Here is a 72,089-nt window from a genome sequence, read left to right as displayed (position 1 = left end):
TGGATCACTGGACAGCGGTCAAGAACATCCTGAAGTACCTGAAAAGGACTAAGGATATGTTTCTCATTTATGGAGGTGACAAAGAGCTCATCGTAAATGGTTACGTTGATGCAAGCTTTGACACTGATCCGGACAATTCTAAATCGCAAACCGGATACGTGTTTATATTAAACGGTGGACCTGTCAGTTGCGGTTCTAAACAGAGCATCGTGGCGGGATCTACATGTGAAGCAGAGTACATTGTTGCTTCGGAAGCAGCAAATGAAGGAGTTTGGATGAAGGAGTTCATATCCGATCTAGGTGTCATACCTAGTGCATCAGGTCCAATGAAAATCTTTTGTGACAATACTGGTGCAATTGCATTGGCAAAGGAATCCAGATTTCACAAGAGAACCAAGTATATCAAGAGACGCTTCAACTCCATCCGGGATCAACTCCAGGTGGGAGATATAGAGATTTGCAAGATACATACGAATCTGAATGTTGCAGACCCATTGACTAAGCCTCTTCCACGAGCAAAACATGATCAGCACCAAGGCTCCATGGGTGTTAGAATCATTACTGTGTAATCTAGATTATTGACTCTAGTGCAAGTGGGAGACTGTAGGAAATATGCCCTAGAGGCAATAATAAAGTTATTATTTATTTCCTTATATCATGATAAATGTTTATTATTCATGCTAGAATTGTATTAACCGGAAACATAATACATGTGTGAATACATAGACATACAGAGTGTCACTAGTATGCCTCTACTTGACTAGCTCGTTGATCAAAGATGGTTATGTTTCCTAGCCATAGACATGAGCTGTCATTTGATTAACGGGATCACATCATTAGGAGAATGGTGTGATTGACTTGACCCATTCCGTTAGCTTAGCACTTGATCGTTTAGTATGTTGCTATTGCTTTCTTCATGACTTATACATGTTCCTATGACTATGATATTATGCAACTCCCGTTTACCGGAGGAACACTTTGTGTGCTACCAAACGTCACAACGTGACTGGGTGATTATAAAGGTGCTCTACATGTGTCTCTGAAGGTACTTGTTGAGTTGGCGTATTTCGAGATTAGGATTTGTCACTCTGATTATCGGAGAGGTATCTCCGGGCCCTCTCTGTAATGCACATCACTATAAGCCCTGCAAGCAGTGTGACTAATGAGTTAGTTGCGGGATAATGCATTACGGAACGAGTAAAGAGACTTGCCGGTAACGAGATTGAACTAGGTATTGAGATACCGACGATCGAATCTCAGGCAAGTAACATACCGATGACAAAGGGAACAACGTATGTTGTTATGCGGTTTGACCGATAAAGATCTTCATAGAATATGTAGGAGCCAATATGAGCATCCAGGTTCCGCTATTGGTTATTGACTGGAGACGTGTCTCGGTCATGTCTACATAGTTCTCGAACCCGTAGGGTCCGCACGCTTAAAGTTTGGTGACGATCGGTATTATGAGTTTTTGTGTTTTGATGTACCGAAGGTAGTTCAGAGTCCCGGATATGATCATGGACATGACGAGGAGTCTCGAAATGGTCGAGACGTAAAAATCGATATATTGGACGACTATATTCGGACATCGGAAGTGTTCCGAGTGGTTTCAGATAAAAATCAGAGTACGGGTTACCGGAACCCCGGGGGAGTTAATTGGGCCTCATGGGTCTTAGTGGGAGAATAGGAGGGGCGGCCAGGGTAGCCGCGCGCCCCTCCCCCTCTAGTCCGAATTGGACAAGGAGGGGGCGGCACCCCCCTTTTTCCTTCTCCTCCTCTCTCCCTTCCTTCCCTCTCCTACTCCAACAAGGAAAAGGAGGAGTCCTACTCCCGACTCCCCCCTGGCGCGCCGTCCTCCTGGCCGGCCACCTCCCCCCTTGCTCCTTTATATACGGGGGCAGGGGGCACCCTAGAACACACAAGTTGATCTGTTGATCTATTCCAGCTGTGTGCGGTGCCCCCCTCCACCATATTCCACCTCGGTTATATCGTAGTAGTGCTTAGGTGAATCCCTGTGTCGGTAGCAACATCATCACCGTCATCACGCCGTCGTGCCGATGAACTCTCCCGTGAAGCTCTGCTGGATCGGAGTTCGCGGGACGTCATCGAGCTGAACGTGTGCTGAACTCGGAGGTGTCATACATTCGGTACTTGGATCGGTCGGATAGTGAAGACGTACGACTACATCAACCGCGTTGTGCTAACGCTTCCGCTTTCGGTCTACGAGGGTACGTGGACACACTCTCCCCTCTCGTTGCTATGCATCACCATGATCCTGAGTGTGCATAGGATTTTTTGAAATTACTACGTTCCCCAACAGTCGGTAGAACCAGTCTCACGTAAGTGTACGCGTAATGTCGGTCCAGGTCGCTTCATCCAACAATACCGTCGAACCAAAGTATGACATGCTGGTAAGCAGTATGACTTGTATCGCCCACAACTCACTTGTGTTCTACTCGTGCATATAACATCTACGCATAAACCTGGCTTAGATGCCACTGTTGGGGAACGTAGTAATTTCAAAAAAAATCCTACGCACACGCAAGATCATGGTGATGCATAGCAACGAGAGGGGAGAGTGTCATCCACGTACCCTCGTAGACCATTAAGCGGAAGCGTTATAACAACGCGGTTGATGTAGTCGTACGTCTTCATGATCGACCGATCCTCTTCACCGAACATACGGCACCTCCACGTTCAACACACGTTCATCTCGGTGACGTCCCGTGAACTCATGATCCAGTAGAGCTCGGAGAAGAGTTTCGTCAGCACGATGGCGTGGTGACGATGTTGATGAAGCTACCGACGCAGGGCTTCGCCTAAGCACTGCTACGATATAACCGAGGTGGATTATGGTGGAGGGGGGCACCGCACACGGCTAAGAGATCAACAGATCAATTGTTGTGTGTCCAAGGGGTGCCCCCTCCTCGTACATAAAGGAGGGAGAGGAGGAGGGGCGGCCAAGGAGGAGGAGGCGCGCCCAAGGGGGGCAATCCTACTCCAAGTAGGACTCCCCCCTCTTTCCTAGTCCTAGTAGGAGAGGGGAAGGAAGGGGAGGAGAAGAAGAACGAAAGGGGGGACGTCCCCCTAGTCCAATTCGGTTTGGGCTAGGGGGGCCGCGCGCCCCTAGCTAGCCGCCTCTCCTCTTCCTCCACTTGGGCCCATAAGGCCCAATAACCCCCCGGGGGGTTCCGGTAACCTCCCAGTTCTCTGGTATTTATCCGATAACCCCCGGAACTCATCCGGTGTCCGAATATAGTCATCCAATATATCAATCTTTATGACTCAACCATTTCGAGACTCCTCGTCATGTCCGTGATCATATCCGGGACTCCAAACTACCTTTGGTACATCAAAACACAAAAACTCATAATACCAATCGTCACAGAACTTTAAGCGTGCGGACCCTAGGGGTTCGAGAACTATGTAGACATGACTGAGACATGTCTCCAGTCAATAACCAATAGCGGAACCTGGATGCTCATATTGGCTCCTACATATTCTATGAAGATCTTTATCGGTCAAATCGCATAACAACATGCGTTGTTCCCTTTGTCATTGGTATGTTACTTGCCCGAGATTCGATCATCGGTATCTCAATACCTAGTTCAATCTCATTACCGGCAAGTCTCTTTACTCGTTCCGTAATGCATCATCCCACAACTAACTCATTTGTTGCATTGCTTGCAAGGCTTATAGTGATGTGCATTACCGAGAGGGCCCAGAGATACCTCTCCGACAATCGGAGTGACAAATCCTATTCTTGATCTATGCCAACTCCACGAACAAAATCGGAGACACCTATAGAGCACCTTTATAATCATCCAGTTACGTTGTGACGTTTGGTAGCACACAAAGTGTTCCTCCGGTATTCAGGAGTTGCGCAATCTCATTGTTTCGCGAAAAAGAAACGTCCCCCGGGTAGGGGTATTTCCTAATACGTAACGGCGATAAAATAAAGTGCGGGCGTGCCAGTATACAATAGTATACAAATAAAAAAGAGAGACAAGATCAGGGAACTCTGTATTTCATTAATTCTTTTGGAGAATTACATCAAATGGTTCCCACACAAGTACATCATGTTTCTCTATGCAATCTGACTAAGTTTAGCGACTGTGTAGCTTCAGGTTCCCGGAGCCTCGGGAGACGATCCGGTTAATTACATCCACAAGATGCATCTTATAGAAAACCTCCGATTAAGCTGCTCTTGATGGTCGTCGTCTTCAACCTGAAATATTCTCCAAAAATATATGTGGCCGATGTGGCCATGTCGTGACATGCTAAAGACTTGTCGGTCTTTGGACTAAGATATCCGGCCTCGTCGGCACCGGGTTCATAGCAAAGTCTCAAGGTGAACGTTCGGCCTCATCGGTCGCGAACAAAAGGATATCCTGCCTCATCAACAAGGACGTGTGAGTAACTTCCGGCCTCATCGGTCGCGGAAGGTAGCAGTCTCCCAACCTCGTCGGTCGAGGAGAAAATGTCTAGCCTCGTCGGCCTAGGCTATGAGTGGTTCCGGCCTCGTCAGTCACGGAAAAAGAAATCATGTCATGAGACTTTGGAATGGGCACCAAGCTATGGAGGCAGTGGGTAAACTGTATCTAGATACTAGTCATGGCATGGCATTGAGAAGACACACTGTTCACATATCACAGAACCTCGTCGGCACCGGGTTCATAGCAAAGTCTCAAGGTGAATGTTCGGCCTCATCGGTCGCGAACAAAAGGATATCCTGCCTCGTCAGCAAGGACGTGTGAGTAACTTCCGGCCTCGTCGGTCGCGGAAGGTAGCGGTCTCCCAACCTCGTCGGTCGAGGAGAAAATGTCTAGCCTCGTCGGCCTAGGCTATGAGTGGTTTCGGCCTCGTCGGTCATGGAAAAAGAAATCATGTCATGAGACTTTGGAACGGGCACCAAGCTGTGGAGGCAGTGGGTAAACTGTATCTAGATACTAGCCATGTCATGGCATTGAGAAGCCACACTGTTCACATATCACAGAAAGTTTAACTTCATGTGCGGGCTAAATTAACTAGCCGGTGCTACTGATAATGCAATGTATTGCGCCACTTACTGACCATACAACTTATTTAGCAGGCCCTTACCAATCTAGTCAATCTGAACTTTATACACAAGCTTTATGAGAAGATCTGCCACCCCTCTGAATATTTACAAGCCCAACCTTTCCTGATTAGGCTGAGGAAATTTTATAAGTGCAGAATCGATCTGCTTCTTGAGTAATCTGGATCCGAGTCAAACGTCATGATTTTTCTCTCAAAATTTTCTAAAAGGAAACGATCTGCAATGGCGATCCGAATCTGACTCAAGCTGCCAAATTAACAGGCTCCTCAAATACTTCTACGTGGAAACGATCAGCACTAGGGCGATCCGAAACCAAATATTTCTTCTCAAACATTTCTATACGGAAACGATCGACTATGAAAGCGATCCGAATCCAAATCCAGCACCAGCAATTTTCCCCCAAATATTTTTATAGGGAAACGATCTGCTATGGGAGCGATCCGAATCCAAACCATGCATTGGTTGATCTGCCTATCAAATATTTACTACATGCCACGACTGGATTGGTAAACCGATCTAAAACAATCCGAGGCAACAAATGGATTCGGTGTAGACCAATCTTTTAACTTGAAGCAACCACCCGTGAGAAAAGAGTATGTCAAAGATCTCACCATTTCTTACCGTTAGAGCACGGGGCCATGTCGACGCGGCCACAGGCGAGGCAACGTATACTAGGGGATTATGGTGAGTAGCAGGGTAAGGGTAGCAGGGCTTCACCATCAGGGACTATGCGGGAGTTGCATGTTCAGGGCTCCATGCATGCGAGCAGCCTGGCGGCGGCCAGCCCGTGTACGCCTCTCCTCCTCTCTTGTACATGGGAGGAGATGAGCCTTTTATAGCCAGAGGCTAGGGTACGAAGGAGCAGCTGGTACAGCACGGCCGCCATCGTTTTTCTGTTGAAGCCGAGCGTGATCCTGCCTACAAACCAGGTGCTTTTGTTTATCCCTCCCGTCGGGTGTGCTGATGTTTATCCTGGCTAATTAAGGATTAATTATGAAAGTGTACGCGGTTGGATGCTCGCAGCACATGAGTACACGATGACCTGATCGATCACGTTGGGGTCGTGTACTGGTGCTACTGTGCGTCTACACCCATCATTATACGTACACTATACATGCCTAGCCACGGCTCTTTGCGCCTGTTGTGCATGCTGGCACATAGGACTAGTAGTTGTACGTGAGGCACAATCCATCTATGTACATGCAACATTGATTAATCATGGGACTTGCTAATAGCTAGTGCCTAGTGCACCTATGTGTATTACTAGGCACCACATCCATTGCTTTCTCCTTTTTTTAAATCTTTCTTTTACCAAGGCTAAACACATGGCCTAGCAAAGTGGCCCATGTAAACATACTCAGCCAACTTTATTATGGATGATGACAAAATTTCGTCGAACACTCATAGTCACAGGAACATGTATAAGTCATGAAGAAAGCAATAGCAGTAAACTAAAACGATCAAGTGATAAGCTAACGAAATGGGTCAAGTCAGTCACATCATTCTCCTAATGATGTGATCCGATTGATCAAATGACAACTCATGTCGATGGCTAGGAAACTCAACCATCTTTTATCAATGAGCTAGTCAAGCTAGAGGCATACTAGTGAGACTATGTTTGTCTATGTATTCACACATGTATTACGTTTCTGGTTAATACAATTCTAGCATGAATAATAAACATTTATCATGATATGAGGAAATAAATAATAACTTTATTATTGCCTCTAGGGCATATTTCCTTCAGCTTCCTATGGTGCGCCAAGGACGGAGCAAATGGGAGCCAATGCTTGGTCGCGTGGGACAAGTTATGCACACCAAAGTGGGCTGGAGGCCTGGGGATCCCGAATTTGAGCTGGCTCAACATCGGTATGCAAGCGCGATGGCCTTGGCTGGAGTGAACGGATACATCCAGGCCTTGAGCAGAATTTGACATCCTGGTCCTGGAGAAGGCAAGGGCGCTCTGCGCGGCAGCCATGTGTGCCACTGTTGGGAACGAACAGCAAACCCTCTTCTGGGAGGATCAGTGGCTCGATTGATTTCGGCTGCAGGAGATCACGCCTCGCGTTTATGTAACATTCCAAAATTCTAAATTTTGGAATGTTATAATAAATAGATAGATTTGATTGATTGTTTGAAATTGAGTGAAATTCGAAACCTTTTTGAAATTTAAATGAGAGGGAATAAAAGGACTTTCCCAAACTTCCATTTTGCATTCGTGATCTCCGTGAATTCAAATTCTTTTCACCACGAAATCCTGGAGAGAAGATGACATGACTTCTTCCAATTATTTAAATGACAAGGCGTGTTGAAAATATTTGAATTTCATTTGGAAAAAATTTCCAATTCTGAAACTTTATGCAACTCAATGATTTTCACTAGAGGAGATAAAATGACTTCTTCAAATTATATGAAATATGAGTTGGGAGTTTCAAAGGATCAAATTCAAAGTCTTTTGGAATTATTTTTCAATTTGGAGTTATTTGGATTTTATTCAAATCATTTTTCTCCAAAAATAAAATACATGGAAAATAGGGTAACATGATTCCCTACAACAGAAAATTGGAGAGAAATAAATTTGATTTCATTTTGGTTTTTTTAAAATAATTTTGTTGGATCTTATTAGAGCAGGAGCATTGTTGGAATTATTAGAATTTGTGTGTATTTTATTTAATGCTAGAAAAATGTTCATGTCGTAGAAAAACTTTTTCTGAAAATTTCGATATATAATATGCCTATATAAAATTTTCATTTTATTTTTGTTATTCGGTTTTCCTTCTGTTTCTATTTAAAAAAAACTATACGTGCGATCCATATTTATTTATCGCCTACACTGCGCAGTATAGTAGCTTCTGGCGCCCCATTGTTTTTTTTCTCTCTTAAATAGGCCAGGCCCAGCCAGCCTTTTCAAAAAAAATTATTTTTTTTCTTAGGCAGAATTTTCTAAAAAAAACCTGCAGCCGCAGCGTGCGTGCGGCCGGCCGAAGGCCTTTAGGCCATGCGGACCTCTAAGCCTTTTTTCCACCAATAAATATAGATCCATAGAGCCTTCAAAAATCATCCGATTCGGGTTAAATCAATATTTTGGTTTGACTAGATTCATTTAAGAAAAATATATTTCTTCTCTCCGGCGCGACTTCTACAAATTTTCTCTTCTCTCCAAAGTCATCTTTTCTCTGCCTTATAAAGGTACCTTTCTTTGTTTTTTTTTCTTTTCTTCTTATACTTTCGTAGTTTATTATTTTTAGACTAATACGATAAAATAATTAGATTATCAATTAGTCTATGTATTTATACATTAGACCCTAGCCCGTAGCTATTTTTTCTTTCGTAAAACAGCTTGGCCCTGATTTTTCAAATAGCCATAACTTTTTACTCGTTTGTCCAAATCCAACGAAACCAACGCTCACTTCTTCGTTATGATCTCCTCTATCCAGTAATTCAACTCAAACATGTTTTTGAAAAGTTTAAAATTTGAATTAGATCAGATTTGAATTCAAACTTCGTTTGATCATAACTTGAGTTTCGTGGCTCCGTTTGAGTTGATTCTTTTTGCAAATCGAAGCTCTTGACCTAAACTTTCTGATAAGGCCAAATTCATATAATTTTGGTACTGTTAGAAATTGTTTTATGTTGCAAGAGTTATTTTCTTGGTTTTGATGTTTTCCGAATTGTCTTCTTCGATCTTTCTGATCTTTTGAGTGATTGCTTATGTGTGGTTACTATTGCTTGCTTACGATAGATTGACCGGAGTGTGACGAGTAGAACTATCAAGAGTTTTGAGTGCGAATCATCTTCATCAACATTGCAGGCAAGTTCACACTTTGATCATATCCCTTTCATATCCAGTTTTTATGCATTAGTTTCACCCTCAAACATTGCATGAGTAGGATTGATAACATGTGGGTATTGGGAAGTAGTTGATGAGGTAGGAACCTATTGTCTTGCATTCAAACCTTGGGAGTTACTATTACGTTATGCTTATATTGTCATGCTATGCTCGTAGACGTGGATTGGGTTTGAGAGTATTTCATGACAGATGTGAGATTGTTAATTAATGGTTTACTTAAGGTGGCAACTTTAACACACATCTGGGTGGATTGAGGCACCTGGGTATTCCAGCGATTGCCTGTCTAGGCACCTGGGTATTCCAGGATTGCCTGTTTTTTTATGGACCGCCACCCAGGCTCAAAGGCATCATGAGATTATTCATACTAGAAACTTCCGTGTGCAGCCACAAGCTATTATGGGCTCTAGCATAGTTGATTAAGTCGTGTGAACTCTTACAGTGGTAGACTAGCAGATGTAGGGGTTGTAGGTGGTACGGTCTACCCATCGTAAGGTGCAAACGCTTCTAAAAGACTATGTCTCGGTCATCCGTTTCTCAAACACCATGTAGTGCGAGAAATCCAATGGAGGAGATCGAGTCTTGTGGGGAAAAGTGCGCAAACCTCTACAGAGTGTATAAACTAATCATGATTAGCCGTGTCCCCGGTTATGGACGTTTTGAGTATCTAGTACTTGGATTATCATGTGAATCTCATCATGTGACTTTAAATTAATTTTGTTGGGTTTAATGATGTTACTTAATTGGGATTGAGAATGCTGTCAGCCATTCTCAATGTTCAACAACCACCATGATAGTTAATTAAAATGTATTCCGTTGCAGTAGGGAAAAATTAGCTTTTCGCAAAAACCTTATAACCATAGAGCTTTTCCACCAGCCATATATGCATGTAGTGATAGCCATTGTTCATCATTTCTCTATGGTGTGAATTTGCCAGTACATTCAATGTACTGACCCTCTGTGGCTGCAACGTCTCATGTTGCAGGATTTCTTACGACGAGTAAGTGATACGTTAGGGTTACGATTTGTACACTCAACTTTGCCGTTGGTGTTGATGGGAATCCACAACCTTTGTTACTTCCGCTATTTGGATTGAGGTAATAATATTTACGTTACTGTTACATGTGATTTACCTCTGTTATAAATCCTCGAGTACTGTGTGTGTCAGCATAACGATCCAGGGATGACACTTAAGCACAGAGACTTGATCCATTCGGGTCGGGTCGCTACAGTTTACGAGTCTGTGAGCCGATCTGCGAGGCGCTGTAGAACGGTGGATCAAGCGTTGACGGATGCTGGCTGGGCTAGGGACATCGGTCCTGAACTCTATGCGGAGGCTCTGCAGGAATACGTGCATCTATGGACATGGGTCGGTCAGGTGGCTCTGACTCCGGAGGCCACCGATGAGATTAGCTGGGCTTGGGAACAGGATGGTACATACTCCTGTAGATCTGCCTATCAGGCTAACTTTTGGGGACGTGAAGTTTCACCGACTGCTGCTTTCACGTGGTCGTCCAGGGCTCTGCTACGATGTTGTTTCTTCACCTGGCTTGCGGTCCAAGGTAGATGCTGGACGGCAGTCCGGGTTGCTCGTCATGGCCTGGATCACCATGACACCTGCCCTTTCTGTGTCCGGCATGAGGAGTCCATTGGGCATATATTCTGCTGAACTGCGTCATGGCTAGGGAAGTCTGGACTATTGTGTGCATGACTCTGGAAAAGCCAGATTGGATTCCGACTAGCGAAACAACATTGGTGGAGTGGTGTGCGACGAAGAATGGCACGAGCCAGAGCATGAAGAAATTGAGGACGATCATCCTCCTCGTCCTTTGGGAGCTTTGGAAGCACCGGAATGCCATCGTCTTCGATGGTGCCACACCATCCTTGCAAGCCTTGCTGCAAACCATTGTCAAGGAGGGCCGGAACTGGAAGGAGGCGGGCCTTATCAAGGGAGATGTGGAGGCTCTCTTTAGAGTCGTGGCTAGGTGGGATGGTATGAGAGAGTACAAGTTCAGATGTTCTTTGCGGTGGAGCTTGGGTTTCATGTAATGTAATCTCATGTAACACCAAACGTGGAGGGGTTCTTCCCCCTTTCCCTTCTTTAATATATAGTGCGCACGCTCGTGCGCATTCGAGAAAAGGGACCATTATGACGAAGCATTGTATCATATCTCATTATCAATAAAGATTACTTGTTCTTTATTTCTTCTCATTTATATGAAAGGTCTATATATGTATATGATCAATTCATAATGTCATCGGTAAATGAACTCTCTTTTATCATTAGTAAGAAATACCTTTTATTGTTTATTGCAACTAGGAAAATTGCTCGTGCGTTGCACCACATGCCCATTGCCCGTGCTTCGCTATTGGTTAAACAACAATTGTGATAAACCAAGCGGCAGACGACAATGCAGCTAAATGAACCAAATGGATTTTTTAGACATAAATGAACTACATAGATAATTAAGTGTATATGGTTGATGGATCAGTTAACAATACGATTCTTTGGGACGCTGGCACATATGCCCGTGTGTTGCAACGGGGGAAAATGTGGCACTCCCCTAGCCGAATAAGTATCCATTTTCTCTAACATGAAAAATCATTGTACTTTCACCCAAATCATTATTGCAAAACTCCTAAGGAACGTGTGGATTGTTTGGTTTCCAACTTCTCTATTTTATTTGGACACCCACTATTTCAAGTGCTATCCACTAACAATGGTGTACTAATTGTCCATGATTAATGCAAGACATATATGCACTAGTAGAAAAAGGGACATTTGTCCCGGTTCATAAGGCCCATCTGTCCCGGTTGGGGAACCGGGACTAAAGGGTCGTTACTAATGCCCTAGGCCTTTAGTCCCGGTTCTTATACCAACCGGGACAGATGGGTCTCCACGTGGCCGCTCCGGCGAGCCCAGTCACGAGGGCCTAGCACCAACCGGGACCAATAAGCTTCCACGCGTCAACATTTCAGGGGCTGGTTTTTTTGAAAGGAGGTGGTTTAGGAGTTTTGGGGATTAATTTAGGTTGGTATAGGTAGCTAATAGGATGTGTCCTCTCTTATCTCCGTGCTACTGCTACTGCTATGCCTAAACATGACTTAGATTGAAGTGAGGCAACATGTGGTGCATGTCGAAAGTAATACTAATCCTAACTTGATCAAGTTTGGATTGTACTACTTTCGACATGCACCACATGCATGTTGCCTTCACTTCAATCCAATTCATGTTCATTTCACCCGCTGATACATAATAACTCTTCATGCTCGCATCATGTATCATCATATATAATAACAAGTCTACTAATCATCATCATACAACTTCTACTCGTTATTAATAACAGGTCATACGATCATCATCCTCATAGTCATCGAACCAACCCTACTTAATTGTTCTTAGCACATGATCATCACTATTAGGTAGGACCTAAATACCCTCCTTAAGGTAAAATAGCATAAAACAATATAGACCCTGACTCTCCATTATGGAGAATGGAGATCATCCTGTCTCCAATTCTTGCGCTTCACTTCCTTTTGCTTCCAAGAACCTCCTTACGACTGTCCATACATTTTTTCCATCCTTTGATTTGCATGTCTCCATTCCTTTTAGAAATCTGGTATGGACAGTTGAGATTCGTAGGATGACCTGGCTGTATGTTCAAAACATTAAGGCTACCTTTATGATACATCAAATGAGGCACACAATTCTCTGGGATTATCTGTTGAAAAACATTGTAATAACTTCATAGTTAGCAATGATGTACTAGTTTTAGAAGTATGCAAAAGATGCACGGATGTCGTAATAGTAAAAAATCTTACCAGGGTATCTCCATGGTAGTTACCGTAGTTGAATACATGCACTAGTGGCACGTATTGACCATAATGTTGAGGAGTTTGATTGTAGATATTGTAATTCTCAATGTCAGTACAAAATCCGACCATATGATTTTTCTCCTTGTAAGTTAATTCGGAGCCATCAGTGTAGTGGGTTTTGTCTACCATCTCCCGCACATTCTTTGAAGAATGAAAATAAGCTGCCAATGGAAATAAGAAGTCAACTATTTTGAAATAGACAATATAAATTAGCTAATAATTATGTTCGAGAAACTAAACTCACATAGCGGTAGAATTGGAGGTGTATCAACAAGGACCCAAATGTCCATATTGTCTTGCTCGATTTCAGGATCACCAAGATCCATGGTGACAAGCATACCCTCATCAAAACCATACATCTTGCAAAGTGCTTCCCATTTTTTGCAACCAAAATGGGTTACGCTCTTAGAATTGTGCAGCTTTACTTCAAAATCCACATCATGATGAGTTCTTAGGTGAATTTTCTTTGTTTCAAAACTTTCATGGTCTTCAAAACCCATCCTCTCCAAGACATAGCGCCTTGCATGGCATGGGATAAGCTACTCGAATTGTAAAAGATGAGAATTACATGTTGAAATAGTTTTAGTCATGCTTAATTATGAAAAAAAACACTTGTCGTTGTTGCGTACCGTTTCAACATCGAAGGTCTCCTCGAGCTTAATGCTGAAGCGCCGATCATCGTCCAGGTGAGGCATGTCGCACAGACCTCGATCGTCCTGGCACCAGCTGCACTCCCCCGGGAGACTTTCGTCGTCTGATGACGACATTTCCTACGTTCATATATTCAAATATTAAACTTGTACAATTAAATATTTGTACTACAAAAACTAAGTTGGATCATTATTATTCATCACGGGTTGACTATCGGTCTGCCGAGTCTTTTCTTGAAAACTCTCAGCTCACGTGGTGTATATATTCGACTCTCGGTGATGGTCGCTCCTCACTTTGTCCCCGAGTGCATTACACCAAAATGTCTAGCACACGGGAACGAAGGAGAAGCGACCCCCATGACAATAGTCGGGATTCTTCCTCCTCTCATATATATATGGTGGAAGTCTCCCTCACTGATTCCTCTCTGACATTTGCGACCGTCGGTGATGGTCGTTACTCCTTCTTCCCCTAGTGCATAACAAAGGTCTAGCACCTGGAGAAGAAGGACAAACGACCCCCACGACAACAGTCGGGCTTCTTTGTCCTCTTATATATGGTGGAGACTCGACAGACTTAAAGTCAACCCGAAATATCGTTTAATTATCTTTCTAAAAAAGGATTTGGCTGATCTCACCTCGAGGTCGGAGGGGGTCGGTGACGGGGACGACGGCGGGGATGATGGAGGGGGGCTCCTAGATTTCTGCAAAAATTATAAACTATCAACTAATCATATGCATACGCCTTGCATAGTGCTCTCCAATTTTAGCATTCAAAGTAGGAGTAGTTTTCCAATTTGAGCATTCAATAAGCAAAATCAAATCGCAAAATAAAGTAGTATTAAAATTAGGATGCACTCAATTATAAGCAAAACTACATCATCTCTTGCGTCCGTACATCGTCAAATATTATCACTAATACACCTCGAATACTATCATACATATAACATCGCTAGTACAGCTAGAACCATAGCGCCCGACGGGTATCGGCACGGGCGGTGGACACCCAAAGAGAAGGAACCATCACAGGATCGCTCTAGTGAGATCCCTGAAGAACTTGCCAGGTATTGTCGAACCTGCCCTCCAACGCAACCATGTAGCGACGGACGTGCTCGTCCTCCTTGCTGACACGGTGACGTACCACCTCCGCGGTGTCCGGAAGCCTCGGCACCGTCACTGGCCCACGCGACCGCCACCAAACAAGGATCGGGTCAACGACGGGCTGGCTCCTCACCAACCTACGCCCCCCGGAAGGTAGCACATCCCAAAACCATCCCGACGGAGCCCAGTCCCGGACATGGCCCCTCTGATCAAGCCGGCCTCCTCCGCCAAGTTGACGACGAGGATGCGGGATAGGCATCGTCGACGTCGATGCAGGACTAATTGCTTTAACTAAAAAAATAAACTAGTTCTATTAATTTTCTTGCTAAAAATAAACTACTTCTATATATAGTAAAATAAAGTAGTTTTCTTAAATAAACTAGTTCAACTACTACTAAGCACTTAATTACTATAAATAAAATAAAGTAGTACTTAATAAAATAAACAACTTCTATATATAGTAAAATAAAGTAGTTTTATTAAATCAACTAGTTCAACTACTAATTAAGTACTTACTATAAATAAAATAAAGTAGTACTTACTAAAAACAAACTATTTCTATATATAGTAAAATAAAGTAGTTTTATTAAATCAACTAGTACAACTACTAATTAAGCACTTACTATAAATAAAATAAAGTAGTACTTACTAAAAATAAGAAGATGAAGAAGAAGGAAAAGAAGAAAGAAAGAAAAAAAGAAAAAAAAAGAGGAGAACTATTCTATTTTTTCTTCTTCTCCTCTATTCCTTCTTCTTCTCCTCTCTTTTTCCTTCTTTTCCCTCTTCGTTTTCCTCTTCATTTTCTTCTTCTTTTTCCTCTTCTTTTTCTTCTAAATATGAACATATACATAAAAGACTTTGATCATACACAATTTTAATATGAGTTTTAACTTAGTAAATTCTATGAACAAAAAAATCCACAAACATCTCATCTCGTCTCCACAAAACACATCTCATCTCATCTCATTTCATCCAAAAATAATTCTTTGCACATTCGTTGCATATGAACATACATACATTTACTTTTTTTCTTAAATGTAACATATGAAAATTTTCCTAAATGAGCATATGAAGATACATATCACCAAAAATGGACATTTTTCTTTGCATATGTACATAAAAAAATCTATACACATCAATCCATCCATCCATATATATAAATACATCAATCCATCCATCTATATATATGAAAACAATTAAAGAAAAAAATTCTATGAACCTAAAAAATTCTAGGAAGCAGGGGCAGGGGCGGCGGCAACGCGTAGGGGCAGGGGCGGTGGCGGCAACAACTCGCAGGGCAGGGGCGGCGGCGGTGGCAGCGCAGGGCAGGGGCGGCAGCGCGCGGCGGCGGGGCAGGGGGAAGGGGAGCGGAGCTCACTGGGGGCGGCGGCGGCAGCGCGCAGGGGCAGGGGCAGCGGCGGCGCGCAGGGCAGCGCAGGGGCGGCGGCGGCAGCGCAGGGCAGGGGCGGTGGCGTAGGGCAGGGGAAGAGGGGGCATAGCTCACTGGGGGTGCAGGCTCGGGGAAGGGCGGCGCAGCAGTAGCCTGGCGGCGTCGGCGTCGACGTTGATCGGTGTCGGGGCAGGGCGTCGGCGTCGAGAGGAGAATGGGAGGTGGGGGAAATTTCCTGAGTGCTGTATATATAGACAGAGCATTGGTCCCGGTTGGTGGCAACAACCGGGACCAAAGCCCCCCTTTAGTCCCGGTTGGTGCCACCAACCGGGACCAAAGGCCTCTTTTGAGCAGCCCAAAGGGCGGGAGCAGAGGCTTCTGGTCCCGGTTGGTGGCGCCAACCGGGACTAAAGGTGGGCTTTGGTCCTGGTTCGTGGCACCAACCGGGACTAATGCCCCCCTTTAGTCTAGGTTGGTGCTACCAACCGGGACCAAAGGCCTGCGCCTGCCAAAGTCGCGGTGCGGTGGGATGTTTAGTCTCACCTCGCTAGCCGAGGAGCGACATGACCTGTTTATAAGCCCTGCCCCTCCATCTCCATTGAACTCCTCTGAATTGCAGGCATGTGGGCCTAATCTCGCGCTGCTATGCATGTGGGCCTGCAGGGCCTTCTGCGAGCCTGAATCCTGGCCCATGGATGGGTTTCTAGTCGTATTCACGCCGTGGTGGCCCAGTAGGCGGCATTTTTTTATTTTTCCCAGTTTATTTCTTTTATTTTTTGCTTTATTTATTTCATTTGTTTCTACTTACAACAAAATACTTATTTATTTTATTTTGTTTCTAATTACTTATTTATTTTATTTTATGATAATTCCTTTTGCTATTAAAGTTTCTAACAAAAAAAGTTCTTTATGAAAATTCTTTTTGCTTTTAATGATTTTGAACAGAAAAAACTTTGATAATTTTAGTTGCATCAATTTATATAATTTTAATTTTAATAATACTAGAGGTTGCTTATAATATTTTGAACAGAAAATACGTTGATAATTTTAGTTTCATAAATTTTATTTATGTTATTAAAGTTTATTTTATTTTATTTTATTTTGTTTCTACTTATATATTTTATTAAAGTTTATTTTATTCTGTTTCTAATTACTTATTTATTTTATTTTATGATATTTGTTATTTTACTGATTATTTTGAGCTATAAGACCCTGAAATTGAAAAGCACTACAAATGAACTCTCAAAAGGTTAAAAGTTGGCATGGTATCATCATTTCACCCGCATAGCATGTTCAAGAAAGTAGAGAGGGTTATGGAAAAAACTAGATGCACTTCGTGTACAAAATGGACAATCTCTTTCGAAGTATGAGGGTTTCATACGGAAACTCGTCAGTTACAAAGGGATTTCATTTTTTAGAATTTACTTGAACTCCATAGTTTTTCTATGTTCAAAATGCACCATTCAAAGTCACATCATCAATTTTCAACCCTTTCTGACTTCATTTGTTATTTTTCATGCATTTACTGATTATTTTGAGCTATAAGATTCTAAAATTGAAAAGCACTACAAATGAACTCTGAAAAGGTTGAAAGTTGGCGTGGTATCATCATTTCACCCACATAGCATGTGCAAGAAAGTAGAGAGGGTTACGACAAAAACTGGATGCACTTCGTGTACAAAACAGACAATCTGTTTCGAAGTATCAGGATTTCATACGGAAACTTGTCTGTTACAACATGCATTTCAAATGAACTACGAAAAGGTTGAAAGTTGGCATGGTATCATCATAATAGTTGTGGAGAGAAAGTCTTCACTTTTTTCGCTTGTGTGCTTTGCTTATGCGCCGTAACCATGGATAATCTTCATCGTTTATCAGGATGCTTGGGTCAACCTTGACTTTAAAGGGAGGAGTTTCATGAAACTTTTCATAATCTTCAGACATGTCTGTCTTGCCCTCCACTCCCACGATGTCCCTTTTTCCTGAAAGAACTATGTGGCGCTTTGGCTCATCGTATGATGTATTCGCTTCTTTATCTTTTCTTTTTCTCGGTTTGGTAGACATGTCCTTCACATAGATAACCTGTGCCACATCATTGGCTAGGACGAATGGTTCGTCAGTGTACCCAAGATTGTTCAGATCCACTGTTGTCATTCCGTACTGTGGGTCTACCTGTACCCCGCCTCCTGACAGATTGACCCATTTGCACTTAAACAAAGGGACCTTAAAATCATGTCCGTAGTCAAGTTCCCATATGTCCATTATGTAACCATAATATGTGTCCTTTCCCCTCTCGGTTGCTGCATCAAAGCGGACACCACTGTTTTGGTTGGTGCTCTTTTGATCTTGGGTGATCGTGTAAAATGCATTCCCATTTATCTCGTATCCTCTGTAAGTTAATACAGTCGAAGATGGTCCCCTGGACAACGAGTACAGCTCATCACAAACAGTGTTGTCACCTCTGAGACGTGTTTCCAACCAACTGCTGAAAGTCATGATGTGTTCACATGTAATCCAGTCACCACACTGCTCCGGGTGTTTGGAGCACAGACTGTTCTTGTGTTCATCGACATACGGGGTCACCAAGGTAGAGTTCTGTAGAACTGTGTAGTGTGCTTGAGACCAAGAATGCACGTCCCTGTATATTATTGAGTCGGCTCCTAGCGTGCCTTTTCCAGACAGTCTCCCATCATACCGCGATTTAGGGAGACCTATCTTCTTAAGGCCAGGAATGAAGTCAACACAAAACCCAATGACATCCTCTGTTTGATGGCCCATGGAGATGCTTCCTTCTGGCCTAGCATGGTTACGGACATATTTCTTTAGGACTCCCATGAACCTCTCAAAGGGGAACATATTGTGTAGAAATACGAGGCCCAGAATGACAATCTCGTCGACTAGATGAACTAGGACGTGCGTCATGATATTGAAGAAGGATGTTGGGAACACCAGCTCGAAAATGACAAGACATTGCGCCACATCACTCCTTAGCCTTGGTATGATATCTGGATCGATCACCTTCTGAGAGATTGCATTAAGGAATGCACATAGCTTCACAATGGCTAATCAGACGTTTTCTGGTAGAAGCCCCCTCAATGCAACCGGAAGCAGTTGCGTCATAATCACGTGGCAGTCATGAGACTTTAGGTTCTGGAACTTTTTCTCTGGGATATTTATTATTCCCTTTATATTCGACGAGAAGCCAGTCGGGACCTTCATACTGAGTAGGCATTCAAAAAAGATTTCCTTCTCTTCTTTGGTAAGAGCGTAGCTAGCAGGACCTTCATACTGCTTTGGAGGCATGCCGTCTTTTTCGTGCAAACATTGCAGGTCCTCCCGTGCCTCAGGTGTATCTTTTGTCTTCCCATACACGCCCAAGAAGCCTAACAGGTTCACGCAAAGGTTCTTCATCACGTGCATCACGTCGATTGAAGAGCGTACCTCTAGCTCTTTCCAGTAGGGTAGGTCCCAAAATATTGATTTCTTCTTCCACATGGGTGCGCGTCCCTCAGCGTCATTCGAAACAGCTAGTCCGCCGGGACTAAGGGAGTCCTGGATTAGGGGGTGTCCGGATAGCCGGACTATACCTTTGGCCGGACTCCTGGACTATGAAGATACAAGATTAAAGACTTCGTCCCGTGTTCGGAAGGGTCTTTCCTTGGCGTGGAAGGCAAGCTTGGCGGTATGGATATGTAGATCTTCTACCATTGTAACCGACTCTGTGTAACCCTAGCCCTCTCCCGTGTCTATATAAATCGGAGGGTTTTAGTCCATAGGAACATACAATCATACCATAGGCTAGCTTCTAGGGTTTAGCCTCCTTGATCTCGTGGTAGATCCACTCTTGTACTACCCATATCATCAATATTAATCAAGCAGGACGTAGGGTTTTACCTCCATCGAGAGGGCCCGAACCTGGGTAAAAACATCGTGTCCCCGGTCTCCTGTTACCATCCGCCTAGACGCACAGTTCGGGACCCCCTACCCGAGATTCGCCGGTTTTGACACCGACATTGGTGCTTTCATTGAGAGTTCCTCTGTGTCGTCGCCATCAGGAAGGATGCCTCATCCCGTCTTTAAAGACGGCACCGTTGCTAAGGGAGCTTTGGCTGTCGGCCAAACACTCCGGCTAGGTGGTTTCCTTATGACCGCCTCTTCGGCTGCTGCGCCAACGATGACCTCTCGGGTCATCGAAAGCAATCTTCACGTCAGCTCGGAATTTGCCGAGCAGCTAGATCCAATGGAGCTCTCTTCCCTAAACGAGCTCTTGGATCGCATCGCCGCCCTGGGAGTCGCTACGGATTACGACCAGATTGGGCCTAAACCCGATCTGAGAGAGATTAACTCTCCCCAGGTCACCCATCACGTTGCCGTGGTAGAGGGACAGTGCGGCGACCCTTCATCTATCTGAAGGACTAGCTATGTCCGGATTCCCGATCCCTCCAAGCCGGATACCCGCGGAGGGGAGGACATCACTCAAGACCTGAACTTAAAGTCAGGCGACGGGCTAGATTCATTGGACATCATCCAAGAATCCAAACTTCCGAGTTCGGAAACTCCTTGGCCCCTGGGTCTCAGATTGGGTGAGGTTTCGGATTTGATTCCACCCACCCACCCGTACATAAGTGATCTATCCCAAATTAGGCAAGAGCCCGAAGAAATAGTACATCATTACTGGGCCAGATTCCTCCTGGTTATGAACAGGATAAAGGACTGCCGCGAGGAAGATGCAATTTCATTCTTCTGCAATAATTGCACGGACAAGGGAATCCTCAACGCCATAAGTCGCCGTGATATTACATGCTTCGCTAACTTGGCGTCCATAGTACGAAAGTACTGTGCGATGGAAAGCGCCTGGAAAACCGAAATAAAATTTTGGGACAATCCGGCCCTGAATACAAACCCAGTCCGAAATAAAAGGGTGCATCATCGCCAGACACCCGGGTTCAATACCAAAAAGCAAAAGCCCTCTACAGCGCACGTAACCGTACTGGAAGGATGGCTTAATGGACCCTGTAAAATTCACAGTGCAGAGGGCGCCACACCAACTCACAGCCTTAGAGCATGTTGGATACTCCAGCAGGTAGCAAAAATTGGCAAAGATCTTCTAATTCCAGAAGCCACAGAAAGCCACCCAGAGACACCAGTACGGTATTAACAGTCTTCGAGACTTTCGCATCAAATAATATGCGAAAAAGAACACTCCGCAACCTTGCCGAAGTCTACCAAGTAGCAACAATAAACCCATGGAGTGACACGGCTATTACTTTTAACGCCAGTGATGAACCTAAATTCCGAACAGCCCAAGCACTAGCCGCATTGGTCCTTAGTCCAATAATGGACGGCTTTCGTCTTACCAAGGTACTCATGGATGGCGGCAGCGGATTGAACCTCATTTATGAGGAAACCCTTCAAAAAATGGAAATAAACTGGAACCGCATTGAGCGAAGCAGCACAACCTTTAGAGGAATAATCCCCAGTCGGGAAGCGCGCTGTACAGGAAAAATCACACTAGATGTGGTGTTCGGCACGCCGGATAATTACAGGTCCGAAGAGGTCACGTTCCAAGTGGCCCCGTTCAGTAGCAGATATCACGCTCTGCTAGGGCGGGAAGCGTTTACAATCTTCCAAGCAATACCCCATTACGGTTACATGAAGCTCAAGATGCCCGGGCCTAATGGAATCATCACTCTCGCTAGTGATCCGGACATAGCACTCCGCGCCGAAAACAAGACAGCCGCGCTGGCCCTCGAGGCGCTATCCGAAGCCCTAGCGGCTGAGGAACTGACTGCGCTGCGCTCCACAGTGAATAGGGACGATGTGATACTCGACAAAAGATCCAAGTCCACCTCCTTTAAACTGGCGGACGAAATAGTCAAATTCCAGGTCCATCCAACGGACCCCAATAAAACAGCTTCCATCGGGGCACACTTAAACCCTGATGTAGACGCCGCACTGCGAGAGTTCCTATGAGAGAACTGGGACATTTTCGCCTGGCACCCTTCAGACATGCCAGGAATCCCACGCAGGCTGTCCGAACACAGCTTAAATATCCTAAAAGGATTCAAGCCAGTCAAACAGGCTCTTCGGCGTTTTTCCGAACCTAAGAGACAGGCCATGGGAGAGGAACTAGCCAAGCTATTGGAGGCCGGATTCATCAAAGATATAAAACACCCGTACTGGCTAGCAAACCTGGTGATGGTACCAAAGAAGGACAAATCCTGGCGCCTGTGCGTTGATTTTAAAGACCTTAACAAGGCTTGCCCAAAGGATCCCTTCCCTCTCCCCCGCATCGATCAAATTATCGACGCTATCGCAGGACACGATTCGTTGTGTTTCCTCGATGCATACTTCGGCTACCATCAAATAAAGATGGCAGAGTCAGACCAAGCCGCAACGGCATTCATCACACCATACGGCCCATTCTGCTTCAACACAATGCCCTTCGGGCTCAAAAACGCCGGCGCAACATATCAGCGCATGATTCAGACATGTCTGGCAAACCAGATCGGCAAAACAGTGGAGGCATACGTAGATGATGTGGTCATTAAAACAAGACATGTCGAATCTCTAGTAGACGACTTGAGGCTAACATTCGATAACCTCCGAACATACGACATCAAGCTCAACCCGGAAAAATGCATTTTCGGCGTTCCAGCCAGAAAGCACTTGGGCTTCATTGTATCCGGTAGAGGAATTGAAGCAAATCCGGCCAAGATCCGAGCTCTGTCACAATTGGATATCCCGAAGGACCTCAAACAAATACAAAAATTAACCGGATGCGTGGCGGCTCTAAGCCGCTTTATCTCCCGCTTGGGAGAAAAGGCCCTACCCCTTTACCGCCTCCTTCGGCGCACCGAACACTTCGAGTGGACGGATGCAGCCACGGCCGGACTCGACGAAATAAAAGCCATCTTGGCAACAAACCCAGTCCTGGCCACGCCAAACATTGGCGAACCAATGCTATTATACATTGCAGCAACCCATCAGGTCGTAAGCGCAGTGCTCGTCGTCGAACGAGAAACAGACGGACACAAATTCCCCCTTCAAAAGCCGGTCTACTATGTGTCCACTGTCCTTACTCCGTGCAAGTCACGGTACCCGCATTATCAAAAGATTGCGTACGCGGTATTTATGGCATCTCGGAAGTTGCGACACTACTTTCAAGAGTGTTCAATAACAGTAGCCTCGGAAGTGCCACTTAACGATATTATAAACAACCGCGACACGACGGGCCGGATTGCAAAATGGGCCATTGAGCTCCTCCCGTTCGACATAACTTACAAGCCACGATGAGCTATCAAGTCGCAAGTTTTGGCCGACTTCGTCGCAGAATGGACGGAGGCCGAACTCCCTAAAGAGTACGGCACATATTCAAACTGGGTCATGCACTTTCACGGCTCCAAAATGTTGGCCGGTCTAGGGGCTGGCGTCGTTTTGACGTCCCCCATAGGAGACACAGTTCAATACGTACTCCAGATAATGTACACAGACTCCAACAATGCAGCCGAATATGAGGCCCTTTTACATGGTCTCCGGATGGCAGTATCCATGGGAATTCAACGCCTAGAGGTGCGTGGGGACTCGAACCTCTCAATATCCCAAATAAATGGAGACTTTGATGCCAAGGATCCAAAAATGGAAGCTTATCGCAACGCCGTCCTAAAAATGTCAGCTCTGTTCGAATTTCACCATATAGCCCGGGAAAATAATCAGGCGGCACATGTCATGGCACGCATCGGCGCAAAATGCGATGTAGTCCCCCCCCCCCCAACATCTTCTTGGAAAGGCTATTCAAGCCATCCGTAGTATGGGAAGGGGAACCCGGCAATAACAGCCCGGACCCAACCGCACTGCCCGACACCAAACACTCTGACATAATTGGAGGCTCTGCCAATGAAATAACACCTTCAGCCCACGTAATAATGGCCGTCATCGCCCCGTGGACAGAACCATTCCTCACCTACCTTACTAGGCAGGAACTCCCCGAGGACCAAAATGAGGCACGCTGCATAGTGCGGCGATCTAAAGCCTATAAAGTCCATGAGGGAGAGCTTTATAAGAAAAGCACTACCGGAGTCCTTCAAAGGTGTGTCTCCGAAGAGGAAGGGCGGAACCTCCTGGCTGAAATTCATGCCGGACTCGGCGGTCATCACGCTGCAGCTCGGTCCCTTGTAAGCAAGGCCTTCCGTACAGGCTTTTATTGGCCGACGGCCCGGGCAGATGCCCAGGACTTAGTCCAACGATGCGTCGGTTGCTAGCTTTTTGCAAACCAAAGCCATATGCCACCCACCGCCCTCCAAACTATCCCCATCACTTGGCCATTCGCGGTCTGGGGGCTTGACATGGTTGGACCCCTTAAAGGCAGAACCCACAAGAAAAAATACTTACTGGTCATGGTGGATAAGTTCACCAAATGGATAGAAGCCAAGCCTGTTAAGACGGCCGAATCCGGACCGGTGATAGACTTTATATCCGGGGTTGTACACCGTTACGGCGCCCCCCACAGCATTATCACTAATAATGGCACGAACTTTACGGCCGACGAGGTAAAACTCTGGTGCAAAAACATGGGCATCAAGCTCGATTATGCTTCCGTCTATCACCCACAAACTAACGGCCAGGTCGAACATGCAAATGGTCTTATCATGAGTGGCATCAAACCCAGATTAGTGCGGTCCCTTAAGGAATCTAATATGCACTGGGTAGAGGAGCTCGACTCCGTACTCTGGGGGCTGCGGACCACGCCGAATCGCACCACCGGATACACACCATTCTTCATGGTGTACAGCGCAGAGGCAGTTTTGCCCTGCGATATAATTCATGACTCACCTCGAGTGCGCATGTACGAAGAAAGAGAAGCCGAGCTCGATCGACAGGACAGTTTGGACGCCTTGGAGGAAGAGCATGACGTGGCAAAAGCCCGTTCCGCATTCTATCAACAGCAGGCTCGAAGATACCAAAGCAGAGAAGTACGGGCCAAAAATTACAACGTTGGCGAATTAGTTCTACGCCTGCCGGACAAGAAAAAGGACAAACTCAAGCCCAAGTGGGAAGGTCCCTTCATAATTGACCAAGTCCTGACTGGTGGAGCGTACCGCCTGCGAGATGCATCGGATAACCAACTCAAGCCGAACCCATGGAACGCAGCCCGTCTCCGAAGATTCTATGCCTAGCGCCGGACTTTGTGTTCGTCTCCTTCCTCTGTCCATTTTTTATATGCTTTCTGTCTTACATTTCTCTCCTTCTCCCCTCTCTCTCTTATAGCCTTTAAAGGCTCATAAAGTGATGCGCTATCCGCGCTCATTAAACCTGGGGGCTTCTTTAAACAGAAGCTTATTTATACGGGCTTCATGCCCAACACATGTGTCACACTTCCGCATGTACCTTTTATTCACCATTATATGCATCGATATGACTTAAGTTTTGGCCAAGCTGGGTTGCCTGGCTCCTGTGCTTACCCCTACGTTCCCGATTGTTCGGCTAGGTGGTAAAGGGAGCACCTCTGCGATTGTTACTGCCGGGTCAGCCAGATGTGTACCTCAGACTGGGTGAAGCCGAAAGCTAGCGTTCTTAAGGGAATATTCGGTCGGTGAACTAAAGATGATCCTTTTTTTCACTTATTTATCTATACGCCCCCAGGTGTTTTTCTTGCGTCTCTTTTCGCAGAATAGACATGCACTTTAGGGCATGCCTCCCAGGGAAAGGAACCCCTAACGGAACTATTCTCCCTGGAAGATGTTTCTTACTAACCATGTAATATAACATAACTAGTTGGGCACTTGTCTGTTCAAGCACTAATGACCCCTACGCCTGGTCTCCATGCATACCCTGGTTCTTATATAACCGCGAGGGTATTCGGACACACTCCGGACCGTCAGGTCCCGAGGTTGAAGCGAAAAGGTCGGCCATGACAAACGATCTACAATCCGGCTAGAAGGCATTACACATCTCAATTAAAATTACATAGTCAATCTGACTGATTGTATTCCTCTTCAATACCATCTAACAGGCTATCTAGCTTACAGTCCTGTTGGGAATACTTTGCGGCCAATTCTACTTAGCCGTATACTAAGCTCACGGGGATCTCCTTCCCATCAGGCCCCATGGGTCCGACCTCGACCATGTGGTTTGGGTCAGCCTTCGTGTACCGCGTCTTCACCATGGCCCAGGCCTCCCTGGCGCCTTGACGGCAGGCCGACATCTTCCACAATCAGAAGCGCCGCTGCACTCCCTTCAGCTTCTCTACAAGCTCTCCAAGGCCTTCGGGCATGGAGACGGATGGCCACAAGGCCTGGGCGATGCCTTGCATCACCTGCCGAACTCGCTCGTGCAGTTGTGAGAGCTCGGGAAGAAGGTCACCCGTAGAACCGGGCATTTCCTCTGCAGGACGACCTGTTAGCATACCTACAGACATTACTCTGTTAGTCGACTTCCTTGCCGAACTCTTTTTTCAAAGTTCGTTTAAGCACTTACTAAATATGTCGCGTCGAAGCCGCTGATTCTCCTTAACGGAGTCCAACAGCTGGGCACGAACATCCTTCAGTTCAACGCCCAGCTTGGTGTTGGCATCTTGGAGATTGTTCTTCTCCCGCCTCACCTTCGTCAGCACACTCTCACCAGCCTTTAGCTGGCGTAGGAGTTGTTGCTTTTCCGGATTTAATCCGGCGCCATCTGCAATTTCATCTGCCAGATTTGCACCCACGCCGCACTTCGCAAAATAATTATCTTTCGAAGCATATATTACCAGAGGGGTCTCCTCGGGCTCCCCTGCCGCGGCTAGTGCGGCCTCAAGTTGGGCTTTGCACTCTTCCAGCTCCTGGGACAGTAGGGTATTCTTTTCTGTAAGAACCTGCATAACAAATGATCCTTAAATCAGTTATTATAATTGTTTCAAGTTTCGGGGGCTACTGGTATATATATAATTACCAAAATTTTCTTACCCGTATGTCTTTTACGTATTGCTCTGTGGCTCTGGCTAGACCATTTTGAGCGGCACGGAGGTACGCATCTCCCGAATTGAAGGCATCCAATGCCTCTTGGGAGAAACAAGCATCGCGAAGAACTGTCCGGCGACGCCTGTGGTTCATGGCACTCTCCACCTCGGAATTGGTGGCAGACAGCCTGTCCGCATCCTCTGTCGGAGGAGCGTCCGGTGCGCGCCTTGTGTTCGCCTCCGCTTCCGGACCAGGCTTTGGAGCCTGGCTGGTGGAGACGCGATTGGCAACCTCTCTGGATATAGTCCGGCGAGGTCTCTTCATCCTGAAGAAAGCATGAGCGTTAATATGCCTTGAAGGAATAACACCTGGGAATAAGATGGCGCGCTATACCTTTGCGCCGGCGTCTTAGTCCGGACCACACTTCTTTTCAGCCCGCGGGGCCTTGCCGCCCCTCATTGGCTAGTCGCCGCAGGCTCGGCCTCCCGTCTCAAGGACCTCCCCTGCAAAACACGGTTGTCATACGGCAATCGAAAACATGCGAGGATAGATCCCTTTTCAAAGTGCTGGGACTTCGGTCTCAGTTACTTGTGAGGCTGGGAGTAGCCCTGGGTAATCAGCCGTAATGGCCACCAAGGCGTTGTCCTTGCTCAATTGATGAAACACCCCATCAATCAGCTCCACAGATAAGTCCGGATCCTCTTGAGAGGCCGGGTCGAGGGACCGTCCCGGATCCTCGGGTTGTGGAGGAGGGCTGTTTATTTCTTTAACAGCCTGGCGCAGTTCCTGCGTTGAAGTCGTTAGACTGGATATTTAACGATGGGAATATAAAACGGATGGGCAAGTATAAGTGTCCACTTACCCAACTTGGGGGATTGTACATAGAAAATCCACCCTGTGGGTTGACGTGGAGAAATTCCTCCTCTTATCCCTCGTACAAAGCGGACAAGATCTTTATTAGAGCGGCAGCCGAATCCGGCCCCTTACGGCCGTGGCGGGTGGCATCGTCCTCCCCGTTGAAGTCCCACATGGGGTGGCCTCTATACTGAAGCGGCTGCACCCCTCGCATGATGCATGCGGCCATGACCCCGATCATGGTCAGTCCGGAATGAGCTAACAATCTTATCCGGCCCATCAGGTAAAGAACGTTCTTGTCGCTTTCCCTCTGAGGGCTCCATGGACGCCAGCTTAGGCGCTTCTTTAGGGGAGCACTGTCGAACTCAGGAAGGCCGATCCGGACAGGATCCGGCAGCGGGACATCCTCTATATAAAACCATTCCGAAGGCCAGTCCTTGGACGCCTTCTTTGGGGTTCCGGATAGATATCCGGTCCCGGCGATGCGCCACACTTCGGCTCCGCCCACTTGATATATTGACCCCTTCTGAGAATGGGGCACAAGGCATAATAGCCTTTTCCACGGCGCGAAATGAGCCTCGCAGCCCAAAAACAGCTCGCAAAGGGCTACGAAGCCCGCGATATGCAATATGGAGGCAGGCGTGAGGTTGTGCAGCTGGAGGCCATAGAACTCCAGGAGCCCCCGGAGAAATGGATGAATTGGAAATCCAAACCCTCTTATTAAGTAAGGGACAAGGCATACCCGCTATCCTTTGGAGGGATTGGGGGCGCTCTCCGCTCGCTCTCCGCCATTATAGGTGGCAAGTCCGGCTCGAACCGGGACCATATAGGCCGGGGGGAGAAATCCCTTGGTCTGGAGCGTCACTAGCTCACTGTGCGGGATGGAGCATCTCTCCCAATCTCCAGGCCGAGGGCTGGAAGGGCGAGAGGAGGAGCTGCGACGGCCGGCCATGATAGAATGGACCTCTGTCGGATACGCTCTAATGAATACTCGCGGAGGGGAGGTGTGGTTTGGATCTAAATCCTCGTCCCCTTAAATAGGCGGCTCATTCACGCGGCTAGGGGTGTAAATGTAAAAACACCCTGACTTTTCGTATTCGTTTGACATGTGGAAGACGGCCATTATTGGGCGTAGAAGCCAAGGAGCGCTACATTTACAAGAAACCGGACATTATTCAACAGGTAAAGGGAATTTGGAGGAGAACCCGCCTTGCAATGCCGAAGACAATTTGCGCGCCGGACTCGTCGTCATTGAAGTCTGGTTCGGGGGCTACTGAGGGAGTCCTGGATTAGGGGGTGTCCGGATAGCCGGACTATACCTTCGGCCGGACTCCTGGACTATGAAGATACAAGATTGAAGACTTCGTCCCGTGTTCGGAAGGGACTTTCCTTGGCGTGGAAGGCAAGCTTGACGGTACGGATATGTAGATCTCCTACCATTGTAACCGACTTTGTGTAACCCTAACCCTCTCCGATGTCTATATAAACCGTAGGGTTTTAGTCCGTAGGAACATACAATCATACCATAGGCTAGCTTCTAGGGTTTAGCCTCCTTGATCTCGTGATAGATCTACTCTTGTACTACCCATATCATCAATATTAATCAAGCAGGACGTAGGGTTTTACCTCCATCGAGAGGGCCCGAACCTGGGTAAAAACATCGTGTCCCCAGTCTCCTGTTACCATCCGCCTAGACGCACAGTTCGGGACCCCTACCCGAGATCCGCCGGTTTTGACACCGACAGGGACCCTTTCCAAATATTACGTGTAAATCAGAGACCATATCAAGTACGTGATCACCGGTACGGATGGCGGGTTTCTTCCGATGATCTGCCTCGCCTTTGAAATGCTTGCCTTTCTTTCGACATTGATGGTTGGTCGGGAGAAATCGACGATGGCCCAGGTACACATTCTTCCTGCATCTGTCCATGTATATACTTTTGGTGTCAGCTAAACAGTGCGTGCATGCGTGGTATCCCTTATTTGTCTGTCCTGAAAGGTTACTGAGAGCGGGCCAATCGTTGATGGTTACAAACAGCAACGCATGGAGGTTAAATTCCACCTTTTTGTGCTCATCCCACGCACGCACACCGTTTCCATTCCACAGCTGTAAAAGTTCTTAGGTACACATCAATGTCGTTGCTGGGTTGCTTCGGGCCTTTGATGAGAATTGGCATCATAATGAACTTCCGCTTCATGCACATCCAAGGAGGAAGGTTATACATACATAGAGTCACGGGCCAGGTGTTGTGATTGCTGCTCTGCTCCCCGAAAGAATTAATGCCATCCGCTCTTAAACCAAACCATGCGTTCCTTGGGTCACCTGCAAACTGAGCCCAGTACTTTCTCTCAATTTTTCTCCACTGCGACCCGTCAGCGGGTGCTCTCAACTTCCCGTCTTTCTTACGGTCCTCACTGTGCCATCGCATCAACTTGGCATGCTCTTCATTTCTGAACAGTCGTTTCAACCGTGGTATTATAGGAGCATACCACATCACCTTCGCAGGAACCCTCTTCCTGCGGGGCTCGCCCTCAACATCACCAGGGTCATCTCGTCTGATCTTATACTGCAATGCACCTCATACCGGGCATGCATTCAAATCCTTGTATGCACCGCGGTAGAGGATGCAGTCATTAGGGCATGCATGTATCTTCTCCACCTCCAATCCTAGAGGGTATACGACCTTCTTTGTTGCGTACGTACTGTCGGGCAATTAGTTATCCTTTGGAAGTTTCTTCTTCAATATTTTCAGTAGCTTCTCAAATCCTTTGTCAGGCACATCATTCTCTGCCTTCCACTGCAGCAATTCCAGTACGATACCGAGCTTTGTGTTGTCATCTTCGCAATTGGGGTACAACCCTTTTTTGTGATCCTCTAACATGTGATCGAACTTCAGCTTCCCCTTTTCACTTTCGCACTTTTTCCTTGCATCAACAATGACCCGGCGGAGATCATCATCGGGCACATCGTCTGGTTCCTCTTGATCTCCAGCTTCCTCTTGATCTTCAGCTTCCCCCGTTGCAGCATCACTGTATTTAGGGGGCACATAGTTGTCATCGTCCTCTTTTTCTTCGTTGTCTTCCATCATAACCCCTATTTCTCCGTGCTTCGTCCAAACATTATAGTGTGACATGAAACCCTTATAAAGCAGGTGGGTGTGAAGGATTTTCTTGTCAGAGTAAGACCTCGTATTCCCACAATCAAGGCATGGACAACACATAAAACCATTCTACTTGTTTGCCTCAGCCACTTCGAGAAATTTACGGACGCCCTTAATGTACTCGGAGGTGTGTCTGTCACTGTACATCCATTGTCGGTTCATCTGCGTGCATTATGTATAATTATGTGTGTCAAAAGTAAGAAAATTAGACAAGTATCTATCTAAAGTAAGATTTTTTTTCTTTTAGAAAGAAGATAAGAACAAGAGGCTCACCACGGTGGTGCCGGCGACGAGATCGGCGCGGGCGATTGACGGCGGTGAAGACGAGGACGGAGCATGATGGATCGCTAAACCTAGACAAATCTCGAAAAAAATGGAGCTCCGAGGTCGAGCTTCGAGAGGAGAAAGCTTAACTAATGTGGCTCGGGCATTTCATTGAACACCTCACATGCATAAGAGGTGAGCTAGAGCACCCAAATGCCCTTCCTCGCCGGCCAGCAAAAAACAGAGCATTGTGGAGTGCTCTGCTCGCCGACAATGGGTATATATAGGAAACTCATTGGTCCCGGTTCGTGGCTGGAACCGGGACTAAAACCCAGACTTCTGTCCCGGTTCGAGCCAAGAACCGGGACCTATGTTTGTGGGCCAGGAGCGAGGCCCATTGGTCCCGATCCGTGCCAAGAATCGGGACAAATGAGCCTAGACGAACCGGGACCAATGCCCACGAGGCCCCGGCCGCCCCCCTGGGCTCACGAACCGGGACGAATGCATCCATTGGTCCCGATTCATGGAAGAACCAGGACTAATGGGCTGGCCAGGCCCGAACGAAAGCCTCCTTTTCTACTAGTGATGTAGTGCCAGGGACAGAAGGATCTGGGATATTTGATTAACTGTTGTGACTGTTTCATTAACCGGAAACACACATAATTATATTTACTAAACCGGGGACAATTTTCTTATGGGCAATCTTCTCACAAAGCTCTATGAAATTGCATAATTAATTGTTGTGTTTCATTATGAGTTATCCCATGTGCATGCATGATATACTTATACATAAGAAAATAAATCATGTTATGTGAGACATGAACATCAGAAGAATGGTGCATATAGAAACACTTTTATGTGATGGATGCTAGTGTGATGCATATATACACAGAATTAGAGTGTGTGCTTGCCTGTGAATAATTCTTGTCTAAAGAATGAGTGCTTTTAATACAAAAAATACAATTTCTTTTGAATATATACCAAGCGAAAAGGAAAATAGAAATCGATTGCGTACCCGCACTTATTAGGTCGTGTGCAAACGTGTGTTTGCTTGCTACCATAGTTGTATGCATCTTGCCCATGGGGCTTGCTTACTTGCATGCGTGTTGCATAGACTAGGTGTTGGGGAGCACTCATGGGGCACCTCTTGAGGGGGAGCTGGGCGGTGCCTGGTTGTACTCGCCCCTTTGACACTCTTTTGATTGCTTTAGTTAACAAATTTAGCAGCAGAAATAGAGAAAGCCCATTATGAATCTGAACATGAAACGTCTGACTGATAATAGTGCTCTTAACATAAGTAGCGGCATAGGTTTAGCGTCTTGAAAAGCAAGATATAAGAGAGCCCAAAAGCAAACCATAGGTTACCATAGTATATAGCATAATTAAGAGTGCTTAGTGCTACATTATATTAGATTATATTGACACAAAGGCTGCAACGTCTTCGATGGTGCATCTAGAGGCGATGCACGGTGAGAACCAAGCAGCACTTTGAAGTAATCCTGAAATGAAATGCACAGATATCTCCTTCACGAATGTTGGCGCGACAATGAAACTCAGACCAATTGGTGGTTATAGTGGTCCTCTTGTCAGTTCTTAGCATGATGCCGACACTCGACGAGCAGATGGCCATTTGCAAGTCTGACCATGAGCAACGGCGGAGCCAGGGGGACCAGCAGGGGCCACGGCTCCCCCCAACATCCAGAATATTTTTGAACCCCAACTTAGCTATGTATAGAACTATGTGGCCTCTCCTGTTTCTCCCTCCCAAACAGCATTTTGGTGAAATAGAGTAGATGCATGCTCACAGAAGATCCTACTAAGTAGTGAAAAGTGAATGCTTTTTTGACTTTTGCTCCCATTGCTTCAGCGATGCCCTTGCTTATTTTTCATTCATGCGGCCTCTCTGTCTCCCTGTTATGCACTTATGTATGATGATTACAGGGGCAAATTATAGGAGGACAAGGCAAAATTTGATGTTGAAATTTATAAATACCTCCTGATTACTTTGTTTCAAAATAAATAAATAAATTTAGACTGACATGTTACCAACTTAGAACCTTAAAATATCAATGATGGATTAAAAAGTCTATGAAGTGTGACTGATAATTATTCGTTCATCGATCATCACCATTTAATTGTACATATGTCTATGTTGTCAAAAATTTAGTAATAATGCTACATATTTTAGTATACCCATGGCCGTTCCTATATATTCCCTCCGTCCCATAATGTAGTGTAGTGTCAAAAAATGTCCTATATTATGGGACGGAGGGAGTATTTTTTTACGAGAAAAATCAAACATATTCCGTCTACCATGTTGTATTTTAGAAGAGTTTAGTTCAATGTTCAGAGAACTGGGTGAGGCTAGGCATGCAAGGAGCGAGTTAGCCCACCTAGGCTCGAGTCCTGATGACCAGTGGTGCTTCGAGATTTTTTCTATAAAAATATGCCTTCAATAGTTAGTTGTGGATGGTCTCATTTTTTTAGTTTAATGTTCGGCCCCCGCTACATATAATTCCTGGCTCCGCCATTGACCATGAGTGTATTATTGTTTGAATCAATGTAGTCGAGCAGGTTCTCTTCAGTATAGTTAATCTGATAATACTGATAAAAGAAAGCAACTTATTTACATGGACAGAAATTGTTGTGTGATATGGAAGATAGGAGTATGAATGCTCAAGTAAAATGGCTGATGAAAGAGCAAAGAGAAGTGAATATTTCTGGTGTCCAGTTGATGATTTGAGTATGTACAGCCTAGTGTATGAACAGATAACAAACGACTGAAAAAAATGGTAAGCTAGAAAAGATAAAGTAGAAATTTCAAAAGGAGCAGGAGAAAAATAACAACAGAGCAGGTGTTGATCTATCTGGTATACAGTGAGAAAGGGAACATAATTGGTATTTGTAAGATGAGTAAAGTGCTGACTATTAAGTAGTATGAACAGAACAAGAATTATTTATATCTTAAGCATGGATAGAACAATAGTATAAATAAGAAAATCTGTATGCAACTTCCGTTTTTGCTAAAATGGAAAAGGGCTTTCTTTCTAAAAAAAGATGCATAAGAAAACATCATTGTATATTCTGTAAAATGGCTGGTGAAGCACATGAAAAGAGTGAAGCAGTAAAGGAAGATGAAGAAGTAAAAATAAATGTCCTTGTAATTGAATGGTCGACTACAGAGTAATATTGTAAAAGTGAGTTCAATGAATCTCATTGAGTATAACAAAGTATGAGAGTGGGAAAGAATGGCGACGAAAGAAAATTGGGCTTACACAAGGCAATTTTGTCATTTTTCATATACAGTGTGTGCATGCCATTAAAGCATTAGTAGTGGTGTTGAAAATAGAAAGTTAAAAGCGCAGATACTCGGTTAGAATCAATCAGCGTCTTTTCTGTTAAAAAGACAATAAAAAGTGGGACTTGTACAGTATGGAGATACAATTTGCTATATTATGAAGTTAGTAAACATTGAATAGGCTGTACTTTGAGCATACCATGCGCTGGCATGGTTGGGGCGCCACCTGGTGGCGCCTCTCGAGGCATGATGGTGCGGTGCCTCATTTGCTACTGCCCATTCATCTTGCTTGTTTGTTCCATGTTGTGACATGAACATTTCTAAGAGGCTTAGCAGATAAATATGCTATTTACATGCATCAGTAAGTCACATGGATAGGTCTCCAAAAATAATCAAATTATACGAGCTGATGTTCATAACAGATTGATATTTGTTAGGAAAGTAAGCATCTCATACTTAGTGCACATGAGGACATTAGGCATGTGTTGCAACAGAGAAATTGTAAGTTCAGATCAACTTAAACTGAATGTATAGATAATGAGGACCACCCATTACAGTTGGTCCAATCATTTGGGAGACTGATCTTCTTAAGGAATGACATGCAAGTGAGTTTGGTCGTCTAACAAACATCATTCCTGTAAGTAGACAACCACAATCTTATAGTGAATTCATAAATTAAGTAAAGAACTTCACAACAATAAACAACTAACAACATTGCAGTTTACGCTTGTAAGGCCACAAGATTCAAATCAGGCTCGATTATTACCTGCAAAATGTTAAGAAGAGATCTGATAACATTGTGGTTCTTCAGGATATCAATGCTTTGGCCCGCCTGTCCAATTATTTCAGCCCATTTTTTTCAAATCAAACTGATCACAAGATAACCTTGTAAAGACTGTCCTTAAGAGAAATGATAAAGAAGGTAAAAATGCATGCTAGAAGGGAACCTGATTAGGAAGGCCCGTCAATCTCTTCAGGTATTCGTCCCTCTTAGACTCTTGGTATTACCAGATTCAACTACAATTGTATGACCCACCTGAACAGTGAGCACGAAGGCACAAATGATATCAGATTCGGCTTGAATCATGTGGCCATCCTGAGCGACTTGATTTATTCAACATACCGATTCACAAAACGTATGAATCTGATGTGGCCCAAGATCAAAATTGTCATAGCAAGGATGACATCAGTTTAGAAATATGGGCAAGCTTCTGCCATGCCTCTGGGGTGAGCACAACAAGCCACAAATACTACCAAAATTAACTAACTTCTATGTGTTTCACAGTTCAAAATTACAGGAATATGTTCAATCCATTACAAAATTATACTGACTAAAAATACAAGTCTCATCCCAAATAATACATGATTACACATGGATAGGACCAACCATTTAATCTAACAGCTATCACTGGAAACATATAATTACAGAATTTGTCCAGAATACATACCCTCTTGTCAAACAAAAGAATACATACAGTTGAAATAAAATCTGGCGTACAAGCCTGCAAGAAATCCATCAATATGCAATATGAGTAACCTGAAAAACAAGATTGATACAAACACTTGTTCTCAACGAATGCAACTGAATCAGCTATGAAACTATATGAGTGATCTTTAAAATAGAATATGACCTCAAATAGTTGAGACCAACTTTCTTATATAGTATAGGAACTTCACAGGAAAACATTTTAACCAAAAATATTTAGGGTCAGTAGGCATCCATGCGGTAATAAACATTAAAAAAATACGTATGTGCGGTCATCTCCACCTTCCACGTGATTCGGCGCAAAAGCATATAATCTATTTATCTACGTTAGATGACAAGAATAAGAAACAGATGGAACCATTTAATCAAGCAGCTATCACTGAAACATATAATTACAGAAGAAGTAACCAACCTGGTCCCTATTCGGAAAGGATTCATCTACCTGGAAACACATAATATTTATGAGAGCACGCCACTATCACATAATCACCAGCTGATACATGCATGATAATATTTATGAGAAGCAAACCTATAGAAGTATGTCCAAACTGGGAAATAATGAAATATACTCTAGTGTATTGTAAATGTAACTGACGTCCTTCTTTTTATAGTTACAAGTCAGTGGGACATCTCCCACTGTACTTTGCTCCTAAAAAACTCTATTGTAACAAAAGTACATTAAAACCACGGTCAATTTCACCGGTTGTGCAATTCTTTTGGACCATTGGTAAGGCAATCAAGAGTGCACTTCTAATACAACAATTCCAACAACTTAATGCATCCAGCCACAAACATGGTATACTTTTTTCCTAATGTTGTACTAATTACATATAACCATTGCGAAAAAGGAATCAAGAACCCAAAATAAATCTGAACAGGAGAGGTCTTCCATCTAGACATTGCAGCTGGCCACCCACTCGTACCTCTTAATCAACGAGCTACTGAAGCGAGCGTGGCAGAGTGCCATAGGAACCTAGCGACGACGAAAGAAACTAACGCAATGAGAGGGAACTGCGATAGGAGAAAGGGATAAGGAGGGAAAGACATTGGGATGAGAAGGTCACCTGGTTTCCTCGCCGGCGAGGACATGAAAATGTTCCAGTCTATGAAGAGCTTACCTTAGCTCGATGACCTTTATCCAAAAAAAACTACCTTTTGCAATGGTCCCTAAGAGAACCATGGAAAGCAACTTTAATGGTCCATTGCTCATCTATCCATCTATGATAAAAAATCATGTATAGAAAAATAACAACTTAGCATAGGCATTACTGCTTGTATGGATAACTAAATGTTGAGGAAAAAGTGGTACCTATTCCTCTCTCAAATCTGTGTAGACAATACTGTAGGCATGGCAATTAGAATAATTTTATGCTCTGAACTCCAGTTACCAATCCCCTTAATCCTTTTTTGTAGAGAGGAGTTCCAAATAGTTGGTATCCTGGATACTATGTCCATCTAAACTTCTGTGGTAAGACAATGATGTACATTTACAAAGTGGGTCTGAAAGTGAAATAATCCTCCATTTGGATCATCTAGTAGTCTTGATCAGATTTACCTATAAGGGAGAGTCATCAGTAAGATAGAGTTTCCAACAGGTATTAATACATAACCTCTGATACTGCTGATTACTGGAAGGTTAGTACATACCTGGAAATTTGACTTCCAGTGTATGTTCAATTAACAATACTGAAGAACTGAATACTCAAGAATATACAATCACAATTCCGTAGTCGCAAAAACTGCAGCCATATGTGAACTCTATCAAAGACTGACATTAGAAATCTATGCCTCTCTATCAAGAATATCTAATCACCATTCTATAGTTGCAATCCCCTTATTTTGTTTCCTTCCTTGCATTGATTTTTTTATCAGAACAAGATAATCTCAATAAATTTAAGCTAGGCATGGTGATTTCTCACCATCCAAATAACCAATATGAGAGATAGATGGCATGTGCTTCCTTTAGCTTTGTCAATTCAGAACATAGTCCCACTAAACATCTATTGGCTCCAGCGTTTTCCCTTCTTCCTCACCAGAACATGAAGAAGAAAGCACAAGCATCAATGATCACAAATCTGGACATTATCTACAGTCCAACTTATTTGAAAGCCCAGTCTAGAGTTCTTGCTTGAAGAATTGAAGTTCTTCCTGATTGACAACTCAAGCATTTCTTGTACTAACCAAGAGCAGAACAATACAATCAACAGTCATTGTTACATCACTAGGCTTACAATTGAACAAATTGGAAGAAGTTTATATACAAATTTAACTGATAATCATGTACACTGGAGACCCTATCGCCATATCAAGAAGTTTAATTCAGTATAAATCGGTAAAAAACTTGATAGAACCAACCATTATATAAATGCTCTCATGTATCACCCGGCAAGTTTACTCTCTGCACTGTATCTTGGCCATTAGTTCATTAGTTCAGGTGATCAGTACCCAAGCAGACTAAAAAACAAGTGGGGTGGTGAATCGAAATTCAAGATATTGGTATACACAGAACACGACACTGCAATGATAAGTACTAATTCTGTAGTTTTGTTGCATAAAAAGAATTGAACAATCCGGTGATCCAAGTATATAGGTAGAGGTTCTATACATAACTTAAGAAATATAGCATAGTAACATATAGTGTATTTTTTTCAGTCACACGGGTAACTGAAAATACAGGAGTAGACAGATCTAATGAAGCTCTCCTCCAGCTGATTTTTCAATCGGTTGCCAAAAGAGTTTAGCATCGGTGGCATGTGCTCGTGACGAGACAAAAAAGGAACATGATGGAACAAGAACAAACCTGACCACAGGAACGGAGAAGAAGAATCAACCCATCGCCGTAGACAGAACAAAACCGCCGGCGACCGAGAGCGCGTCCTCAATGAGCGGGAGGAACACGACGTGTGTTGCTCATCCGGGGCGCCTCCTTCTGGATAGTGTTTTGGGCCTGCACCTCCACCGGATTGGAGCACCGGCGCTTCGATCCCCGTCATCGTGTTGTAGGGCGACCTAGGGATCTTCCTGGGGTCGGTGCCCTTGGGGGTGGAGAGCCGGGGAAGAGAAGGTCATGCTCGTCCCCGCTGGCGAAGAGCACCCGCTTGGCACTCCGTGGAACCTCGCCAACAGCGAGTTCCCTCCGCGTGCAGCCTCCCGGAGGATGAGCAGCGAGACGCAGACCCACGGTCGGCTGTCCCTCCCGGCCGCTGCCGTATAGCAGATCGAGTAGCACTTGTCGGAAACCTCCATGGATCCTGAATCGTGATTGAGAGGCAAAAACAACAGATTAGGGGAGAGGGAGGATTTGCGGATGCTTGTAGAGGCCGTAAGAGAAGGGGAGGAGGTGTCGGCGCAGCTTCGGGAGCGCGAGGTGGGGTCGCTTGAGGAGGCGTGTGGGAGAGGGAACGACAGAGAGAGCAGGTCGCGTGCGTGGGGAGGTATTAACTCAGCGGCACAAACACCGATCCCTTTCTTCCTTTCTTTTCTCTCGCGTTTTTTCTCTCGGCACAGTAAAATCGACGTGTCTATCGCCTACGATCGCCCCTTCTGCACAGCTGAATGTGTTCAATCGTGGCATGTCCACAAGTGACTGATCTGGAAATAATGGAGTGTCCGGGTGCTTGACATGGAGGATGCGTTTGTATCTATCCTCGTTGTATCCGTTTCCCGTCCAAGTACACCAGCGTGTCTGGATCCGTGTGCATATGCATGAGGCAACAGCTGATGCCACCGCGTCCTGTATCTGCCAGCCCTTCGTAGGTCCTAGGCGGTATAAGTACGTTTATATAGCACCTAGGTAGTAAAACAGATGGCCTAGATGATTTCCACTTCTAGTCCTATCTCAAATATTTTCTTTTCTCTCCTTTCCATCTGTTTCTCTTTTCTGAGATGAGAAAATAAGAAAAACCTTCAGCGGCGCTAGGCCAGCCCAACTTTCCTGGTCTCTCTCTCCCTAGTTTTTTCCTCCAGCCCAGCTGGGCCTACCAGCGCCTGCCGGCCCATCTCCTAACCAAGGCCCGCCTAAACCCTTCTAAACCTAGCTGCTGCACAGGAGCCATCGCTCCATCCCCTCACAGCCACTCGATCCCAACTCTTTGCCTAAAAAAAACTCGATCCCAACTCTCTCTCCCTCCCAGTCCCCTTCGAAGGCTCTCTCTCCCTCACCCCGATATCCTTTCGCACCGCTGAGGTGGGGGCTCGATCCCGAGCGCCCGTCCATCGCTCATGCCGGTATCCGTCATCGCCAGATAGACCCCGCTGCCTCTTCTTCCCTTCCTGCCGCCGAGGACGGGGCTGGATCTCGTGAGCGCCCATCCGTCACTCCTGCTAGCGTCCCTCGCCGCCGGCTGACGGGACGGCTGGACCCCGCCGCCTCTTCTTCCCTTCCTCTCCGCCTGCTCGCTCCTCCAACCGGCCGTCCAGCACGTCGTCATCCTCTTGCAGCGGCACCGCCATTCTCTGCTCCCCTGGCGCTCTTCCCCGCACGCCATCTCCGCCTCCTGCCCCGCCATCTGCTGCCTAGGTCGCTAACCTCCTCGTGTATCTCCTGTGAACGAGCGGAACAATTTTTTTACTGTACTAACTTAAATCTGTAGCGCGGGTTAGTACCGCCTCGTTTATATTATGATTTTGTCTATACAAATCGTAACAGCATATTATGACATGAAAAAAAAGCGTATTTATGACGATGAACCCGACAAAGTCAATCCATACTTTATTAGTAGGAAGAGATTTCATATTTCCAATTCAAATGTTTATTGAGCCATGGTTATGCACTTAACATCTTTGTGGTGTGATCTATTTATATTGTTGCGCTAAATGCCAGAAAATGTGCAAAGGTGATGACCAAAACACTCGCAAGCCTGTGAGCCCTATTCTAGCCCACTCGAGCTCGACTAGTTTAGGGCTTAAGCCGAGCTCAAACCGAGCCACAGATCAAATCTCCAGGAATAATGTAAGAGGTGCAAGTGCAGCCATCTGTCGTGATGACAAAGGTGTATACCTGGGAGCTTCAGTGACTGTCTTTGATGGACTAGTCGATCCTGAATGTTTAGAAGCCCATGCCTGCTGTGAGGCATTCGCCCTAGCAACAGACCTGCAGTTGAGAAGGGTGAAAGTTGCAACTGACTGCTTAGCCACTGTCAATCATTTATACGGTAAATTCATGGACTCCTCGGCGACTATTATCAGGGATATAAAACTGAGAATGAGGCAAGTCGACGAGTCTGAAGTGGTGCATGAAGCTAGATAATGCAATTTTGAAGCTCATGCTTTGGCTAAGGCTTCGGCCTCTCTTGCCGCGGGACGGCACCTTTGGTTATCCACTTTTCCTACTGTTTTATTTGTACCAAACATCATTAAGGTTTACTAGCAATATGGTCCGTGCGTTGCAACGGAAGAAAGAAAACATTATATGCGCTAGGAAAATATCTAACGGGTTACATTGCAACATATAAAAGACTATTAATGTGCTTAAAAAGATATAACTTTTTTTATTTATGCCACTCAAATAGCATGATTCTACATTAAATGATGATAATACCCACTTGTGACTAATCGTTACATAGCATGCAAGGACATATGCCATATGATCGAAGCCAAATGAAAAATAACTACATGGGTCTAGACCAAGAGGGATCGATAGACAACTCCACATTGCATTTTGCAGAATTATGCCCCTGCCAATGACACCTACAGCACCAATTCTTCACGCGAATTTCTATATATATGTACATGTAAACAAATTCCGTGGTTCAAGAGCAAAATGTGGACAAATACATTTCTATCCACAATGAAAAGTAATAAAATTTAATCATTACAATTTGGGTATGCAAACAAACCAAGGTGATTTAGAAATTTCATCCCATGAACAACTATTACAAACAAAAAACGGGAATTAAGACCAAACAGGAAATAAGCAAATAAATGACATGAAACAGCAAATCTGTATGTAGGCCTCTTGCGCTTGGCCCACCTCGTCCGTGGAGGAGCAGCTGTTGGTGGACGCCGCCTGCGTCGGATTGCCGTCGAGCTCGACCCGCCAGCGTGGAAGTGCACCTTGAACTTGGCCGCCCTGCTAATCTTCCTCTCATAAAACTGGACATCTGAAAATAACCTGAAGAAGGATTCATGTGATATTGTATGTTCAGCAAATGTATATTAAATTTGAGCATAACCAATCTCTCAAATAAACTTGTGGCAAATCCAACTTCTTTGCATATCTAGAGATAAACAATGAAAAGTAAGAATTAAGATTATCAAAAACTGATAAATAACAATGGAACATAAAGGAAATATATGGCCATTGCAATTTTTCTCAAGAAAAAAAGCATTTTACTATCAGAAGTTTATCTTTTAGTAAATATAAAGCGTCGGTCACGTCGTGCCTACGTGTTCGAGCAGTTCTCCTACGCTGACACAGCAGGGATCCAATCTGAATCCTGGTAATCTCAATCTCTTCAGAAAAAAGTTTAGCGCCGCATCAAAACAACCATTTCACGATTTAAAATTTTCAAGAACATTAGGTGAAAAGCCACCCCGAATTCTGCAGGTAAAAGTCTGTTAATCCGCAAATCAAACATGAAAAGCCTTTGTTCTCCCTTAATTTTGTAATGGCTTCCTTAACGGATCCTGGAATAGGATAATCAAGTAGTGTGATCATCAGAGTTTAACATCTAAAAAGGATAAATGCATAATAAAGAAAGTAAGTCTGAGCGAAAGCCATTCAAACCAGCAGCATTTAGGTTAAACCTTGTTAGTTTGATGTAATCTCACGCATCATTAACCTCAGCGGGTTTCAAGTATATCTTTCTCTCATGGCATATATTCTATATTAAATTAAGACGAATGAGCAGCAACCACTCTTCAGTATCGAGTACAAGAATGGAATCATTTCTTCTGAAGGAAGTACAAAAGAATGGTGTGCAGGAGCTTACTTCAGAATAACATCTCTGGTATCATCTCCACTGAGAATAGTCATCTGTTGAGCTTCCTCGAGGACCCTTCGCAAGACTCGTTGTACTTTCTAAAATATTAAAAGGCATGTAATGACTTGTGGCAGTGTTAATATGAACGCAAAATACAAAATACCAAGCATTTTACTCAAAGCAACCAAAAGAATACATTTCGAGAAATCTACTCAGTTCCCATGTTAATACGAGCCAACAAAAAAGCCTATGTTATATGCATGCGTAACTGGAATCACGTGACTCATGTTTCACTAATCAGGCAAACGTAAAGGTCAATAAAGAGGGAGAAAGATACCTTGCTGGAGCAAAAGCAGTGATAACCTGAACAAGACTCCATTAGCTTCTCCGCATGCTGTTTGTACAGTGAAAAGCGCTCCGAGTGGCCGTAAAGGCTGGAATTTGATGCAAGGTATGGACCTAGACATGGAATGCAGATGAGCCTCTACATCCTCCACCAATTCATAGAAATAACCAAGCAACTCCACCATTCTTTGCAAATCATGCTCCATGGCGGAAGGAACATGCCAATATCGAGCGGCAATAGATTGCTAAACAAATGTTCAGCGATGGTAAGCACCTTCGTTCCTGTCAAGGCGATGGTAAGAGGAACATGGTGAATGACTAATATGAGAAAAAACATAAACGTTACGCAGCCATACCATGGATGTAGACCATCAAGGCAGTTATAAGGCTATCACCCAAACAATCATGCACTTACCTCTGGCTGCGACAAACCAGTGGTGGTGGTTTCTTCATTGCATGCTCCCCATCAAGAAAAGAGAGGTTCAGAACCTCCTAATTGCAAGTTGAAATATGTATCTAATTGGAAAATACTGACCCAAAAATATCCATTGTCCTCCTGCCTATTTAATGTTGTTCCTCGAAATCACATTATTTTGTTCCTCAACCCGTACGTCTTCAAATATACATCATTTTTGTTCCTTGAAATTCAGAATAATATGACCACGCAGACTGAAGATTGCTGCTCTATACACCAGATTTTTGAAGATGCAAGTAAATTGAGTAAGAAATAACAGAATCCCCTTGTTATTAAGGTTCAGTACGCACTTTTACAATGATAAATTACACTCCTGAACTTATGTCCCACCAGGAAGTTTCAGAAGTTCCTAAGATGGTATGCTTAGATCTTGGAGAAGTACGGACAAATAGTATGCAGATAATCAATTTGCAGATTTCCATGCAGAAGAAGAATGCATCATCTACTTTGCAGTAGGCAATTTTTTGTAAGCACACTTATCTTATTACTTGGGAATCCTCGCTTCTTCCCAGACTTCTTGAGAAAAGTCACCCCAATGGTAATTCTGAAGTTGATGAGTGCCTCAGGATACTAAAAGCTGCAGCTGAAAGCTCGAGTTCAGATTCTACTGATAGTGGAGGAAGGACAGGAGGTACGTAATGAAGCTGCTGCTGAAAATAAATCAAGGAACCCTGAAATCGAAACGAAGGGCGGGTGCTCGGCCTCACCGCTCTCTGCCATGGCGTGCAGGCAGCCGACTGGCTGACGCCACCACACACAACGCCTACCAGTCCCAGTTGAGCGCCTGGAACTCTAGCCACAACACCGCCGCGCGTCCAGCCTTCAGCGGCCGCGCGTGTTCCCCGTCGACCGTATCTGAGATCGAAGGGACCGTTGGAAGATGTGGTGGCGACGGCTGCGAGAGTTGGGGATCATGGGAACGGGTGGTGGAGGGGCCGCCGGTAGGTTGCGAAATCGGTGGGAGCAGCGATCTGGGCGGGGGAGGACGCGACCTAAACTCCATCGATCCCCTTTTTACTTTGCTCGGGGGTGTCCCAGTTGTAGACGAATTGTATATATTCTTTTAGGATCAAGTTGTAGAGGAACTGTAAGACCTGTGTGCCGTGTGCGTGCGGAGAACCCGGCGTGGGCCGGCCCAAAGCAGCGATGTGCCGAACTACAGAAATTTTGACGACGGTCAAAACTACAAACGGTTCCCCAAATTAGTACCACCTCGTTTATATTATGATTTTGTCTATACAAATCGTAAAAGCGTATTATGACATGAGAAGAAAGCGTATTGTGACGGTGAACCCACGAAGTCAATCCATGCTTTATTATTAATATAATATATATATATATATATATATATATTAGGGAGAGAAATAAAATGTGGTGACCCTAAAAAAAATCAAATCCAAATAAAGTAGTAGCTGGCTGAGCTCAAACTATTTTTTTTTACACCATACATGGAGTCAGCATATTATTTCTCCGCAAAAAAAAGCATATTATTTCTCATGCTGTAACGCCACACCACTCATTTCTCGGAACCACACCGGCAGCATCGTTCCTTCTTTAGTCCGCCGAACGGTCACGTTCATGCAAGGCTGCTGTCTTCCATACCGTACCAGTACTAGGAAAGTTGACGTGCAGACAGTTTAGTTTCTGTGTTTCCTTGTACCGATTATGCCAACAAATTGTATGTTTCCATGTACGTGACTGTCAGACGTTCACTAGTGTCACTAAAAAAAAATCAGACGTTCACTAGCTGTATCTTTTTGTTTTCATTTTTTACTGTAGCTGTATCTGACTTAGTTTAGACCAGTGGAATCTTGTAAGATCCCCCGGGCGCCTCTGCCAAGGCTTGCATCTTGTGTCAACATATTTTAGGCACTCGATCCAGTGTGAGGTCATTCATCTACACGTAACCTATGGGAAAAACTCGACGTCGGCGCACAAAACGGCCCGACTACACTAAACACTGTTTACGGCAAGTTGTGTTGCATTTCGCGTTGTATACTCGCGGAGGGTCCACGGCAGGCGGAAGGAAAAGACCAGCGCACCCGCCATAGCAACCCATGAACCAGAATCGGGCCGACCGGATCAACGGACGGAGAAAAAAGATGCCGGTACAGCACAGTACGACCCGGCCGCGCGACCGGTCGCTCTTCGCCGCTGATGGAGCGCACGTACGGTCACGGGCTCTGGCTGAGCCAGCGTCAACGTCTCGGAGCGCGACGCCCACCGATCACACGAGCAAAGCGGCCGCGGAGGGAGCCCTACACGTTGGACGTACGCGCCGGGCACACGTACGTACGCGTCCAGGCCCGGGCACGGGCACGCCGCGCGAGGGCACGAGGCGGAGGCGGGGTCGTACGTGGCGGCGCGGCGCTCGGGACTGCGGAATTGGATGGACGGACGCGAAAGGGGGGAGGACAGCGGAGCAGGATACGGGCGGCGCAGGTGAGGTGGGTGCCGGGCGGCGCGCGCGGCGTGGAACGCGTGGTCCAACGAGGTCGACCGCCCGCGCCCATGGACGCGAGCGGCGCGTGGCGACGGCATCCGATTCGATGCCCTCCCCACCGTACCCGGGAAAAGAACACGCGTGCCGCACCAGCACCAGCACCAGCGCCAGCGCCACCGGCCGCCCGGCATGGCATCCCGTACGCGCGGCTCGGTTCGGTGAATTCAACCTTCGGCTCTGGTTGCCGCGCGACGTCGTGGAGAGCGGGCCTGGGACCACCGTCCGTCACACCGCACAGGCGTACAGGTCGCCATATGTAGGAATACGTACTATGTGTACTCGTCGAATATTAAGCAGCATTGAAAATGACCGTACGCAGCGACACCACGCAGAACACTGCAGCAAGAGCCGGTACCTCAAACCAATGGGTGGGTGGAATTCTTTTTCCCTGAGACCCTAACCTGTGGCGACGGCTAGGGTTTTGATCGGAACAATCTTCTTGTGCGTCCTTTGGCAGCTCCCTTTCGCCAACGGCTTCCCGGTCGTTGGTGGTGAGGGGGTCGCCGAAAGAATTCACACGTGTACGGATCATGCATGTTAGGTTTTTGACTGTTCGACGTCATGACTTTGGCAAGGGTGATGGCTGCACAGAATAATAATGCCTCAAATTATTCTTCCTTGACACGACGTTCTACTCATTGGTGGGTGATGAATCTGGTTGCTAGTCTGTTCAACGAGGATGTCGTGACAACGACAACCACCCTATGATGGAATTGTGTACTCATGCGACGACGTTTGCTCCGGCGTCGACATAGAGCTCAAGAGGTAGTGTAGGAGAGGATGCATATAGTGGCCTGCATCGACAACAACTGAAAGAGGGTGGATCATGTGGTGGGTTCGTAGTTGGCGGTTGGCAGGTATGGTTTCTTCCTTTGACATCATCTTCAAGCGGGGGTGTCAAATCTAAAGTTCGATGACGTGTCCGGAGTACTGCCCCAACTAGATTCTTTCGACGACAATGACTTTGTCTTTGGTAAGTTACTTTTAAGGTACAAATAGCCACATGTACATGATGGACCGTGCCGAGCTCGGGTGAAAAGGTGATCTGTCACGATTTTTTTTGGTGGTTACTGTGATGATGCCGAAGGCAGGTAATAGGCATTGGCATCATGCTCAGACGATTCTCTCGTCTGGAGTTTTTTTTTTCTTTCTAAGCTGATGGTTCTTTGGGCAAATGCAAAAGTTTTACTACCTTTTTGGTTTTGCCACTTCATTGATTACGTGACTTTTACTATGAAAACAAATGGATGAAAGAAGATATCCTATACACAAATTACGAGGGACAGGCCTAATTGGTGTCATTATTGATATATTTGAATGATGTCAAACTAAAGTTATACTGATTTGGTAGCCATAACTAAGATAAAAAATAAATGGACTCCTCAAACCCTCCTCAAATGTCTGGGCGAACAACCCAGCCATTTTCGAACAGATCCACCCAACAGGACCCTTCATAGCCAGCCCAAACGTCCGGACTTTTCGGCACCCCCCAAACCCAACACATATATGGGGGTGGATATGGGGAAGACTGCCCAGTCTGACCCAGTTCAACCCCACACATACCCACCCGAACCAAACCATAGTCACTCTCGATTGCTCTGCTCTGCTCTCATCCTGTTCCCTCCCCTCCCCTCTTTGTCGTCCTCCTTTCCAGCATAGCTGGCTCCAACAACGGCAGTGAGGTGAACCCAATCGACCGGGATGGGCTCGCAGTGGAGGACTTGAGTTCCACATCGCCTGACGAGGAGCTCTCCCTCCACCACTAGTGGGTGGACAAGGGTGACTTTGCGAGTTTTGCACCGTCTCACCGCTCGACAGGGTGAATGTAGCTGCGGGTGGAGCACTCCGCGCTGTTCCCCATGGCCCGCACGTCTGAGAAAGTGGCGGCCACCGTTGACGCCGCCACCTCGCTGCGGAGCAGGCCCGTGCCACCAGACATCTCATCGGGCTGCCCCCCCCCTCCTCCAGCTCCTTCGACGACGACCCCGACGCGGTCTTCGCCATGTACTACGGCCACTGCAAAGATGGCATGAGGATTGCAAGGTGCCGCGATTGTGAATTCTACCATATGAGAAAAGGTAGAAGAATAGGATCTATTCTAGGCCATACAATGCATTACAGACGTATAACCATTACCTTCAACCGGGCTATTCTATTCCATTTGTAAATAGAGAAAACAGAATACTTAATAATATGACGAAGTAGTGTCCCTTTTCATTGGTCAACGTCAAACTTAGTGATGAAACCGTATGATCATTTGGTTGCCCGATACCGTGATGAATCCTCCATGTTTTATGTATAATCTTGGTTACCACTCGACCAACGTTGCATGAATTTGTATGGATTTTAGGGTGAAGAGTGAGGGGGACGATTGCAGACATGGACATATGAGGGGCGAGCCCATGCTCTTCGCGGACGCGTCCATAAATGTTTAGAGAGTCAAATTTGACAAACATGGTTATAGACTCTAATGGCATCTGCTTGGATTACTGCCAAATTATAGATGAGATGACTAAAAATCAGGAAAAAATACCCTTGTCAAGCATCAGTTCAAAACCAACTAAAAAATCAGAAAAAAAAAACCCTTGCCAAGCATAACTTTTTGCCAGGGTGAATGTGAGTTCCACCCAAACATGCACACGGCCCCTTTTGACAAAGTTGTATAGAAACCGATTACTTTCCTTGAGGTTGACTTTGATTATTTTTAGGAATGTTGACCGGATGTTTCTTCTTCTAAATCTAAGGTTGACTGGAAGTTGGTGGCAGGAGGGCCTTATATTAGTACTGTAATAAATGACTAAAAAATCAAAGAAAAAAGGATCTGGCAACGATTATGTAGTTAGAAAACCTAACACAACCGTGATATTATTCCACTCTCCGCTGTTATTATTTTTCCTAAAAAAAAGGGTCATTCTTCTTCTGACAGACGGGCCCCCTTCCCCCGTCTCTGCTTCCCAACTACTAGTAACAGATCCCCAGCAGGTCATCCGCCTCCGCCCTACCACGCGCGGACGCAGGATCAAACGACCAGGCGGCGTCTCTGCCCGTCCCCGGCCTCCTCGCGATTTATTTACCCGCCCGCGTCACCAGAAAGCCTTCCTCCTTTCCGCGCGATTAAAAGGGCAAGGGAGAGCCGCGCGGTAGAACGCATCCCGCCGTCCACGTGGCGGCGGCGGCGGCGGCGGCGGCTTAGGAGGCAGGGCGCCCCCGGAGATGTGAGAGGACTGCCCGCTGCGAGATGGCGGCGGCTGTGGCGGCGGCGGGCGGCGAGGCCGCGGCGGCGGCGCTGGCGGCGGCGAAGAAGCGGGCGGCGTCGCGGAGCTGGATCCTGTTCGACGCGGCGGGGGAGGAGCGGGAGCTCGACGCCGACAAGTACGCCATCATGCACCGCGTCGACATCAACGCGCGCGACCTGCGCATCCTCGACCCGCTGCTCTCCTACCCCTCCACCATCCTCGGCCGCGAGCGCGCCATCGTGCTCAATCTCGAGGTGAGGCCCTCCCGCCGCAGGCCTTGAGTTTTTGTTCCCCTTTCCGGGCGGAATCGCGCGGTCGATTATTCGCGGCGCTGTGTTTTTCGTCGGGAATTTCGCTAGATGGAGGGGATCATGGAGCGGCACGAATTCCTCCAGGAAGTCACTCGGTTTTCCTTTTCTGGTTGAGGATTTTTTAGGTGGATCATGTGCTGATGATTTGGGCATCAGATTGGTGCTGCGTTTTGACTCAATTGTAGTAGACGTGTGTACTGAACTTATTATTGTTTAATCGTTCGTTTTGACGATTTTAGTGTGGTGTCGGCGTTCTGTTTCCATGGATCAAAGGAGTTGATACAGCTGCCAGTATTTTTGTATCTGACAATATAGTGATATTCATGATTCATTAGCTCGTGGTAATCTCTGACGACTCTTCTGTCTGTTTTGGTGGAACTCTTATCGGCGGGTGGATCAGCACATAAAGGCGATCGTTACTTCTGAAGAGGTGATCTTAACTGCCTAGTCTTTTTTCACCGTCGAATACTTGTCATGGTAGTATTTTTCAATTATTTGTTCTCATGAGCTGGACTACTTCATGAATTTTGTGGGGAGTATGTGCACAATTTCACTCAGTCTCAGACTAGAATGATTAGGCATCTATAATTGTGAAATACTCCCTCTGTAAACTAATATAAGAGCGTTTAGATCACTAAATTAGTAATCTAAACGCTCTTATATTAGTTTACGGAGGGAGTATTTAGCAGGGGAACCGGGTTTTTTATACTGTTCTGGAGCAAAATGGAACAATGAGTATATGCACATTTTCACTCAGTCTCTGACTAGAATGATTAGGTATCTATAATTGTGAAATATTTAGCAGGGGATCTGAGTTTTTTATGTTGTTCTGGAGCAAAATGGAACAAGCGTATCCTCCATACCATGCTGAATTTGACGTGATCTGTCAATTTTGAACCTCTACCTGCAAAATGGAAGTTTCAAATCAGTTTGCTACACAATATTCTGGGAGCCATGGCTTGTTTCATAGAACTGTGTGCATCTAAATATATTCTTAGTTGTCCAGCAATGTTGGTGATGTACGTACTCACAGTTATTGGTTTTTGCTGGGCTCAGGTTTTGCTCAGGGATCCTTCAGATGAAAATGTTATTCCTGTTGTAGAGGAGCTCCGGAGACGACTAGCACCTTCAAGTTCTGCTCAGCATGATGGAAAGGATAATTTAAGTGGCCAGCATGATGCGGAAGCTGCTGAAGAAGATGGTAAGTTTAGTCGCCATTTCTTGAAATTACAGATGTCAGAAGCTGAGAACATGCTCTCTTTTTGTCAGGTTGCTCTATCTCTGTAATGTTGATTGTAGTAACTTCTATCACATATGTCCATGTGTAGTATGCCAATTTCCCTTCCATGCCCAATAATTGGAACAAATAAGGAACAAAAACGTTCTGAAGGAATGCAAACATGTGAAAGAAAGCTATTGAATAAAAATCCGATTGGGATGCGCCAGTTGGCCACACTGTTCTGTTGTATTCCTTTTTTAGTGCATGTCCATGTCAGTTGGACATTCTTTTGGCAAAAATACAACCACCTGTCCAAGAAGAAAACTCCAAAGTGTACAGTCTTGGCACCTTACTATTATATGGTGATGCTTATCTGAGTCTTCTTGTACTAGACCAATTACACTGCATGACACTCTATGTTATACAATTTTATTCACCGGGTAATCTGTTGAGAGAAATTTGAGATACTACAATATTGATCTAGTGGTGACATGTGGCTACCCTTCCTTTTAATAAGGATTACTATGGTTGACCAAAGGACTTTTACATTTTATTATAGGTTACAACCGGACCCATGTCTGATTAATTTAACTCACATGGTGACAGTCATACAGACCAGTAATGGTGTCATTCTGATTGTTTACAACAATGCTACCACTTTTTCACTTGATATGTTGTATATATGTTGTATATAATATATATATATATATATATATATATATATATGATAATTGTTGTGTCATCCTGATTCTTTGATCAAAATGACTCAGAAGCATATTTTCTGTCCGACTGGTTCATGCCAGCTGGTACATTTGTATAACCATACCCTCGATCCAGAATAGTGGTGTCGATCTTACTGATTTTATTGCTTCTTTATTTCTGGTTTAGTTGCCAATTATCGTTAATTCATATCCATGGAAATAGGGTTGCATACTTATGCACATTTTTTTCATGCCCTGCAATCTCGTTATATGAACACCAGAATCTCCCTTTGAGTTCCGTGCACTTGAGGTTACTTTGGAAGCAATCTGCAGCTTTCTTGATGCGCGCACTACTGAGCTGGAGACTAATGCTTACCCAGCTTTGGATGACCTGACATCCAAGGTGAGTAAGTACATGCTTACTCTACTTTACTTTATGGTGCTAACATTGTTGAGTAGGAACTTTTTCATAGAATGATCGAAATATGTCATAGTAGGTATCTCATTTCTCCTATACGCCACTTTTGGTCATATATGTTTCAGGATCCATTTACTGTCCGTAGAATTATATGGTGAGAATAAGATTAAGATGTTAGGCAGTGCACTTTACTTCTGAAAGGAGTGCATGCTAGAAAACGCTAGAAAGTGTTATTTACTCTTTATAACTGTTATTAATAACAGGTAGTCAGTCTGCCATAAGATTTTCATTCACCACCAAACATAATACAGTAGTAGCTAGAATAGCATTGCAGAACTTTATGATGACATAATGTTTTATTGAGGAATAAAATGTCACATTAGCACACCTACTTCTGTAACACTTTCATATGCTTAGCAACTTACCATGCACCCATTAAAGCACACCAGGCTAAATTATCGTCCTTGTTGGCTTGTTGAAAACTTATGTTAACATAAAGTTTCATTGAGGAATAATATAGCACATTAGCACACCTATCTGTGTAAATGCCTTCATATGCTTATTAATTTTCCATGCACCCATGAAAGCATGTCAGGCTAAAATATCTCCAAACTCTTTATTGGCTTGTTCTTCTATTTTCTCCATATTAATTTTCTCTACTATTGGCACAACAGATTAGTAGCCACAACTTGGACAAGGTACGGAAGTTAAAAAGTGGCATGACGAGATTGACTGCAAGGGTCCAGAAGGTCTGGTTTCCTGTTCATTCTGTTTCATTTAGTTTGTTATCTGACACTTCAGTGTTTAGTGACTTCTATGTATATTTTCAAGCACTGACTTCTTATGATGTTCTGTATGTCATATTGTCATCTGAATTCCACTACCGTGTATAAGCCAAATTCCGATTATGTGCGAGTCATGTGAATTAAAGAGGCCATACAGTTCTGAATGTCTGATGGGCATCGCCATGCTTTTCCTTTTTCCCTTGTCTATCATATCTGATTCGTAATTAATGTACCCAAGTGATTATTTAGAACAGAATTTAACAACCCAAAACATCTGGAAGTGCATTTCTAATACCAGATGGTATATCTATATTTCATAATGTAGAATTAATTTTTTTTTTTTTTTATTCTAATCGCTGCTTAAACTGTACATTTTTATTTATTCTCTTGCATACTTTGTTGGAACATTATCTTAGCTTTTCTATGTATTGTCTCCGGCCCTTTGTGTGTATCTTAAAAAGCTTGATGGGATGGAATTGTCTTCCTTCACGCAACCTTGGGATTCGCGAGTTGTTCCAGAATCTATATAGTGCTCCAGCTAATATTTTTCCTCTGATACTATACATTCTCATGGATGAGTATGCTCTCTATGTTATTTCTGTCTTGGAATATATATTATAGTATACTCCCTCCGTCCCAAAATTCTTGTCTTAAATTTGTCTAAATACGGATGTATCAAGTCATGTTTTAGTATTAGATACATCCGTATCTAGACAGATCTAAGACAAGAATTTTAGCCACTATGGACTGCTATGATTATTTTCCTTGTTTATGGTTTTCTAGCATATCACAAGGTGTATTTTAATTTCTAGGTGAGAGATGAGCTTGAACAATTATTGGATGATGACGATGACATGGCTGATCTTTACTTGTCTAGAAAGTTGGTCGGGGCATCATCCCCTGTCAGTGGTTCCGGTGGACCAAATTGGTTCCCAGCATCCCCAACTATTGGTTCAAAAATATCAAGAGCTAGTAGAGCCAGTGCAGCAACTATACATGGAAATGAGAATGATGTGGAAGAGCTGGAGATGTTGCTGGAGGTTGTTATTTGCTCCTCGGCCTTAAAATCTCTTGGTTACACTATCTCTGGCAGAGTACTGAAATTTACATATACTTGCAGGCATATTTCATGCAGATAGATGGCACATTAAACAAATTGACAACGGTAAGTTGGGGCACCTAAGTCAAGTACACAATATCATAATAGGCTATCAAAATCAGGACTTATCTTAACAGTATCGCTGAAGTTCTGTTAAGCCTTGTTTAAAATCTGGGATTTGGCATTTTGTTAATGTTGTATTTGTCTGCAACTTCTTTTTCAGCTGAGAGAGTATATTGATGACACAGAAGATTATATTAACATTCAGGTAAGGTTCCTAGTAAAATGTATGTGTTCTTGATGCGGACCTTTTCACCCTTGGAACACCACTTAATCCTTCTTCTTTTCTGCAGCTTGATAATCACCGTAATCAGTTGATTCAGGTAATTTTGAAAGCACAAACCTTATGATTATCTTTGTGAAATACAGTATGTTAGTACTCCCTCACATATTGGATGTAATAATGTCTTATATTATGGGATGGAGTGAGTACTTCAGAACTGTTCATTTTAGACATTCTTGTGCTTGTAATAAACACATGCTTAATAATAAAAAAGAAGCTTAATAGGCAACCCCATGTCAAGTAAAGGTTTCACAAACTTGTCTGATTTAGATGACTGTCCTAGTTCCTACCAGTTACCACATTGGTCCTATTGCATTTAAATTCTATAATCTGAATATTCATTGGCTCGTTACATGTTAAACATTCTGCCAGAGTAAAACTTAATTTCTCTTTGCTTCGTGCAGCTAGAGCTATTCTTGAGTTCTGGGACCGTCTGCTTGTCACTCTACTCATTGGTTGCTGGAGTCTTTGGTATGAACATACCTTACACCTGGAACGACGGCCATGGATATGTCTTCAAATGGGTAAATGCCATCACTTTTTCTTGACATGCTCTATTTAGCGTTCGTTGATTGTGAAGTATTATAGTAATCGCCTCACTCGTCCATAACATTGTGTTTGCCATGTTGCAGGTGGTTATTGTATCAGGGCTGTTTTGTGCTTTCATGTTCGTCACGATTGTAGCTTATGCTCGGCACAAGGGCCTTGTTGGGTCCTGAATAGCTGGAATAACCGCATTACTCGCTTTCTTCAACTGTAAATTTTGAGCTAGAGCATCAACTTTGCGGATGATTCATCTCTTGTACCAAATTCATTAGTATGGAATTGGGGATGATGAAAAGGAACAATAAATAGAAATGAAATAGGAATTCGGATGTATACATGGTGCAATGTGGTTTCTCCCGTTTTGGTTTTTATTTCCTGAAGATGCTGGCTGGGGGAGGCAAGAATGTCCGTCCAGTGCACAGTGAGGTCCCTCTGGCACAGTAGCACGTCGGCGGTTCAGGGTCTTACCAACGGAACGATCTACTGAACTGAATGACATTCGTGAGATCGAATGGTGCTCGTTCATATATTTCCAGAAAATTGAATCGGAGGCAGGGGTTCAGGGTTGGTGTCACGAAGGATGCAAACGTGGCCCATGAATCTACCAATTCTTAAAAAGTTGCTCCCCACTACCTATTCTTACACCATGCATACCGTCCATACCAGCGATGTGCCACGTCATCCTATATTGTCATGCAAAATGTACGGATCCTGCTTGCCTGCTCCCATCCGTGCTCCCACTTCATCCTACGGCTGTCCCTTTTTTTTCTTTTTAATCTAATCATTTTCCCCCTGATTTTAAGGAGGTGGAGCTGGGCCTTATTTTGTTCCAATCAAATCAAGTCACGTATGCGGGAGTATGGATGGGCACACACGCGTGGAGCAGGCAAGTCTCGTCCAAAATGTACACGTAGCAATGCAGCCACATCAGACTCATGCATTCCCCACGGTACGCCCACCTCCTCGGGTGTGAATTGATCGATAATGAAGACCAACCTTTCTATCCGTAATAAGGCATGTTGTTTCATCTCCCCACTAGATTATTATTTGTGTCTGTTCCTTGATCCTTCTCCGTCTCTTCATTCTCCGGTAGTTTCCTCAGCTATTAATCCCCTTCTCCGTCTCTTCATTCTCTGGTAGTTTCCTCAGCTATTAATCCCCTCGCGTGATCCACTGGGGAGATCCAATCCAACGATGAAGGATGATGGTCTGCCTGGGTAGGACGCACAGAGGAGAGGGACGCATCAAGTGGCTCCGCACGGCGCCGCCGTGGGGCAGAACCGAGGTGCCACCACAGTGAGTATGTGCACTTCCACTGCGATGCCACCTCCCAGGTCGTTCCCCATGGTCGTGGTGGAGATGTGCTCTATCAGACCTCAGAGAAAACTTTGGCAGGGTTGTCCACGCCTCAAACTCGGGCAATGCTTCGGTGCCTTAAGGCACCTACCTTTGTGTCTATGACATATGGGTCCAACAGATGGCTGGCCCATATGTCAGTGATCCAAAGGTAGGTGCCTTTAAGGCACCGAAGCAATGGCTCGATTTGTGGTCAATTGGTGACAGGTTCTCCATTCTCCGTTTTTTTTGCATTATTAAAGATTAATCGTAGGTCTTAGTTTGGCTTCAATGGAAAGTCGAAAACACTACTGCTTCAGTCTTGATGATGTTTATTGGTATTGTTTTTATTAGTAAGCACGGCTGTCTCTTCACTATCTTCAGGTGGAACATATGAGATTATCCTATGGAACTGTACAGGAGTGCTTGCAATGGAAAATCATCCTATCGTATGTCATGTCGAACCTGAATCTTGGTATGTCTTTGCTCACCTATTCTGTAGGATTCCCTTAAATAAACTACAGCGCACGTGAATGTATATGTGACTGATTTCAGTTATTAGCTATCATCGCTCTGGTTTTAGGCTACTAATTTATATATGTTTACGTGCCAGATTACTATTTGTACCTGCATATTCTCTTTCTTTTGCAAAAATACTACTAGGATGGCATATTGAGTTCATATATGGCACATATCGAAGAAACATTTGCTTTGCAGCTTTTTTCTACTAATTATTTTTGCAGCTTTTTGGTACTAATTATTGTGTTGAAATATGCCATGGTTCTTTTATATTTGCATCAAAATCAGTTGCGAACAAGTTAATTTTGTAAGTATAATGTACCATGCTAGCATAATTCCTAGGTGAAAAAAGGCCCGTCACTTTTTTCTGAATCGAGTATCATGTCAGGTTCTTTAGCTACATGTTCTGTCCAATACTAAAGACAATAGATCTATGGATTGTTTTCACGAGCAAGTTACTATTGATTGGTGTCGGGAATATATGGATTGGTCGTCTCAAATCAATAAGCCGTTCATGACTTGCATCTTGCCCGTTTCTCGACCATGAACATTATCAAATAAAGAGTCCATTGGTTGCCATTTCATAATCATAAGAGTCCACTAAAGTGGCGGCCAACTCTTTTTTTATCTTCTTTTTAAATACTCTATTTGGATCTTACACAAGGAATGACCATAAAGGGCAGAATGATATGAGTTGTTACTTAATTTTAATACGCCCAACCAATGCCCTAAAACCTTATATTTTATAATATATCAATTGGTCAACACATTACCAATGCACTTATTGACTATGTTACTCCAATTTTTCCAACTCCTCATATCATTCTATCAAAGGTTCAAACAAACATATATTTATTTATACACCCCTTTAATGGTCTCACTACGTTTTACTTGATAAACCCCCTCCTTATAGTAGCACAAGTTCTCGCAACAACATGCGGGGTATCATCTAGTTCTCTGAAACCAAGCCACCATGTTGATCAATCAATATGATCGGATTGCCATCCTCTTGCAAGCCCTTCACCCTTCGGGTAGCAATCCCCTTTCCTTTTTCTTTTGAATGATTTGATAATTGCCGCCCACACCTATTGCGTAATCTTGGAAGGCTCAGAGCATCTCCACCAGACCCCTTATCGCGCGGACCTTTAAAGTGAGTACACAGACCACGGAAAACGTGTTTTGAGGGCTGGCGCGGGCTGCGGCCGAACAGACCCTGCAAGGCCGAACGATAAAACAAAATATTCACAGTCACCGCCACCTCCATGACCATCATCATCACCATCGCCACCACCACCACCGAAGCCACCACCCATCGTCGTTTGCTTCCTTCTCTCCAAGATCACTCTCCTTGCAATATCATGCCATTCTTTGGTGATGTCGTCCATGTCATTGCAGTTCATCGTCATGATCTTGTTCTCTTCTTGAAGAAGCTTGGCCAAGGCCTTGTTCTCCTCGGCAAGGGCTCTTCTCTCCTCAATGGCGGCCTTGTGCAACCCCTCTTCCTTGAGTAATTCCACTTGTCTTGCTTCTCTTGCGCCTTCTTGTCGGCCAATTCCTACTTTGCCTCCAATGTCTTGCCACCATCAACTCATTTGATTGCACCATGGCATCTATCTTGTCCCGCAAGCTTGATGCCTTCGCTTCCCTCTTGATATTGTCCTTGGCCTTCTTGTTTTCATCGGGTTTGTTCTTATTTCTTGGGCCATCATCATCATCCATCTTGGTGAGTGAACCTCTCTTCGGCGGGGATTCTTTGTCAATCATCTTCCACTTCTCGCTATTTTGAAGCAATTTCCAACAATGCTCAAGTGTAAATGACTTGCGATTGGAAGCTTCCATGTCCTTGTACCTTTCTTGCGTAGTTTTGACCTACAAAATGAAAACAATGTCAAAGTATGTCACCTGCAATCACTCCAATGGCTACAAATCATTTGTACTACTTGGGACGTGAAAACAAACTCACATAATCGGCTTCAACGGTACCACTTGGAGGTGCATTGTGGACTTGCTCCAAGCAACCACTCCAACGGATACAAATCGGCTTGATCACATCCCAACAGCCTTGGAGTGACCTATAGGTGTTGGAAATATGCCCTAGAGGCAATAATAAAATGGTTATTATTATATTTCCTTGTTCATGATAATTGTCTATTGTTAATGCTATAATTGTATTAACCGGAAACCGTAATACATGTGTGAATACATAGACCACAACATGTCCCTAGTAAGCCTCTAGTTGACTAGCTCGTTGATCAATAGATGGTTATGGTTTCCTGACCATGGACATTGGAAGTTGTTGATAACCGGATCACATCATTAGGAGAATGATGTGATGGACAAGACCCAATCCTAAGCATAGCACAAGATCGTGTAGTTCGTTTGCTAGAGCTTTTCTGATGTCAAGTATCATTTCCTTAGACCATGAGATTGTGCAACTCCCGGATACCGCAGGAGTGCTTTGGGTGTATCAAACGTCATAACGTAACTGGGTGGCTATAAAGGTGCACTACAGGTATCTCCGAAAGTGTCTGTTGGGTTGGCATGAATCGAGACTGGGATTTGTCACTCTGTATGACGGAGAGGTATCTCTGGGCCCACTCGGTAATGCATCATCATAATGAGCTCAATGTGACTAAGGACTTAGCCATGGGATCATGTGTTATGGAACGAGTAAAGAGACTTGCCGGTAACGAGATTGAACGAGGTACGGGGATACTGACGATCGAATCTCGGGCAAGTAACATACTGATGGACAAAGAGAATTGTATACAGGATTGATTGATTCCCCGACATCGTGGTTCATCTGATAAGATCATCGTGGAACATGTGGGAGCCAATATGGGTATCTAGATCCCGCTATTGGTTATTGACCGGAGAGGTGTCTCGGTCATGTCTGCATGATTCCCGAACCCGTAGGGTCTATATGCTTAAGGTTCGGTGATGCTAGAGTTGTAATGGAAATAGTATGTAGTTACCGAAGGTTGCTCGGAGTCCTGGATGTGACGAGGAACTCTAGAATGGTCCAGAGGTGAAGATCGATATATTGGACGAAGGGTCTTGGAGTCCGAAATTGTTCTGGAAGTACCGGGTGACGACCATACTACTAGGAAATAGCTTATAGATAGACGCTTACTAGTAGCGCGCTATTTTGACCCACGCTACTGCTAATTATTAGTAGCGCACTGTATTGTCCCCTCGCTACTAGTAAATATTACTGGCAGCCACATTATAAAAAAACACGCTATTAGTAAATATCTCTCTAAGATAGGGCATAGCAGTAGCGTGGGTTATAAAACCTGCGCTACTACTAAGTGAATAGCTATAGTGCAGGTGACACACCCCACGCTACTACGCATCCACCGCCGCACCCCAACCCACCCGATCCACTCCCACCGCACCAAACACTCTCTCTCTCGTGCGCATCCCTAAAAAAAACTCTCTCTCATGAACCTCACCCCCACCCTCGGTCCAGTTCCTCTCCCCCACTATCTCCGCGCCGCCGCCGCCACCCACGTCGGCCGGTTCCGGCGAGCTCCGGCCGCGCGCAACATACCCCCAAGCTCCGCCCCTCTATCCCCCCTTCCAGATCCGCGCCTCAAGGGTTGCACCCTTGCCCGCCGCTAGGGTTTCAGGCTCCTCTCGTGTTCTTGCCAGAATCCACCACAATCGGCGATGGCGAGGCCGGAGCTTGCGGGATCCGTCTACGGTGTTTCCCAGGTAGGCCCTTCCCCTCCTTCCTTGCTTGGGTCCACCCTTTCCTCCTCACGTCACCTTCTCCTCCTATCCGTCCCTTTGCTGCAGGTCACCATGGTGCAGAGACGACAATGATGGCAAGAGGGCACAAACCTTGCCCTGATCGAGGAGGAGGAGGAGGAGGGGCGCACCTAGATGCCAGCCCTGCTCTGCTCGAGGAGGAGGGGTGGGAGGGGTCTGCTCCTAGGGCGACCAAGAGGTCCTGCCCGAGCTCAAGCATGGCCATGATGACCCACCACAGCAGGTCAGATATCCCGCAACTGTGCTGTTGGAGCACTGCACTCATGATGGAATGATGCAGTGTTTTATGTAGTTTTTGCTATCTTAGCTCTGATGGTAACATCATATCAGTTAGGAGCAGTGTTTAGGAACAATTAGCATATGCTATGGTCGTCTAATAGAGAGAGAGAGAGATTCAAGGGCCTTCCCAGTTTGGACAATGAAATGTGTTCACAAATGACATCCACGTTGGTTTGTACTAGGTCCTAATGGTGATGCGATGGATTTTAGTACGTTGGTTGAGGCCCAAGTTGATCTGTGCTAGTTCTAGGATGTTTATTTATGAAAAAGTATATGTCTGATAGACGTGATTAATTACTGTGTAGAAAAGTACCAATGTTTCTTGTTCAGCGCACTGTTTATCTGCTTCCCTACTGTCAGTGTCGAGCAACAATTTCATCTTTATTTTTCATTCATACTCATGCGTGTTCTGTTCATGTGCATATGCTTAATTACTTTGTGGTGACTGACAGGGAGTACACCTTTGGTTACCAATCACTGCACAATCGTCCCACATTTGTTTTTCTTAATGTTCATTGCCCAACAGGCTACAATGCCCACACGCTGAGCCTTGTTTTGCCTTCAATTTACTGCTGCGGTGCTGTAGGAACCAAGCTAAGCTCCAGCAGAACCTCATGTACCTAATGTACATGTAGTTAACAGAACACTAAAAGAGGGTCTTGGGGTTTTGTTGCCATTTATTTGGTGTGTGTCGTTTGGGTTTGTATCTTGGGTCTTGGTTTTGTAGACCATGCGTGCTTGTGTGTGTTTGTGTGCTTGTATCTTTGGGTTCTGGTTTTTGGTTTTGGGGAGTTTGATGTATACATTGTGCATCAGCATACACTGCTAGCTGCCCATGGAGATCAGCGCTAATGTTTAAAGGGAGTACATTGTGCTACACATTGCTGATTTTGAATGATTGATTTTTTTGTGTTCCATTCATGTGCTTTCCTTTCGAACATCCGAATCCTGATTTCTTCAAAATTTGCCAAATTTGAATGTCTTATCTCCAAAGAATCCCGTCTGTTAATGAATTGTTTCTTATTGTAGGCCCTAGGCATTACAGATATGCATATAAAGTATGTCATTCTAGATGTGCTCTGAGCATTACACAGTTGCATATAATCTTGTTTTTATTTCTTGTATTTACATTTTTATATGTTGTACAGACAAAAGATAGCATATGTTCCCTGAAAGTGAGTACATATGTACTGATTATTAGTGAAGTTAACCGAGAGCCTGTGACATACAAGAAACATGCATTGGTTGATTGGTTGATGCGCCATGGCCGTGGGTTGTCCTAGTGCATGTGTTTGCTGAAGGTGGTGATGCATATGCCTGAAGGTGGTGAGCAGAGCAACTTCTGCTGTAAGAATTTTCTGAGGATGCTTTTGAGTGTAGAATAACAAAAAATATGTACGGAGTAATTATTTTAGCATTACTAGAACTTTTAATTCGTACTCCCTCTGTAGGGAGTATTATTTATTTCTTTTGGAAGATGACCGCTAGTTGTAAGTGAGCGATTTTTTTTTTTGAAATTTTCGCCCATTCTGAAGATTGTGCACTAATGAATAAACAATGTGCTCCCTTTAAACATTGTAGAGTAATTAATATGCAGCCAGAGTCAAGTATGGTATCACAATCTTGAGTAAAGCATTTGAATTTAAGCAAGTAGATATTGATCTTTGTGATCAAAGTGTGTTTGTTTAATACCTCTAAACTCAACTATTTCATTTAGAATTATGGTACTTCTTAGTGTAGCATTGTAGCTTTATTTTTACACGATCAGATTACCTTTGGTATATGCAGCATGCAGTCAAACTATGCTATATATCTACAGTAGTAAATGTATCATCTTAAGAGTGTACTGAAGCTATATTATTTCGTAGCTCGAATTTAGGCTTTCTCCATGGTTAATATAAGTTAGGTAAAGCAATGTTTGCCTGGATGTGTAACTATAAAGCCATTCTTATTATATATTCAATGTACAGCGACGGTGCTGCTGCACTTGTGCTAGTCCGTGAAGCTAAGAACCTTGGCCTTCAAGTTCTTGCAAGAACTAGAGGGTATGCTGATGCTGCTCAGGTAAATGCTACATGCCTCGTCATTAATCATTATTGGTGAAACAAATGTCATTTGAGAAATCTCAGCCCATTGTTCTTGTTAATGAAGACTTTTACCAATATTATCCTTTACCGTGCCTCGAAACTATCAACCTGGCCCAAACAATGATCTTTTTCTTTAGGATTCATGGTTATTTTTTCTTGTTATTATGCATTACTATTGATTCATGTGCATGTACTAAAAAGAAAGAAAATACCCTACTTGATTTGGATGCGGACGCCAACTAACAAGTTTTCACTTTCCGACGTGGGCGCAGGGGTGATCGACGTGGACTACTGCGGCCTGGTGGGCGTCGTGCTCTTCAACCACTCGGAGACGGACTTCATCGTGAAGCCCGGCAACCGCGTCGCACAGATGATCGTCCAGGTCATTACGACGCCGGAGGTCGCCGAGGTGGAGGACCTCGACGCCACCGTCCGGCGGGAGGGAGTGCTGGGATCCACCAATGTTTGAACTCCGAGCCTTGGTAGATACATCTAGAGAAGTGGTCTAGTTGTTTGCATCTAATGTTAAATGGGATCTCGAGTTGAGATGTTCAATGTTGTATCCATGAATGCTGCAAGTGCTAAGATGGTTATGTGAACTTAGTTTATTTGCACTGGACGTGTTTTGATTTCCATCCATGAATACTGCATCTCACTTTTTTTTTTAAAAAAAATCTAGTTAGTTAGTTGCAGCATGGGGGAAAAATGTGGCGCTACTAGCACTTGGATAGTAGTAGCGTGGGTGTAAATGGGGCGCTACTAGTACTTAGATAGTAGTAGCGTAGGTGTGGAATAGTGGTAGCGTGGGTGGCACCGCGCTACTACTAACTTTTTTAGCTGTAGTACTAACTTTTTTAGCTGTAGCGTGGGGTAAAAAACACGCTACTGCTAAAATTCTAGTAGTAGCACGGGTACCCATGCTACTGATATGCAAAAAACCTACGTTACTGGTAGTGTTTTTTCCTAGTAGTGCCAGCGTGACCGAAAGGTGTTTTGGAGGCCCCGACAAGCGTTGGGGGGCCTTATGGGCCAAGGGGAGGGGACACACCAGCCCACTAAGGGGCTGTGCGCCCCTCCCAACCCCTCTCACGTAACCTGGAGAGCTGGGGGCGCCTCCCCTAGGGCAGCCGCCCCTCCCGGCTTGGGGGGCAAGTTTCCTAGGGGTGGGGCGCCCAAACCCATCTAGGGTTTCCCTTGTGGCCGCCTCCCCTTCCCTAGGGAACCATAGGGCGCCTTCTCCACCCCCTTCCCCTATATATAGTGAGAGAGAGAAAGGGTAGCCGCACCCTTCCCCTGGCACAACCCTCTCCTCCTCTCCAACACCTCCTCCTCCGTCACGCTTGGCGAAGCTCTGCCGGAGAACCACAAGCTCCATCACCACCATGCCGTCGTGCTTTCGGAGTTCTCCCTCAACTTCTTCTCTCCCCTTGCTGGATCAAGAAGGAGGAGACGTCCCCGGGCTGTACGTGTGTTGAACGCAGAGGCGCCGTCCGTTAGGCGCTTGATCGGATCTTCCATGATTTGAATCGCCGCAAGTACGACTCCATCAACCGCATTCTTGTAACGCTTCCGCTTAGCAATCTTAAAGGGTATGAAGATGCAATCCCTCTCTCTCTCTCGTTGCTAGCATCTCCTAGATTGATCTTGGTGACACGTAGGAAAATTTTAAATTATTACTACGATCCCCAACAATAGGCGCATGACGTCCTCGAGGGATACTTTGCCATCGTTTGGAAGAACTGGTCCTCTATCCTTTGCCAATACCGCTTACCGGTTTGGTCAGTGCCGGTGCATGCATCAAGGGACACAGATTCCCAAGCCTTGATCAAGACTTGATCTTTCAATTGCGTGTAGTTCTTCAATCTCACGCGCACTTTTTCTTGCGCTTTGTCGAACACCCCCTCCCCAATCTCCTCCACCTCATCTTCTTCCTCACCATGACCGTCCACAACACCATCCATCTTATTGTAGCCGTAATCATAAATCGGGGCTTGATCAATGTCGATGGCGTTGTCATCCAACATGTGCACGAACTCGGCAGTCGCATCATGCAAAATGGCGCTACAATTTAGCTCCAGAAGTCATGAACAACCGCAATGGCAAAAAGTGAAAACAACTTGAAGAAAATCAAAGTTCCATACCTTGTGCCCATTCCGCCGAACACCTCAGGGGCGGCGACAGCAACATCATCGGTGGGCGTCCTTGGGGAAGCTCTTACGGTGGCGATCGGAGGAGGTGGTAGTGCGGTGCTCGTAGCACCTTTTTTGGCCGCCTTCTTGCGTTTCACCCGTGCCACCTTGTGCATCTTCACCGGTGGGGGTGAGATGGCCTGGACCGGATTTGCAGAGGTCGCGACAACGGCAGGCGCATGTGCCTTCCTGGCGGCGGTGGCGGGAGCGCCACTCTAGACGACGAATTTGCCTTGGAGTTTGCGGGGATGGGCGGTGGAGGCTTGTGATGGGGAATGAAGCATGAAAATCAAAAAAATTTCCTACAAACATCCAAGATCTAATCTAGGAGATGCAAAGCAACAAGAGGGGGTTGTTTCTACATACCCTTGTAGACCGAAAGTGTTAGCATCATAACACGGTTGATGTAGTCGTACTCTTCAAGATCCAATCTGATATGGTGTCGAACATACGTCACCTCCGAGTTTAGCAGACGTATGACTCGGCGGCGTCCTCTCCTTCTTGATCCAGCAAGTGAGTGAGAGGAGGTAGATGAGATCTAGACCCAACACGATGGCGTGGTGGTGATGGTGGTGGCAGCGGAATCCCGATAGGGCTTCGCTAATCGCTGACGGGACATGGAGGAGGAGTAACGGGAGGGAGACGGGGCAAGTGTGGAAGGGTTGGCTGCCCCCTGCACCTCCCCACTATATATAGGGTGACGGAGGGGCATGCCATCCCTAGCCCCCCTCCCAAGGCAGGGGGCGGCGGCCAAGGGGCACTACTAGGAAAAATGCTACTAGTAGCGTTGGTTTTTTGCATACTAGTAGCACGGGTTCCCGCGCTACTACTACGACGCTACAGCTAAATATTACCAGTAGCGTGCTTTTTACCCCGCACTACTACTAACATTTTAGTAGTAGCGCGGTGCCACCCACGCTACCACTCTTCTGCACCTGCGCTACTGTTATCCTAAGTAGTAGTAGCGCACCATTCCCCCCCACGCTACTATTATCCTAAGTAGTAGTAGCACACCATTCCCCCCACGCTATAGCTAACTAATTAGAAATTAAAAAAATAAATAAAAGTTAGATGCTGTATTCGTGGATGGAAATCAAGACATGTCCAGTGCAAAATAAACTAAGATCACATAACCAATCTTAGCACTTGCAGCGTTCATGGACGCAACATTGAACATCTCAGCTCGTAGAGTTCACGAGATCCCATTTAACACCAGACGCAAACAACCATACCACTTGTCTAGATGTATCTACCAAGACTTGGAGTTCAACTACCAGTGGACCCGAACCCTCCCTCCCGCCGGACGGTGGCATCGAGGTCCTCCACCTCGGCAACCTCCAGTGTCGCAATTCGCAATCACCTGGACAGTCATCTGCACGACGCAGTCTCCGGGCTTCACGGTGAAGTCCGCCTCCTAGTGGTTGAAGAGCAGGAAACCCACCGGGCTGTGGTTGTCCGCGTCAATCACCCCTGCGCCCACGTCGGAGAAGTAAAACTTATTGGTTCACGTCCTCTTTCAAATCCAGTAGGGTATTTTCTTTCTTTTTAGCACATGCACATGAATCAATGATAACAACTAGAGGCTGGACCATACTTGTTGCACGAGACGTGAAGAAGGCCGGGTCCCCTTCTTGTTGAATCCAAGGAAGACACTCCCCCGAGACATGAAGAAGGCCAGCTCCCCTCCTTCTGCAAATAGCTCAGGTGCATGAAGTTGTAAGGAATCTGAATACAATGAACTCGTTGTAATGTATAATAACCAGAAAAACCATGAATCCTAAAAGAGATCGTTCTATGAGCTAGGTTGAGAGTTTTGAGACATAGGAAAGGATAAAGTTGGTAACAATCTTCATTAAGAAGAACAATGGGCCGAGATTTCTCAAATGACATTTGTTTCACCAACAATGATTAGTAGTAGCATCAACATACCCTCTGAATCCTAAAAAAAGATCGTTCTATGAACTAGGTTGATAGTTTTGAGACACAGGATAGGATAAAGTTGGTAACAATCTTCATTAAGAAGAACAGTGGGCCGAGATTTCTCAAATGACATTTGTTTCACCAACAATGATTAGTAGTAGCATCAACATACCCTCTGAATCCTAAAAAAAATCGTTCTATGAGCTAGGTTGACAGTTTTGAGACACAGGAAAGGATAAAGTTGGTAACAATCTTCATTAAGAAGAACAATGGGCCAAGATTTCTCAAATGACATTTGTTTCACCAACAATGATTAGTAGTAGCATCAACATACCCTCTAATCCTTGCATAATTTATATTAATCATGGAGAAAGCCTGCAAATTGAGCGACAAAATAATCTAGCCTCAGTACACTCATAAGAATGAAATTATATATGCAGGTTTTCCAGCATACCAGGTAAGGAATCAGTCATAACAGGAACCCAACACTTGACAGAAACAATTTCAGTTTTCATATATCAGTAATTATGCATAAGAGTTGCAAGCGAGGAAAATTAGTCTACTTCTTTAAAACTAAAACCAGCATCCTTATGTTGTATGCATAGCACAATACTAATTTCCATGAGATGCATAGCATAGTACTAATGTTCAAACTAATAGCACAGTACTTGATAAATATGATTCTTCCTTCAGTAATATCTAACGAATGGGTGTGACCTACCTTATATCCTGGTAGTAACTAATGCATCACATGATAAGATAACAAAAATAGAAATATTACATCCCAAAAGACTAGATAGCAGTTATACCCCATCTCCATATCAGAAGAACAAGCATCATAATGCTGATCAAGCTTGCTTTATGGTACTGTGTGGATAAACATTATATCCCGTTGTGAATCCAAGGAAATCAACAGTTCTATAAGATATGGCTAGAAAACACTGGACATAACAGAAAGTAGCCACTTCTTTGTTGTGTGGAAAATTTCCCGGGATTACTTCACTATGGATTGGATAAAGAATCAATAAGGACAACACCCACGGTATAACTCTCACCTTCTTCTGGGTGAAGAAGAAGGTGGCCACCGGCTCGAAGTACTAGGTGACAGGCATTTCTTCACACATGTTCCAATGAAATCCGGGATTTGGCGCCAATTGCCATAGTCGTCATGCGCCTGTCACAAGACAAAAAACGGAACTACCTTAAATTGCTATACGTTTGGTTTTCTTCCTCAAACATGAACAAACAAAAAAATGTTTGGCTGAAACAGAGTAATCAGCTATATGTTTCTTTCCGCTCCTAAATTGCATAAGGAAATCTTCATCTATTATTTTACTCTATGCTTACTAGCTACAACCTGTTGGATAGAAAAACACCTTCCACCATATGACTGTAGCTTGCCTAAATAACCTCAAAGTAGAAAATGCATGCTCGACACTTGTGGTACAAATTGTAAAATCAATGGTTTTGCCCTTAACCATTACTGTCTCTAAACAACACTTTTTTCAGTACAAAATCTGTGACCTAATTAAAGAGCTGGACTTCAGTATAGCAAGATTAAATTCCCAGTGGGGAGAGGGTGGGCAGACTGCTCATGTTGCTGACAGGCTAACTTGCACGCGATGCTGGGCGATGCCTATGCATAAGCACGGCCACGACGAGACATCGGCGGCCGAGGAGGCATCGGCGGCGGGATTAAATGCAAAAGAAATGTTTATAAGGTGATGATAACTCATTACCAAGCAACCTGATAGCAAATTAATTCTTCTAAGCACTGAGAATAACAAAAAATCAGTACGCTGTTTGGTCCAATTGGTCAAGGCCCAAAATGCAGGTCAAGACCAACTATATCAACACCTATAAGAACCTCTACCTTATGCATGCCTCTTATGCGACCTTACAAGAATTCCTACAAACATTCATAATTCTCTAGTACAGAATGTACAGTACATTGAAATTGGTAGCAAACCAAACGATTCACGCACAGAACCAATGCACCAGCTCAAACATTCAATCGCTAGCAACCTAGTACAGCATCAAAGGTTTTCAATTAAGAAAAGGCGAACAACCGATCCATCCAGCCTGCCGGCCGCCGATCTGCCGGAATCCACCCTGACCCACCCGAGAAACATGCAAAATCAAGCACCCATGACTTGAAATAGCCGGGAGTAGGAGGAGATACGAGCGGCACCTCGAGCTCGACGGGGGGCTTGGCGCTGCCGGGGGGCCGAGGAAGGCGCAGTCCGGCTGCGGGCATGAGCAGGGTATCCACGGGCACACGCGCTTGTGCTTCGCCATGCCGTGGTAGGTCCCAGCCGAAGTCCCTGAACATGGGGGCTTGAGGGGAAGGAGGCATGCCTGGCAGTGGAGCAGCGCCACGTCCATCCTCACGTCGATCTGCGCCGGTGCCATGGCTTCCTCCGCCGCCGCCATGGCTCGATCTGCTCGTCGAGGCCGCCACGCAGATTCCCCATCCCCCCACGTCTCCGCTCCCCCGTCCGCTAGCGTCACGAACCCTGGCACCAGATCTATCGGGAGAGGCGACCGCGAGCGGAGGGAGGAGGAGGAGGAGGCGTGGAGCGGCGAGATGTGCGGAGAGGCAGAGGAGGACGCGGATTGGGAGGAGCGGCGGCGTGGGAAAGATTTGGTGGGGCGTGGGAGGGAGAGGGACCGGGACGTGCGGATTAGTTGTAGCGCGGGGCACGGGTGCGGTGCTGCTACCACCGTGTCTATCCGTAGTAGTAGCGTGGGTAATATACCCACGCTACGGCTGTCAAGTTACTAGTAGCGCGACTTTTATACCCCGCGCGACTACTATGGTCCATCCCGGGGACACGGTGAGGATCACTTAGTAGTAGCGTGAGAATGGTAGGCCTGCGCTACTACTATTCTCTAGTAGTAGCACAATGTTTTTACCCGCGCTGCTGCTAAGTAGTAGTAGCGTGGGGCTCTTACCCCTCGCTGCTGCTAAGTATCTACCTATAAGGTATTTCCTAGTAGTGGGAGGAGAAGTGCCCTCCAAGCCAAGTGGAGGGCCCTCCCCCTTAGGGTTTCCCTTTCCCTAGGTGCATGGGCCAAGTAGGGGCTGGTGCGCCTAGCCCAATAAGGCCAGGGTGCCCCCCTACAGACCATGCTACTGTTTGGGATGGGGTGCAACCCTCAGAGGACTTCCGGACCCCTCTGGAACCCTCTGGAACCTTCCGGTGACTTCCCGATACAATACCAAAAAACCCGGACTTTTTCCTGGAACCCCGACAACAACTTAATTTCCATATATAAATCTTTACCTCCAGAGCATTCTGGATCTCCTCGTGATGTCCTGGATCCCATCTAGGACTCCGAACAATCTTTGGACTTTCAACTATTAATATCTCAATACTACCCTAGCGTTACCGAATGTTAAGCGTGCGAACCTACGGGTTTGAGAATCATATAGACAGGACCGAGACTCATCTCCAGTCAATAACCAATAGCGGGACCTAGATGCCCATATTGGTTCCCACATATTTCACGAAGATCTTTATTGGTTGAACCATGATGTCAAGGATTCAGTTAATCTCGTATACAATTTGCTTTGTCCAGCTATATGTTATTTGCCCGAGATTCGATTGTCGGTATCTCCATACCTAGTTCAATCTCGTTACCGGTAAGTCTCTTTACTCATTCTGTAATACAAGATCCTGTAACTAAACTCATTAGTCACATGAAGCTTCTTATGATGTTGTATTACCGAGATGGACCAGAGATATCTCTCCGTCACACGGAGTGACAAATTCCAGTCTCGATCCATGCAACCCCAACAAACACCTTCGGAGATACATGTAGAGCACCTTTATGATCACCCAGTTACGAAGTGATGTTTGATAGCACATAAAGTATTCCTCCGGTGTCCAGGAATGGCATGATCTCATGGTTTAAGGAACTGATACTTGACATGAAGAAAGCTGTAGAAAATAACTAAATGATCTGATGCTAAGCTTACGGTTGGGCCTGTTTATCACATCATTCTCCCAATGGTGTGATCCCATTATCAAATGACAACTCATGCCCATGGTTAGGAAATCTTAACCATCTTTGATTAACAAGCTAGTCTATTAGAGGCATACTAGGGACACAGTGTTGTTTATGTATCCACACATGTAGTTAAGTTTCCGGTCAATACAATTCTAGCATGAACAATGAACATTTATCATGAACGGGAAATATGATAACCATTTTATTATTACCTCTAGGGCATATTTCCAATAGCTTGAATGGTGACGGGCATGACACGACCAACGACGAGATCTGCTTCAGGGGTTGGCGTGTCCATGACTTCCACGGTGATGGGCGATGGCTGGGAGGCGTCCATGGCAGCGCTACAGAGCCGAGGAAGGTGGTCCAGAGCGGGCGGAGGAAGATCAATGGCGGCGTAGGGAAGGGAGAGCAGGAACTGCCGCGCGGAAATGTCCCTCCCGCCAAATCTCGCTAGCGATAGGGGTCACCCTTGGGTCGGCCTCCCGCCCTGTGTTTCTAAAGGTTGAGGGGGAGAATTTGCTGCACACAATTTTTTTAAAGGCTGTGGTCCGATACGGTCTCTATTCGGGCCACTTTTTTCGCGCAAAACTATAAACTGGCGGTTATTTTGCAGTTCGGCGCGATATAAGGCGTCTACTAGAGATGCTCTCACAACCCTAAAGAACAAAAAAAATACAAGAAAGTTGATTAGACAGACTGTCCTGAGTAGAGAAGCAAAAGCCATAAGAACACAAAGTTTCTAATCCCGAGCTCACGCACCCATATGACAGCAAAATCAGAAAAAATAGTAAAATAATGCAAAAAAAATCTGATTTTTTTTGATAAGCATTGATGATGTCTCATATCTGTGCAATGTTTCATGATAAAATGACATTCATGGAGGTCTGGGCAAAAACAATAAAATCGATGCTCCAAAAGACCAATTTTGAAAGCATTTTGGAGCATCGATTTCTTCTTCTTCCTAGACCTTCAAAAATGTCATTTTATATCATGAAAATTTTCACGCATAAAACATTCATCAATGTTTATTGCAAAAAATCAGTTTTTTTTTTACATTTTGTTACTATTGTTTTGGATTTTTACTGTTCATCCGGGTGCATATGAGCTCAGGATTAGAAGAGCACTT

At 45.0% G+C, this 72,089-nt stretch overlaps 2 protein-coding genes and 3 long non-coding RNA genes across 12 annotated transcripts; 2 read left to right on the top strand and 3 right to left on the bottom strand.

Annotated features, from left to right (window-relative positions):
• Positions 1-34,528: 34,528 nt before the first annotated feature.
• Positions 34,529-39,367, bottom strand: LOC125510563 (uncharacterized). 6 transcript variants are annotated; one of them, XR_015602696.1, is made up of 9 exons: positions 38,740-39,366; positions 37,587-37,678; positions 37,249-37,494; positions 36,352-37,157; positions 35,902-35,955; positions 35,577-35,675; positions 35,401-35,489; positions 35,220-35,322; positions 34,529-35,088 (listed from the first exon to the last, which is right to left on the bottom strand). It is a non-coding gene; the product is annotated as an uncharacterized LOC125510563 (long non-coding RNA). The 6 variants fall into 6 exon arrangements; XR_007284663.2 differs by adding an exon at positions 37,859-38,115 and having other exon boundaries at positions 35,577-37,157; positions 38,740-39,367; XR_015602694.1 differs by having other exon boundaries at positions 35,902-37,157.
• A 2,152-nt stretch (positions 39,368-41,519) lies between these two features.
• On the bottom strand, positions 41,520-44,701 carry LOC147972886 (uncharacterized). 3 transcript variants are annotated; one of them, XR_015603520.1, is made up of 5 exons: positions 44,390-44,701; positions 43,390-44,259; positions 43,200-43,321; positions 42,872-42,960; positions 41,520-42,032 (listed from the first exon to the last, which is right to left on the bottom strand). It is a non-coding gene; the product is annotated as an uncharacterized LOC147972886 (long non-coding RNA). The 3 variants fall into 3 exon arrangements; XR_015603521.1 differs by lacking the exon at positions 41,520-42,032 and having other exon boundaries at positions 42,140-42,960; positions 43,390-43,489; positions 43,623-44,259; XR_015603519.1 differs by lacking the exon at positions 41,520-42,032 and having other exon boundaries at positions 42,140-42,960.
• A 4,477-nt stretch (positions 44,702-49,178) lies between these two features.
• Positions 49,179-55,176, top strand: LOC125510562 (magnesium transporter MRS2-I). The gene is made up of 11 exons (XM_048675779.2): positions 49,179-49,675; positions 50,133-50,162; positions 50,789-50,933; positions 51,934-52,055; positions 52,745-52,819; positions 53,668-53,895; positions 53,976-54,020; positions 54,178-54,222; positions 54,308-54,337; positions 54,702-54,821; positions 54,930-55,176. Exons 1-11 carry the CDS (start codon positions 49,424-49,426, stop codon positions 55,014-55,016), a joined length of 1,179 nt encoding a protein of 392 aa, XP_048531736.2. The 5' UTR covers positions 49,179-49,423; the 3' UTR covers positions 55,017-55,176.
• A 2,621-nt stretch (positions 55,177-57,797) lies between these two features.
• LOC147972885 (uncharacterized) lies at positions 57,798-63,491 on the top strand. The gene is made up of 4 exons (XR_015602693.1): positions 57,798-60,414; positions 60,499-60,694; positions 62,721-62,814; positions 63,110-63,491. It is a non-coding gene; the product is annotated as an uncharacterized LOC147972885 (long non-coding RNA).
• A 2,569-nt stretch (positions 63,492-66,060) lies between these two features.
• LOC125505963 (uncharacterized) lies at positions 66,061-71,297 on the bottom strand. The gene is made up of 6 exons (XM_087524489.1): positions 71,222-71,297; positions 69,138-69,675; positions 69,016-69,058; positions 68,002-68,120; positions 66,621-66,715; positions 66,061-66,496 (listed from the first exon to the last, which is right to left on the bottom strand). The coding sequence occupies exons 1-6, from the start codon at positions 71,295-71,297 to the stop codon at positions 66,441-66,443; spliced, it is 927 nt and encodes a 308-aa protein (XP_087380615.1). The 3' UTR covers positions 66,061-66,440.
• Between the last annotated feature and the right edge of the window lie 792 nt (positions 71,298-72,089).

The sequence above is a fragment of the Triticum urartu genome, chromosome 5A (assembly GCF_056163025.1).
Source record: "Triticum urartu cultivar PI428250 chromosome 5A, HENAU_Tu73, whole genome shotgun sequence".
NCBI lineage: Eukaryota > Viridiplantae > Streptophyta > Magnoliopsida > Poales > Poaceae > Triticum > Triticum urartu.
The sequence above is the reverse complement of the archived record's forward strand: the minus strand, read 5'-3'. Positions and strand labels throughout refer to the sequence as shown.

Coding starts and splice junctions, on each gene's coding strand:
- LOC125510562 (XM_048675779.2), top strand. CDS start 49,424: ATGGCGGCGGCTGTGGCGGCGGCGGGCGGCGAGGCCGCGGCGGCGGCG. Junction 50,934..51,933: donor GGAAGCTGCTGAAGAAGATG/GTAAGTTTAGTC, acceptor TATGAACACCAG/AATCTCCCTTTGAGTTCCGT. Junction 54,021..54,177: donor CATTAAACAAATTGACAACG/GTAAGTTGGGGC, acceptor CTTCTTTTTCAG/CTGAGAGAGTATATTGATGA.
- LOC125505963 (XM_087524489.1), bottom strand. CDS start 71,297: ATGGACGCCTCCCAGCCATCGCCCATCACCGTGGAAGTCATGGACACG. Junction 69,676..71,221: donor TGAAGCAGATCTCGTCGTTG/GTCGTGTCATGC, acceptor TACTACGGATAG/ACACGGTGGTAGCAGCACCG. Junction 66,716..68,001: donor TCTTCTTCACCCAGAAGAAG/GTGAGAGTTATA, acceptor AGCTATTTGCAG/AAGGAGGGGAGCTGGCCTTC.